The sequence below is a fragment of the Neomonachus schauinslandi genome, chromosome 10 (genome assembly GCF_002201575.2).
Source record: "Neomonachus schauinslandi chromosome 10, ASM220157v2, whole genome shotgun sequence".
In the NCBI taxonomy this organism is placed as follows: domain Eukaryota; kingdom Metazoa; phylum Chordata; class Mammalia; order Carnivora; family Phocidae; genus Neomonachus; species Neomonachus schauinslandi.
In genome coordinates this window covers 30,665,225-30,736,513 of record NC_058412.1, presented here as the reverse complement: position 1 = coordinate 30,736,513, position 71,289 = coordinate 30,665,225, and the positions used below count along the sequence as shown (strand labels likewise).

General features: G+C 48.2%; 2 long non-coding RNA genes and 1 pseudogene across 2 annotated transcripts; 2 read left to right on the top strand and 1 right to left on the bottom strand.

The window, feature by feature from the left end:
* The first annotated feature begins 24,094 nt into the window (after positions 1 to 24,094).
* On the top strand, positions 24,095 to 33,793 carry LOC110587529. Its single transcript, XR_002480762.1, has 3 exons — positions 24,095 to 24,111; positions 25,225 to 25,297; positions 33,704 to 33,793. It is a non-coding gene; the product is annotated as an uncharacterized LOC110587529 (long non-coding RNA).
* Positions 33,794 to 34,705: 912 nt separating this feature from the next.
* LOC110587369 lies at positions 34,706 to 35,164 on the bottom strand (annotated as a pseudogene).
* Positions 35,165 to 43,565: 8,401 nt separating this feature from the next.
* On the top strand, positions 43,566 to 59,362 carry LOC110587354. The gene is made up of 3 exons (XR_002480752.2): positions 43,566 to 43,633; positions 56,522 to 56,709; positions 58,697 to 59,362. It is a non-coding gene; the product is annotated as an uncharacterized LOC110587354 (long non-coding RNA).
* The last annotated feature ends 11,927 nt before the right edge of the window (positions 59,363 to 71,289 follow it).

Genomic DNA, 71,289 nt, shown 5'->3' with positions numbered 1-71,289 from the left:
CCGGGGTGCCTGGGTGGCTCAGTCCATTAAGTGACAGACTCTTGGGTTCAGCTCAGGCCGTGATGTCAGGGTTGTGAGATCCTCTCCCTCTGCTCCTCTCCTTCTACCCCTCCCCCGTTTATGTGTTTTCTCTCCCTCTCAAATAAATAAATAAATAAATAAAATCTTTAAAAAACAAAAACAAGAAAACCCTGGTTGATTCTAGATCGTGGGATTATGAATGTTCTCTATGTTCTATTTTCTTTCCCATATGAACAGATACGCCCTGTTCCATTCTCCTGTACTCAGCAAGACCTTTTCATGTTATAAGCTTCAGAAGACTGGAATGTGTATTCCTGAGAGGACACAATGCCAGTCCAATAAAAATATTTTTTTTGACGAAGTTTGTCCATAATTCATGGGCAGTCAAAGAATGAGGATTTGAGCACTTACCATGCACACAAATACCAGGAAAAGCACAATCATTTGAATAGACATGTCTAAACGTCAAGTCCACTAACCTGGAGGGGAGTAGGGGTCATTTAAAAGCCAAATGAATGGTGCAGACAGGCAAGATGAATAATTCACAGGAGGGGGAGATCTTCATGGGCGGAGGTGACCCGAGAGTCTTTGGGGAGGAAGAGTCTTCCAGTTAGTGCTTGAACAATGAGTAGGATTTAGAATGACAGGGAGAGAAGAGAGGCACATCCAGGCAAGCACAGTATGGTGAGCAGAGGTGAAGGAGAGGCCCGTAGGGTGTCCAGGGCGCCAGGTAGGCCAGGCTAATCAAAGAGGGTCTTCCTTGAGCATCTGACACAGCTCACGGTGACTGGGGAGCAACGCTCTCTGCTCCTGAAATGGGCTGAGTCTGTCTGCAGTCACTAGGGACTGGGAGCCTCTCAGAGGATCCAGTTACACACAGAACTCCTCCCCACGGAGCTCATTTCTGACGGCAAACTGCTTGCAGATGCTGACAGAGAGACTGTCAAGGTTTGGATCTGATTTTGCTCTGAATCATCCGGTTCTTGGCTGGAGCCCCTGGTGGGAGGCCCCTTGAGCCTGCACCCGGACCCAGCCAGCCCTCCGGGATGGGAAGGCGGCAGCTTCCTGGCAGGGCCCGTGGAGGACCAGCCCCCGGCCTCAGATGGCTTCTGCTTAGAAGGTCCCCGAGCACAAATCTCCCCCCTCCTCCAAGCATCAGAATAAGCAGCGGGACTTATGTTGGGGGGATGAGGGGAAGGACAGGCAAGTGTAATGGCCGAAAACAGCCACCTCACCACCTGTCATACACTAGAGCCTCATTCCTTTGAGTGTTAAGGTAAAAAAAAAAAGGGCCCCCCAATTTCCAGTTTGATTTTGTGCATGTGTGTGTGTTTGGCGGGGTTGGGAGGCTCTTCTGTGACTCTCTGGAAATGACTTCTAGGCCCCATTGCCATGTGCTTTCCTCTGGGCTGCCCCTGGATGACCAAGGGACCCCTTGGCCATGTCCTCTCCCTCTTTCGGGGCAGGACAACATTGCCAAGTCATCTCGCTAAGAGATTTCTTTACCATCCTGAGAGAATCCGTTTTCGTGTCAGGCGATTCCTATTTATGTCTAAACCTGAGGCTCTCATGTTGCAGAAATAGAAAATATCCAAGTACCACCTTCTTCCCCTTAAACCCAGACTCTCCTATTGTTCCCTCTGAAGGCCACATGGTGGGATGAGCCTCAAGTCAGATGAGCCGTGGTTCTGTCACTACCAGCTGGGGGACCTCAGGCAAGTGACTTAGCCCTGAGCCTGTGTGTACCTTGGCCGGGTGAGGACCAAGAGGACCATGGTGAGCAGAATGTGGCAAAATTAGTTTCTTTGATATATTCAAAAGCCTCTATTGGGGTAGCCCTCAGCCTTCAGTGTGTTCAGCCCCTAAGCTTATCCGTCCATTTCCAACACTTTAATCCCCCTCTCTGAGTGTGTTGTTGTCCACTAAGACACTGAGCTCGCCCAGAAGCCTCTTCTGAGCCTGCACAAAGGAAATAGTCCTTTCCAGGCAAGGTTTTTACACCAAAAACTGGCTTCTAGGCCCAAGGAGGCTGCCCCAGGGAGCGAGCATGCCCTGAACACTGCTTACAGAGGTGCCTGTGTTTGCCATCTTGTCCTCAGTCTTTGGATACCAGTCTCCGCAGGAATTCACAAAAGGTGTCTCCAATTTCAGGGTACATATTTCGATCTGAGGTTAAGCTGTCCATCTTCTCCCTCCATGGACTTGTACCACATCCTCCCGGAAATAAGTGACCCAGCCTCCTTGTGGAGTGACCTATCCAGAAAACCTGCCTTCCTGGGTACAGAACGAGAACTGGGACGATACACGAGGGAGAGACGAGGCTCTTGTGACTTAAAACAGAGCTGGTCAGGAGCCAAGTCATTAATGTTCCTACTGACTTCCCTTTGGAGCAGTCAGGAGCTGTTTTTCTCTCATCTTCACTCCTCTCTTTTGTGTCTGGCAACCACTTTGATTATCTAGATGGCAGTACACAAAGGCAGGTCCCTCCACACCTCCCCATAACGATTTCAGTGACTCTTTCCTCCTTTGTCCTGGGGCAGCTACCCTCACACCTGTCTTTGGGCCACCCTCTACCCCCACCTCATTTTCCTTGGAGCTGGTTTTAGCCATGGTTCTACCTACACAACTTTGCATCTCACTATCTCAGCACCAAAGTGCTAACAAACTAATTTAATGAATGTTTCCAAGCTCAGTGAGAGAAGACCAGAGGCATTCTGGATTCCCTGTTGAGTTCCTTGTGTAGTTCCAGGCATCCCATCCCTGACTTGGTGATTCTGACGTTGGAAACGTCTCAGAAAGCAGGAGATGCTTTTGGGTCAATGGGTCATTCAAGTAACCCTCCCATTATACTGGATACCAAGTTCTCCATAAATTAAAGACAAAATTATGAGATGACCATCATGCTCATAAGCAAGAAACGGAATGCTGTGCACTGGTGATCGGGACTGTCAGGTGACATAATCAAAATGATCTAATGCCTATTTAGTGACATTATGTTATGCTTTCTTCCAGCCCTCATTACAACTCACATGGAGGAGAGTATCTTTCAATGTGACTTTTCTACGATAATGGATAGCTTCTCATAAGTCATGGTTTCTGTCTCCAAACTGTAGAGTGGTGGTCTTCAAAGTATGATCTGGGAACCAGCAACATCAGCATCACGGGGCAGCTTGTTAGAAAGGCAAATGCTCAGGTCCCACTGCAGACTATGGAATTAGGAATTCTGAGGGGGGCAGTGTGTTAGAACAAGCCCGCCAGGGAATCCTGATGCTCGCTCAAGTCTGAGAACCACCGGTGGAGAGTCACCCATTAACCAATTCATAGTCTGTTACCTGCTCTAGCTCAGAGCGCTGGTCTGCCCCTCTCCAGGAGGCCTCCCAGAGAAAATAAAATTCTTGTCAACCTTGTCTCTTCCCTAATCAGCTTAACTTGTTTTGCCTGGAGTAGTGAGGTGAGGCGGGGAAAAGGGAAACGGCCTTAGGAACAGCAGGAGATGCTGAGAGAACACTTGGAAGGAGCTTGCTCCATCCAGTTGAGGGCTGCGAGCAGAGTGAGCCTGGGATTAAGTCCTGCTGAGTTCAAACTGAACCAAAAGGGAGACACGAGCACCCCTTGTGCTCAGGAGGGCTCCACCGTCCCCAGAGTGGGTTCCTTGCTGATCTGCCCCATCTCCATTCATCAATGTGAATAAGAAGAGCTGTATAAACGTTATTTATTGGTGTGTGGTGTCTGGTTTAAAGTAAGTCATGAACAGGACTTGTAATCATAGGGATGGTCTACAAGCATACAGCCTGTCTCTTGAGTTAGAGGTGATAAATTAGATATTATATTGGAATTATTTCTGCCAAAAGGAGGTGTTTATTTATTTTTTAATTTTTTAATTTTAATTTTTAATTTTATTATTTTTTTATTTATTTGAGAGAGAGAGTGCATGAGCAAGGAGAGAGGCAGGCAGAGGGAGAAGCAGGCTCCCCGATGAGCAAGGAGCCCGATGCGGGGCTCGATCCCAGGACCTTGGGATCATGACCCCAGCTGAAGGCAGACGCCCAACCAACTGAGCCACCCAGGCACCCCATTTTTTAATTTTTAAAGATTTTATTTATTTATTTGAGAGAGAGAAAGAGAGAGTGTGTGTGTGTGGACGCGTCCATGTGCGCACAACCTGGGGGGAGGAGCAGAGAGAGAGGGAGAAGCAGGCTTCCCGCGGAGCAGGGAGCCCGACGCAGGGCTCGATCCCAGGACCCTGGGACCATGACCTGAGGCGAAGGCAGACACTTAAGCGACTGAACCACCCAGGTCCTCCAAAAGGAGGTGTTTAGAATCATACAATAGTTCCCAGCAACAGAGTGCTTCTTGTCAGCGTGACCACACCGGCTGATGAAGCCTGGGAAAACACCAACTACCTCATGCACCGGCTACTCATGACTCTTCAGGAGAGGTACAATTATCCTATTTACAGGTGGGGAAACTAAGGCTCAAAATGTTGAGTCAACTGCCTCTTAGAAAGGGACCGGTGCTTCAACTAAGCAGCGTCAAAAGCCTACAGGTTTAACCACCATGAGTCTAATGGGTCAGAATCTTCCTTCATTCGTTTTCCATGAAATCTCAGCTTCTCTGCTCAACTCCGTCTTCTTGTCCCTCTCTCCCACTTCATCTCCCTCTTCTGAGTTTGCCGACAGTCTTTTCTCCATCCTGACGGAATGCTTTGCTTTTGGGGGTCTCTATGGGCTGCTCTTTGTTTGATCCATCCATAATTAACCCTAAAAATGATCAGAGGCAGAAATTTGTATTTAAAAAAATTTTTTGGTACTCTCTTGGGCTTAAAAAAGACACAATAGGTTTTGAATAATACTTATTTGCTGAATGTCGGACCAGCCAGTGGATCCCTCCTAGAGGCGAATGGTGTTGGGCTGAGGTGCAAGTTAAAAGTAAACCAGTGGTTGCTGGAGCCCCAGATCAGTAATTCTCAAGTGAGTTTGGATGAGTGGACATGCCCCCCCGCCAGCCCAGGACGGGGGGTACATCTAATTGGAGCCTGGCTGTGTCAACTATTCTCTCCCACGCTGATTCTTAATCCCCCAGGGCAGGGGCCAGGACACTGGTCTTTTCAAGAGGTCCACAGTAATACTTAAGGTTAGGCCAGTTTGGGAAATGCTGGCCGGAAGGAGTAAACTTTGGTTCTTTTTTTTTTTTTTAAGAGTTTATTTATTTGTCGGAGAGAGAGAGAGCACAAGGAGGGGGAGGGGCAGGCAGAGGGAGAAGCAGGCTTCCCACTGAGCAGGGAGCCCGATGCGGGACTCGATGAGGGACTCGATCCCAGGACCCTGGGATCATGACCTGAGCCAAAGCACTTACCCGACTGCGCCACCCAGGTGCCCCAAACTCTGGTTCTTTTATTGCATCTCCAATTACCTATTTCAGAAGCTCCCTCTGGAGATCCTGAGGCTGGGCTCCTGGGACCAGAACTTGAGAATACTGCTCTTTGAGCAGATGCCCTCAAACCCGGAGCATGCATCAGAATCCTCCTAAGGCTTGTTAAAACACAGACTGTGGGCCCCACTCCCAGGGTTTCTGATCTAGTTGGTTGGGGAATTTGCATTTCTAATAATCCCCTAGGGGACACTGACGCTGCTGGTCTGGAGACCGCACTTTGAGAACTGCTTTGCTAGATCCTTCCATTGCATTGAAGAGTAAATTGGCCCTCAGCACAGACGGGAGAGACCTTTCTTTACTTCAGGCTAAGATGTATAAGGGTAGTGACATCTGACATGCCCGGGCTTCCTCATAAATCACCAGGCTCCTTTAGTCCAGAGCTCTGCTCTCACTCCGTCCAGCAAATGTTCTAATTGCTATTAAAACCAGCTGTTGGGAAGCTCAGGCTCTAGGATTCCAGGACCCAGACGCTACGTACAACCCAGACACTGACTTTGTGAATGACCAGAAGGAAGCCATTTATCTTTCTCTGGCCCGATTTCCCCCTCATCTGACAAAGGTGACATCTTGAGGAGATGAAATGAGAGAATAAATTCAAACCCATTCAGACATATTTAAAGCTCAAGGTACAAATGCTGGCCATTACCCTCAGTCTGTGCCTGGAGAGACAAAGAGAGTGGCTCCCGGGTCTTGGTTTTTCACTAACTGGGGTGACCTGGAGCCAGGGGTCTCCATCCTTCAAAGGCAAGGGATTGGCCTGGGTAGTCTCAAATGTCACTTGTAGCTGGAGGATCGCAGGGTTCGACTTCCAACCCCAGCACCTGAGATTGGCTTCATTCTTATGTTGGTTTATACAGACGTCTGTTCCTCCTCTTCGTCACGTTGTAATGCACGTTTGGGGCACCAAATACTCCATTTAAAGTACCTAGGATGTTTGGAGCAAGTGGGAAGAAAAAGTATCAGGGTCATTTAACACAGAACAAGGCCAAGCGAAAACGAAAAGCAAGCAAAGCGTGGCCGTGGACTTCTGCAGAGTGATCCGACTTACCTTGACCACAGCAAAACATCCAGGGTGCAGGTGAACACAGAACAAAGAGAAGCAGGCAGAAGATGGGTGTGTGAGGAGGAATCCTCGCTCTCTTGACACGGGTACGCTTCACAGGGCTCGGCGTCTCCCAGCCAGCCTGAGGAGAGGGGCAGGGCAGGCAGCAGAATCCCTATTTCCCCAGCAGAAAGCTCTTGCTCTGAGATTAAATGCATTTCCCATAGTCCTCTGGACAGGACTTAGCTTGGAATCAGCTCTTTCATGAAACATGGAAGGTCAAGAGAACAAGGGTCTCTTTCTGAGTAAACCCAGAGAAGTCCTGGTTCACCAGCAGCTCCTCAGTGAAGGCAGAAACCCTGGCTTGTGCCCAGGGTGGAGAAAAGCGAAACAAAGGACTCTCACTGAGCTAATGGGAACTAGACCCGGAAGGGAATCTCTGCAAATGTTGCCTTTTACCTGTAGTTTGCAAGGTGCATTTAAAAATTGTCTACTGATTGGTTTAACATTCATTCTCATTGACGTGTTTGTAAGTTCTTCTGTTTGAAAGGAGAGAGCAGGGGCGCCTGGGGGGCTCAGCCGGTTAAGGGTCTGCCTTTGGTTCAGGTCATGATCTCAGGGTCCTGGGATTGAGTCCCGTATCCGGCTCCCTGCTCAGTGGGGAGTCTGCTTCCCCCTCTGCCCCACGCCCTCCCACTCACTCTCTCTCTCTTTCAAATGAATAAATAAAATCTTAAAAAAAAAAAAAAAGGAGAGAGCAAAATCCCAAGGCCATTGTTTGGGTGGGAGGAGCAGGTTTTCAGACAACAAAGGCTGAGGGTGGGGGACAGGGGGCTGCAGCTGCATCAGCCTTAATCTGGGGAGCAATTTTTGGTTGTTGAGGAATGGTATGACAATTAGTGAGATGTCATTAGAATACACAGAATATAAACAGCTATGAAAACAAATTTTTGCAGTGTTTAGGGACTGACTGATAGTAAGATAGAATACTCAGCCATGATCACTAGAAAGACAACTGGTGTGCAATTGTATTGTAACTGTCTGTTTATTTGTCCACACCCCGTTGTCTGCACCTTAAAAATGTCCTCTTTGGGATAAATTGGTTTCACCTTAAATCCATTTTGGAACAAAGCAGGGATAAGCATGTTACTGAATGAGTGGCTAAATGAGAGAATCAAGGAGCAAATGAGTGAATAAACCAATGATCAAAACAGTGAACCGACAAACAGACCAATAAGAAACATACGTCAGTAGCCTCTTGTCTTGTCCTGATGGATTGAGGCCATGGGCAGCCCTTGCTCTCGAGCTTTTCTTGCTCTGCAGAGGTCTGTAGTTGTCCAGTGCGATTTTGATGGGGGCCAAAGGAACAAGACTGGGGTTGTCAGCTCGATTCACACAGGAGCCACAGAGTGTTGCTCTGCCTTGTGGCCCAGGCTGCAGCGTGGAACCAGACCCAGGTCAAGCTAATCCTGACAGATGATGGTGTGAGCCATGTTTGCCTTCTCAGGGCTCCTCCTTGTGGAGCCATTTCTCTTCTTCCTACAAGGCCAGAGCCATCCATGCTGCATGTCCCAGGAGCATACCCCCGGCTGGGTCTCTCACAGGACTGACAGTCCCATGCATCAGCTGTTCCCTTGACCTAATTCATCACAGGTCCTCTCCCGTGGTATTCTACTCAGCTCTGTGGACAATGGGGAGGACCCAGTTAACCTAGTCAACGGGAAGAGCCCTCTAAGAGGTGGAGACAGTCATGGTGTAAGTGTCAGGCCTAAGTGAAAGCCAGAGGAGAAGGCGTTTCTGGAAAGATGGGCCACCAGATCCTTCCTTCTACAGGGTAGTTGTTTATGTGTTAGATACCAGGCCAGGTGCCATAGAAGATTAAATACAGACACAGATGGACAAACAGACACACACACACACACACACACACTTTCTCCCTCTAGAACCTTACAGATGGATGGAGGAAGCCATACAAATGCACAGAAATTATAAGTCAGTATATAAAAACAATCATTTTTGCTTTAAATAATGATTTGCTGATTCCTATAGAGTTGCTCTTGCCCCTCTTTTCTTCCCACTAACCTTTCTTTCCTTTCTACTTTTATCTGATTGCATGTTCCAGCTCAGGGACTTTATACAGAATAGGAGTTCCCCTGAAAAGCAAGAATAAGAAAAACAATAGCTTTTCAGTCAATTCTTGTTGGCAGGAAAACACCAGAGACGGGGAGAGTCATGGGAGTTGGTGAACTGTTGCTCCTGGCAATTGAAATACTTAATTTGTCATCTGAAAATGAGAAGTCAGGACTGCCCTGGAGCTTAGCTAAAAACCATGGGGTTACCTGAGGTCTGGAACTAGGTTGCCAGGAAAGGAGAAGGGAAATGACCCAGTGGGGCCAAGGTCAGCAAAGGCTTCCACGAAGCAAGGAGCTTATCTCAGTTCTTCTGTGTCCTGTCTCCAACTTCGGGAAGTCATGCTGCTTCTCTGGACCGCAATTTCTTCATTTGCAGAACAGCCATAATATCTACTCTGTGCACATCACAGAGCTGGCCTAAGGATAAAATGGGTTAACATATGCACATGAACTCCATCCTGAGCACACAACATTGTACGTAGTGGCTGCTCATTTCAGGGGAACTCGTGTTTCCTGGTTTGCTGGAAAAGAGGTGAGATTGGCAAGTACTCAACACTCCATTAAACCAGAGAAGTGATCTTGCAATTTCCTCACAAACCATCCAAGGACTCAAACACCTTTATCAGGCATCCTCTCTGGTGTGATGTACATGATTTAATTTAATTATCTGACCAACCCCACAAAGAAAATATTTTCTTCTTCCTCAGGCAGAGAGAGAAATCAAAGCTCAGAAGAGTTGACTATACCGTGCTTGAGACCACATGGGGATTCTAACTCAGATCTGTCTGACTCAAAGCATATTCATTTTTCACTGTGCCCCACTGGCTCACAGCTTTGATGGATATGGGAATAAAACCTAGGCCTTTACATAAAGTCACCAGGACCCTACACACCCCAATAGGCCATGGAGAAATGAGAGAAGAGATAAAACTGGTATCTCTGGAAAAGTCACCTCTCCTCAGGACTGTTTGTGGAGACAGCTGAGGGCTGATGAGAGGCCCCATGTCCACCAAATGGGCTTCACCTTTTCATCCTCTCTCTGTCTCTCTCTGTCTCTCTCCAGTATCTACTTCAGATGACCCCAAAGCCAATGGTCCACAAAACACCTCTTCCTGGCCTCACATAGGTCTCTCAAACTGCCCAACTGCCCTCCAGCAGCCAGGCCAGATGGGCACAGGAGGTGGAACCTAGTTTGGAAACAGCTTGAGAGCTCAGGGGGGGTGGGCTGGGCGAGGGGCAGGCTTCACTCTATCTCCCTTTCTCCACGCAGTGCTGCCTCCTCCTCCTGGCCTGCTTTCTGATGTCCCCAAGGCCTTTTCAAGTAGGGAGAGTGGAAGGACAGAGTGGATGTGGCCAATCAAGAAACGACATCTTTTAATCAGGTCATCCAGGCAGCCCCTTGTCTAACCCGGCTGGCTCTGAGCCTTTTGCCTGGGGATCATTCTGTTTTGTAACAGTAAAGCTGACTTCAAGCTAGGCCACTCTGTCCAGATCCTTGTTTGATCTAAACAAGCACAACAGCTATGTCACCAGAGAGTTCTGTCTCGCTGGCAGGTCTCCAGAAGAGTGTGTTGCTGCTTAGCCAGAGGAGTCAGCAGAGAGCCTCTCCCCTGCTTAGGTCACCAAGGGTAAGAGCCTGCTAATGGATTTTCCTTGGGTACAGAGGATCCTGATTTTCTAGAGCTATGTAAAAACGAGACTCATACAACTTGTAAGAGATGCATCAAGTTTGCTGAATAGAAGGGCATTATACAAAAACCATTTTGCATTTTCATGACCAATCACTGTTAGAAAACACAAGCTTTTGGATAAAGAAGATGTGGTGTGTGTATATATGGAATATTACTTAGCCATCAGAAAGAATGAATATTTACCATTTACATTGACGTGGATGGAACTGGAGCATATTATGCTGAGAGAAATAAGTCCGTCAGAGAAAGACAATTATAATGTGGTTTCACGCATATGTGGAATATAAGAAATAGTGCAGAAGATCATAGGAGAAGGGAGGGAAAACTGGGAAGAAATCGGAGAGGGAGATAAACCATGAAAGATTCTTTTTTTTTTTTTAAGATTTTATTTTATTCATTTGACAGAGAGAGAGAACGCGAGAGGGAACACAGCAGGGGGAGTGGGAGAGGGAGAAGCAGACTTCCCGTGGAGCAGGGAGCCCGATGTGGGACTCGATCCCAGGACCCTGGGATCATGACCTGAGCCGAAGGCAGATGCTTAACGACTGAGCCACCCAGGCGCCCCAAACCATGAAAGATTCTTAACTATAGGAAACAAACTGAGGGTTGCTGGAGGGAAGGTGGGTGGGGGGATGGGGTAATTGGGTGATGGGCATTAAGGAGGGCATGTGATGTGATGAGCACCAGGTGTTATACATGATTAATGAATTATTGAACTCTACATCTGAAACTAATGATGTACTATACGTTGGCTAATTGAATTTTAAAAAAGTAAAAAAAAAGAAAGAAAACACAAGCTTTTAAAGCTAACATCTAAAAAAGAAACAAAAGATATAAGGACCAGAGATAAATCTAATAAAATGTATGCATGATCTTTATGAAGAAAATGATAAAGCTTCATTTATTTAGGTATTCTTCAATAGATGAATAAGGTGTTCATGATACAAAGGTTCACAGTCATTTCAATTTTTCCTACATTAATTTATAAATTCTATGTGACACCAAACCAAATCTAGGCAGGGTTTTTTTGTGTGTGTTGTAACTAGACAAGATGATTCTAACCTGGCTGTGAAAAAGCAAAGGGCCAAAAGAGTTATAAAATTTTGAAGAAAACAAGATGAGTGACTTGCCCTATAAGATTCTAAGACTGACTAAATTAAGGCAGTGTGGCAGAAAGAGACAAGTAGAACCAATGAGACAGAACAGGTGTTCCCCAGACAGGTCCCTCTACATGGGAAGACTTGATATGTGACAGGAGTGGCATCCGGATCCATGGAGAAAGAATGAATTGTTCAACTAATGGCATTGGGAATTTGGTAATCCATACAGAAACACAAAAGCAAAAAGAACCCATTAAATTCTAGGTGAAAAATTTGAAAAGCAGAACTTTTGGACTTTTAGGAGCAAATATAGAAAACTTTCAAGATCACAGTGTAGGCAATACTTATCTGAAAACACAAAAAGAACAAGCCATAAAGAAAAGTAGTGGTAAATTGGATGGCATTAAAAATGTAAAGGCTCTTTTCATCAAAAGATGCCATAAGGGAAAGGTAACAAATCGACAAGCACGAAGTAGGAGAAGATCTTGGCAGTGTGGCAGCCATCGGAGTGTGTTGCTCAGTTTCCCTCCTACAGAGAAGCACCTGCCAGGTGTGTGACTAGAGGACAGCCTGTAGCTGTTGTGCCCTTGAGATCCACCATAGGGTTCAAGTTGAGGCCATGCTCTCCCTGATCTGATCCCCACTAAAGATTGAGCATGGCTGGAGAACCAGAGCTGAGCCATTCCTGCCCAATGTCGAACTCTTTCAAAAGGCAAACTTCTAGGGCTCAGTAGCTGGGCAGAGACTTTCTCCGAGATGCCCAACAGTAGAGGCTCTTCCTACCCAATCCTCCTTTCTTTTCTCTTCCCCCTTCCAGATAGCAAGATCTGCACTGGCATCTGAAGGCTCTCCCCAACCAATCCCACCCTCATCCCATTACCCTTCAGAAGCATTAGCCCCAATAATTGTCTTGCACTTTTTTAAAAAAAGATTTTATTTTTTTGACACAGGGAGAGAGAGACAGCTAGAGAGGGAACACAGGCAGGGGGAGCGGGAGAGGGAGAAGCAGGCTCCTGGCTGAGCGGGGAGCCCGATGCGGGGCTCGATCCCAGGACCCTGGGATCATGACCTGAGCCGAAGGCAGACACTCAACGACTGAGCCACCCAGGCACCCCTGTCTTGCACTTCTAATTCCCTCTTGGGGTCTGCTTCTTGGAGGACTTGAACAGACATAGCCTATAAATGACCAAGGACTGGTATCCAGAATGTGTATGAAAACCAACGTATAGATTGCTAAGATAAAAACAACTCAATAGAAAACCAGGTGAAAGGTATGAACAGGCAGTTCACAGAAGAAATCTAAAAGGCCAATAAATACAAGAAAAGATACTCGATCTTACTCGTAGTCAGGGAAATGTAAATTACAGCAAACCAGATACCATTTTTATACCTGTAAGATTGGTGAAACCCCAAAACATTTGCAAAGTATTCAGGGAGATATGGAGCCACAGGAATACGTACTGTTGGTGGGAGGGCAAATACATGTGTCCATTTTGGATCGTAGCTTAGTAATTACAGTACTCCCTTAGTAAAGATGAGCAAGTACTCATCCATCAATTCCTCATAAGAGACTCTCCTGGGTATGCACAAGGAGACTTGTAGAAGACTATATTGCAGAATTATTTGAAAGAGGAAAAGAATCCAGGACAACCTAAATGTCTACCAAGAGAAAAATGGATGAACACAACGTGGGATAGACATGCTAAGGAATATCATAGAGCTATGAAAATAAGTAAACCAAAGCAAAAACTTCCATATGGAACGAAAGTGAAAAGCTGCATTTGGGCTGTTAAAAGTTCTAATAATATTTATTTTAACAAAGTTAAAAAAAAAAAAAACAGAGAGAGAGAAAAAGAGACACTTGTTTATCCTCTAGTCTATAACCAAGTTGGCAAGTACTTTTGACATAATTTGTCTTGGCCACACTAACTCTTGAAGGAGGCTATGATTTTGTAAGTTTTTCATCTATCAAAAGCAAACGGAAAAGGACCATTGTTAACGATTTTTTCTCATCAACCGTTGGAGTTGCTAGAGGTTTGGTGGTACTCTCTTAAATGCCTGCCCCCCTTGAGTGGGCCTGGCATTCGGGGAGTATGAATGGGAAAGGAGAGGTGTGGGGAGGGGCCTTTGATGGGGGCAGAGGTGAGGTAGGTGTGGGAGGGCTGTGGGGGCCCCAAGTGTGCACCCCTGCTGGGGAGCTGCCACACCGGCCCTGCCATGGGCTAGCATAAGCTGATAGTCCAGCTGCCGCTCATGTGTGTTGTGCTGGAATCCTTACTATGCACGGGAATCCTGCTCTGGCCAGCGATGAAATTACAGACAGCAGGGTCCAGCCTCGCCTAGGTGACCCAAGAGGGGAAACCTCTTTTCTGGATCCTGGCTTTGGAAAACCTCCCAGGCCTCTTTGCCAGGGCCTTGTTCCTAGTTGCATTCCTGATCTGGGACCGACTGTGGAGCACTGAACTGTTTACTGGCGCCTCCGGGTCTGTAGGAGAGTGTCCCTCCACTGACTTGGTCACCGCACCTTCCAATCGAGTCAACAGTAGGTAACACAGGGGTCCCCCTTTATCTGCGGGTTCAGTTACCATAGGTCAACCTCAGTCTGAAAGCAGATGATCCTCTTTCTGCCCTATCGATAGAGGATCAATAGTTGCTGAGCACTGTGTCATAACTCCTGCATTATCCGCCTCACTTCGTCTCATCACGTGGGCACCTTATCATCTCCCATCATTACAGGAAGAGAAGAGCGAGTACAGTATAATAAGATATTTTGAGAGAGAGACCACATTTGCATAACTTTTATTCAGTATACTGTTCTGATTGTTCTATTTTATTGTTAATTATTGATGTTCCTCTCTTACTGTGCCTAATTTAGAAATTAAACTTTATCATAGGTATGCATGTAGAGGAAAAAGCATAGCATATATAGGTTTCAGTGTTATCCACGGTTTTAGGCATCCCCTAGGGGCCGGGGATCATTTCCCACTAGTCAAGGGAGCTACCGTAAGCACGAAGAAGGAGCAGGATCTGAGCTAGGGCCGTCCATGAGCTGACCAGATCGGGTCTGGGACCCAAAGACTTTTCAATCAAAGGGAGTGTTATCTTATTTTATTTTTTAAAAAAATCTGATTCAGAAATATTTACTGAGTCTTTCAACGTACTTGGGGGAAAACATGGAACAAGATTCTGACCTTGTCCCCAAGGCATGCAAAGCTCAGAGAAGACAGACGAGGGGCAGGCGGTTACAAGCAGATGAAGTAAGGGCTGGGGCAGATGAGAGCAGGGCTCCACGTGTCCCCCGGGACCCCATCTAACCTGAACCTGGAAGTCTGAGATGGCTTCTGGGGAGATGACAGAACCACTGGGGCAGAAGGGCCACCACCTGGCCAGGTGCTCTGTGTGGGGGCTGGGGTGCAGTGAGGGTGACTGTTAGGATAGTACAGAGAGAAGCTTCCAGACAGAGAAGAGAGCCAGGAAAAGCTTGGTGGCAAAGAACAAGGACAAAAGGAAATCGCGTGGCCAAGAATGGTGTAGAGGGGGAAACCCTGGTGTAGAGGGCAGGTGAGAGCCTGGGAATGAAGGAGTCCTTTCCCACAAGGGGGCCATGGCAAGAAGCACCCTCCCCTCCCCTCTGCTTCTCTTTCTTCTCTCCCTCTTCTCTTCTCCCCTCATTAAATACTTCATGATCCGGCCATGCATTGGCAGCAGATGAGAGATGCTGGTGACAGAGGTGTTGGGAAGAGCCGTGTGATGGGCAGAATAATGGCCCAAATGGCAGAAAAAAGTTTACTTGCTAATCCTGAAATCGGTGACTGTGTTACCTTAAAAGGCAAAGGGGACTCTGCAGATGTGGTTAGATTAAGGATCTTGAGATGGGGAGATTAATCTGGATGATCTGGGTGGGCCCAAGGTAATTGCAAGAATCCTTAAAAGATGGAAGAAGGTAGAAGGTCAAAGTCAGAGGGAGATTTAGAAGATGCTGCGCTGCTGGCTTTCACAACGGAGGAAGGGGCCAAGAGCCAAGGAACGCAGCAGCGTCTAGAAGCCGGACCGCACCAAGGGGATGGATTCCCCCTAAAGCGTCTGGAAGGAACGTAACTCTGCCGGCACCTTGATGTCAGCTGGGTGAGACTTAGTTTAGGCTTGTGACCTCCAGGAACTGTAAGATAATAAATTTGTGTTGTTTTAAGCTCCTAAGTTTGTAGGGATTTGTGACAGTAGGAACCGGAAACTAATATGAGGTGAACAGATTCTAGGTAAATAATTTGCTTAGAGAGAGGAGGTGGAGAGAGGCTTCCTGGGGTTTCTGGGTGTGAGTTAGGGAGGAGGGCTGGTGATCACGTATTGGTTTTGGACACGTTAGGTTTGAGCATCCATGGGGGTTCAAAGTAAAGATGTCCAGTAAGCAGCTGTCTTCCTCTTGGGTCAAATGGGCAGATTTCTGTTCGGCACTCCGGGATTCTCCATCTTATCCGTATTCAGGGGATAAACCAGGGGCTTAAAAAATGTTCCTGGGCTCCAACTCCCACTCTTTCTTCAAGCAGGGCAGCCCCCTCCTACTGGTTGGGAGCATTAGGGTCTGCACGCAGCCGTGTCCGCGTCCCAGCAGCGACCCTGCCATCTGGGCTAGGCCGGCTGTCTGAAGCAGTGTCCCCACTGGCCCAAAAGGCCTCAGTGCAGGCCGGTTGTCCGAGCAATCTCCCTAGCCTCCCTTCCCCCAGCCCTTCTTTGTCCTGACTCATTCTTCAGTCCTGACTCGTTCTTACCCTTGCTCTTTCTCTGCTTCTCCCACTCAGATTTTGGCCCTGCAAGGAGGCAGCCAGCCTTCCTGACTCTGCTCTTGGCATTTGAACCTTAGCTTAATGTTGCTGTTTCAGGATTAGGGGACCCCAGCCCAGCTCCCCAGCTCTTGCACATACTGTTCTCTCTGCCTGGAACGCATTTCTGGAAGAAACCACTGGGTCTGCTTGATTCACCTTTCAAAGCACTTCTGCAGGCTTTTTGTATACCGATGATGGTTTCTTTTTATGTAGCACCTGGATCGTAAATTACATGGATCGTAAAGGACTGTTTACCAGCCTGTGTCCCTCTTGACCACGAGCTACTTGTGAAGAGGGACCCCGGTTTATTTATTTCAGGATCCCCTGTACCTAATAGGGTAGGTGGTTCAATCGATGTTTTTGTTGAACCGAACGAAACCCTTCTAGATTGCCTCTTTATGCCTTCACTCTGATAGCTAGGGGAGCCTGCACCAGCAGGCGGGGTCCCCCCGCAACAGCGAGAGCACTAATTAGCAACAGGTGAACAGGAGTGCTCTAATCCGTGTGTGTCACTTACCTAACAGAGCCTTCTCCTCCTCAGCCTTCTGTTCCTTTCTCATCTCTGCCTGCCAGAGGCTGCGGGGAGCACAGAGATCTTGCCCGCCCCCCCCCAACAGATACCTGTCTTTGGCCTCCCTTCCCTTGGGCTTGACAATGTGAGCCAGGCTGGAAGGCATTGCCTCTGTCTTGGAATGCCCTGGCAGGTCTGAAACCCAGAGGACAGAATCACGTGGAATGTGTGGCTGGGGGGAGGGACGGGATGGGGCCAAAGGGTGACTGACTGTAGCCGAGTGTCCAGGGCTATAAATTCCATTTTCCCTAGGAGTGGGGCAGGGAATCAGTGTTGAGAAATGCTAGAATAGTTGACCTTGAAAATGAAAAGGAAATGGGAAGCATATGAGCAGTCTTAGCGGTTACTCACCTGTCACATGCGGCCCTCCAAGCTCTTATTTCCAAAGAGAAGGACGAGCTGGTGCAGGTCTTAAGGACACTTCTCGGTTGCCTTGCCAGTTCAGGGGGCTCTGTTCGGAAGGAGGGAGCCAAATGCAGCTGGAGCCCGGTCCCCCTGCAACTCTCTCTCTTTTTTAATTTTTTTTATTAAAAAAATTTTTTTATTTAAATTCAATGTAGTTAACTAAATAGAGTGTGTTATTAGTTTCAGGGGTAGACTTTAGTGGTTCATCAGTTGCATGTAACAGCCGGTGCTCATTACATCAAGTGCCCTCCTTAATGCCCATCATCCAGTTACCCCATCCGCCCACCCACCTCCCCTCCAGCAAGTCTCCGTTTGTTTCTTGGGAGTTAAGAGTCTCTTCTGGTTGGCCCCTGCATCTCTTTGTTCACTTTGCTGCACTTCCCCCAACCTAGGAAGGAAGGTGGATCAAATTACATTTTGGCCCTGTTGTACCTCCTCCTTACCCCCAAGGTTAAAAGAGTTAATACTGTGCATCATAACGCCGGAAACACTGAGCTCCATGTCATAGAAGCCCTGTACACTTCTGCAAAGAACTTTTAAATACAAAAGCCAAACATTGATTGATAGATAGCAAAGGGTGAAATATTTAATACTTTCGTGGCTCCATGGCTCTGCCATTCTGCTAAAGCGATGGTGCTCAGACAAGCCTGCATGGGCATCACCATCAGCAGAAGGGCTTGTGAAACACAGGTTGCTGGCTCTTGCCCCAGAGTTTCTGCTGCCTTAGGTCTGGGGTCAGGTAGAGCATTTGCATTTCTAACAAGTTCCCAGGTGGTGTTGATGTGGCTAGTACAGGGACCCCTGCTTTGAGAACTGCTAATTTTTTTTTAAGAGAGAAATTAACAGCAACAAACAAGGAATAAACAGACACAAAAGATACTATGAAAACTGGTGTCAGGGAGGTCACCAGTGCAAGATCTCTGGACGCTTCATTGCCCCCTCTTCCAGAATCATCTAAGGTCGAGGAGATATGGCTTTTCCAAAGGGTGCCCTGGGATTCATAGCCTCTCCCCTTTTTGGCTCCTGTGATGCCTCCTGCCCCCAGAACAGCGTCTACACATCCAACCTCTTGGTGCACAGCTAAGCGAAGGTGAATGTCGGGGTGCAGTACCTCCAAGACTATGGCATCTGGCGGTTAGAAGGCTCCGCTTGTGTTAACCGAAAATACTACTGAGTTATCTCTAAATCTTTCAGGTTTCCTGCTCTTCTCTACTCCCCCAGCCCTGGCTTTGAGTCTAATGTCTTCTAAAGCAGACTTGGAAGGCCAGTGTTTCTCTGTGAATAATCCCATTTCTCCAAGAACACAGGTAGTTCTCTGCAGAAACTGAGTTACTGCTTTTGTCCTTAGATTCCCAGATGAGTCAAGGTAATTTTCTGCTTGGCTCCATGTCTACCCGGTGATTTCACTCCGATATCATTCTCTCGTGGGCTCCGACAGCCTCCGCTCCCCTCTGTGAGCCTTCTAGAGCTGGACTCTGCCACCCCTCCCTTAGAGATTATAGCTTCTTGCCCGGCTTCCCCAGAGAATTCTCATCCCTACCCCCAGCGAACTGCCTCCCGCCTGCCTCAGCCTGCTTCAGACCACTTTGCAGTGTTTGGAAGTCTCCCTCTCTCCAGTGGGAATGAGCTCTCACTTTCTAGGCAATAACATCCCTCAAATGCACCCCCCCACCCCCACTTCCCTAGGCTGGGTTGCAAATTTGGTGGAGGGAGGAAGGAGGCGGGGTGAAGTAGGGGGTGGGAGGATGGGAGAGGTGGAGATCATTTGTTAATGAAATATTTATCATGGGGAAAATCAGATCTGTGTTCTCCTTCCCTTGCACTTAAAAAAAAAAAGGCAATTTGATGTCATTTTTATTTGGGGTGGATTCCTTAACTGGTTCTGTATTTGTGGTCTCTAAAAGGTCTTAACTGGGCTCTGACCACCACCTTGGAACCATCATGTCTGTGACCAGATGTGTGTTTTAGTGAAAGAAACTTATGCACTGCTTAGCAGGTTGTTTTAGGTTTACACTGGGTGGAAGGAAAGAGTGAATCACACTCCTGTGATGCCGTGCGCCTTAGCTTAGCAGTACCACCGGATTCAGAGTAATAGCATCATACCTCTTGTAGACTTCATTGCAGAAAATACCTTACATTTTTTTTTAAAGTGTTTTTGAGGTTGAAAAAGGTAAAACCTGCAAAACCGTTTTGGTCTCCACAGAGAAAACCTCACTGCCTGCCCCCCTCACATATAAAGAGAGGAATCCTCTTCGAGAGGAAAAGGACCGGAGACCCATGGCAGGGCCTGCCGAGCCGTAACTCCACATGAGGGCTCTGGGACATACTCTCTCTTAACCCACAGTTTTCTGGGATTGCGTGCTGGTGTCCTTGGTAAACCTCAAGGATGGCACGAGGCTATCTCCTACCTCTGATCCCATGGAACGATTGTGAGGACTCAGTTATGAAGCAAAGAGGAAGCTGGGGCAGCAGAGTTCAAGGTTTGGCTTGAGGTCTGATGCCAGGACAAGGTCTTTGTGCCATCCGAGCAAATACCAAGCTTGGCTCACTCTTCTGTGCCATTCTCGGCTCACGTCGTGGGGGCACGGTTAAGAAATCCAAACCCTGGGGGCTCCTGGGAGGCTCAGCCGGTGAAGCAGCTGCCTTTGACTCAGGTCATGATCCCAGGGTCCTGGGATCGAGCCCCACGTCAGGAGCCTGCTTCTCCCACTCCCTCTGCCTGCCTCTCTGCCTACTTGTTCTCTCTCTCTCTCTGTCAAATAAATAAATAAAATCTGAAAAAAAAAAAAAATGAAATCCAAACCCAGAACCAAAGCTGTCATTCTGGCTGGACATGAACGTGCTCATGGGTGGGCGCTGCAGAGGGTGGGAACCCAGCCAGAATCTAACCAAACACAAGAGAGTCTCTCAAAATGTGGTGGTCACCCTGTCCCTCCCTGGTCCTCCTGCTCCGGAGGGGACCTTCTAGGGTTCACCTGGATGATCGTCTCTGGTGGTCTGAATTAGGACCACTGCAGAAACAACAGAACGATGCATAGCAGAGACCCCCCCCCGCCATCCCTTTGCCATGTAGAGTGGTCGGCGGGGGCCAGGCCCCCAGGATTTGGGGCTTGCTTGCTCAAGTTGCTTCCTGGGAAATGGCAGCGTGAGGTCATAGCAGGCTGGGTGCCTGCCACCCCCCCGGCCCACCCTGCCCACCCCCAATAAAGAGCTTTGCTGAGAAGAGTACACTACATTCTGGAGTAAGACTCCTTGAAACTTCTACCTCATTCTGAACTCAAGGGGTGTGTGGGGGGGTGTCTATAAAGAGGAAAATTACAGGCAAAGGCAAGGTTGAGGAATCATTTCTTTAAAGGTATTTACAGCAAACATAATTCTCTGTTCCTTTCCAGTGAGCTCTCCAGGCCCTGAGTTGTTCCTCTCCCCGATTCTGTGCCATGGGTGTGCTCAGGCTCCCCTTGCAGTAGGGTGTACACCTGGGAAATCCGAGTGAGGGGTTCTTTCCAGAGACCACACATGAAGGCGTCCAAATGATTGTGGGACAGGTCACTATGATTGGCTTCCTTTTCTAGGGGGGAGACTGAGGCTCTTGGGCAGGAGGGAGTTGCATGAGGTCCCACGGTACGAGTGCAGAATACAAGGCCAGGTACCTGCCGCCATGTGTTCCTTCCCAGGGCCCAGGTAGGGCTTCATTGCCAGGTGCACAGGAAGGCTGTGGGGGCCCACCAAATGTGCTTCTGGCCAGGGGAATGTGTTCCTCTTAATACTACAAGACGTTAATTAAGCACTTACTATATGCCATGCACTGGTCTAAGTACTTGACATGCATTAACTTAAGTAGCCCTATGAAGCAGGTGCTATGATAATCACCCCTGTTTTACAGATGAGAAAACTGAGGCACACAGAGGCTAAGTAGGCCTTGTAGGAAGTGCCAGAGCCAGTGCTCTTAATTTCCACCTTCTGCTGTCTCATGCCCTTTACTGTCTGGGTATTAAGGACAACTGTTTACCCAGCACATTGTGCACACCTAAGCAGGCTCATGTACATGATCACATTTAATTTCTTTCTACAACAGCCCTTGGAGGCAGGTAGATTGAATGATGCTGTTCTCCCATCCAAGTGCTAACCAGGCCCGACCCTGCTTAGCTTCCGAGATCAGATGAGATCCGGCGCGTTCAGGTGGTATGGCCGCAGACTGAATGATACTGTTCTCACCAGAGGCTGAGGAGACTGAGGCAGAGGTCAAGCAGCTTCCTCAAGGTCACTACTAGTTAGTAATAAATGAACCACCCAGGGCTCCTGATTTTGAAGAAATGTTTGCTGCATTGACCCACCGGGAGTTAACCCTATGTGTTGGATCAGGAAGGAGCAGTCACGCCCAACACAAAATCAGGGTGTCAGGTGATTTATGACCCAGGACTTCCCCATTGTGAGCTGCTTACAGAATAGAATGGAATAATCGCCTCTAGGTGCTTTCGGGCTACAAGGACAAGACAAGTGTGGCTCTGCTTAGGTGATGAATGTGAACCGTAAGCCCACAGGGGGAAGTGAGGAGTCTTGGAAAGCCATCTCAACAGGGCCAAGCTGTGCTTTGTCCCAGGCCTCCCGGAGCTGGCCCGCCGGATCACCTTATAGGAGTAGAAACAATGGCCACACCTTGTCTTGAAACACTCTGTCTTCCTGTGGTTATTCTGGCATGTTCTCTGTAAGAACCTCACAGTCATCCTCCTGAGACAAGAAAATCTGAGGATTGGGTCACCATCAATCAGGAGGGCCCCTTTCGGATAGAGTCCCCACCTGCCACCTCCCTGCCCGCTAGCCTCCTTTGGTCTAGGGTGTGGATTGCTTTTGGCATCTTCTCTGTTCTAGGTGGTTCCTGGTGGGCAGGGTTGCAAGACCGATCTCATTCAACATGCAGGACACTATCCAGAGTAATGTCACCAAAAGAGCCTCCTGGGCTCCTTACCTCAGAGGGGTGGCGAAGGGCTGACCAGGCAGTGCCCATGCGTGGCCTGTTAAACACAAGGGTAAGGCAAGAAGAGACCTTAGAGACTGCCTTTTAATTTTATCGAAAGCCAAGTTTGGAGAGTCGAGACATTTGCTCAGCGCCACTGGAAGGGTTCGCGGCGGAGCTGGAAGGGGGACCCGGCGGCGACGATTCTAGGTCCAGCACACTTCCCACTGCTCTCTGGAGATGTCAAGGAGGAGTCTGCCATCTGCTCGGCTGGATGCTTGCTAAGTGCTTCACAGCAGTTAAAAAAAAAAAATCAGGACTTTCTTGGGTACGAACATTTATTTCCCTCTTTTCTCTCCCCCCACAGATCCCTGCTGTCTTAATTTGATGCAGACTCAATATAGAAGGGGTGAGCAGGCATGAGGAAACCCCACAGGCCAGAGCCAGGAATCTGTCTGCAAGAGGGAGAGATGCGGGAAGCATCAAGCAGGTGGGCAGGTCTCAGACACCATGAGTCTTTGAGGTGGCGGCACTGTCACCCAATGCTGCCCAGGTTTCCTGGCACTGGCTGCCACCCCCCACCCCCAGGGATGATTCAGCCAGAGGTCACACTAAAACCTGTTAGCCATAGAACACCAAGTAAACAGCCCCTAGGAATTTCTCTGACTTGAATTTCAACTCATTTACTTGGGAGCATCTGTCCTCTCTGCTTGGGGAAAGGGGGTGGGGTGGGGAAGGCTAAGATTACAATGTCCTTCTGCCTAAAGGAGCCCGTGTGGTCTAGAGGTGCTGAGGTCCCCAAACGCCGTTCCCAGGATGTTTGCTGGAGATATTGCAAGGACGGCGGGGCGGGGGGTGTGTGTGAAGGGGAGACTGAGGAGGATGCTTATTCCCTGCACCCCCTCACCCCCTGCCACTGATTACTGAGCTTTTATCAGCTTTCTCGGTGGATTCTGCCTACATTTTGTTTCAGGTGAAGATTCTGTTGCTGAAGCTTTTTGAGAAGCACGGATCCAGTGGGGAGATGTGGGAGGGGAGACAGCAAGGTTTTCGGCTCACACGTCCACCAGCTTGGGAGTGAGCTTTATCAAGCCTGCTCATCCCAAGAGCCACACCTCGGCCATTTCCACTTCGAGGAAGGCTCACCTGGAGTCTATCCTCCCTTCCCTCACGAGAATGGTCATTGGGGGGTGGGCTACCCTTCCTTGGAAATATTCTCAGGCCTCTACCTGTGCTCTCAGGTCGGCCCCACAGCTCACTGCCCACCAGGGTCTCCCACTCACCCACCATCCCATCCCCAGAGTCTTTCTCAGATGAGCCCAAAGGTGTGACGCTAACTGAAAAGGTAAAAAAGGATGATTAAAGATCAAGGTTCTATTATTGCATAAATTGACAGGGAAGAAGAAAGATTGGGGGTAGGGTGGGGAAGAAGGCAGGAAGGGGGATGAAGACTCCTGAGCCTGGAAACCCGGTCGGGGCTACTTTTAGCAAATAATATTTACTTTCTAGTCAAACAAGCTTCGTAGATCCAGGAGGAAGGGATGCAGAGACTTTGAGGCAGCCCCGCTGGCTCTGGTTAGGTAAAGTACACTAATTAGGATGGGGTGGGAAGCCAGAAAAAATGTAATTACTCATCCGATCCCGAATGCAGCTCATTGAATCCATGGGAAACTTGCCTCGGGAACACACCCAGTTGGAAAGGTCAACACCATCAGATGAAAACTGCAGGCGGATCGGGAGTGTACTCTGACATTCAACCGAGGACTGACAGGTCTCCAGAAAAAGGCCCGGCACCTTTGCTGACTGCTGAATTCCCAGCTCAAGCTTGCTCTCCAAATTCCATGACGAGCGGAATTCTCCACCTCCCCCAAGCGCCTTCTTGCTGTTCTGTGCAGTTACCTACGAAAGGAATGACGACTTTCAAAGCAACGTTCCCCGTGCAGTAGGTGTTTGACAGGGGTGGATCTCAGGGGGCTGGGGGAGTGGTGATGACAGAGCAGATGAAGAGGGAAAAATAATAAGGTTATATACAGGTTAGCAAATCTGGATTTTTAAAAAGTAGGTTTTGGAGAATACCTCTACTCCAAAAATAGAGGTTATAGAACACAAAAACAGGCCTAAACTTTCCATTGAGATTCTTAGGAACAGAGGGATTTCAGCTTCAGGGGATGATAGCCTAGTAATTCAACTCCCTTATCCTTGTGACTAAAAATAAGGATGATTAAAGAATAGAATCCTAGCTCCCTGTCATCCCAGACAGCCAGGCTTTGGCCCCGGACTTGTAAATCAAGCAAGCAAGCACACTGGAGAGAAATAGTTGCCTTTATAAATATTTTAACTATTATCTACCCATTATTAAGGCAGTAAGGTTGAGGACCACAAGGTCACCAATGGATCCCCATTGGGGCCTTCTCTGGCCAGCTGCTTCCTGGGTAGGTCAGAATACGTGCTTGAAATGACTCCGAAGTCAGCTGGCCTCTCTCAGACCATGTGTCCTTGCATCTTCTGTTGCTGGGAGCGACTTGCATGTCCTCCAGAATTTCTCAGGCTGCATCTCCAAATGCCTTCTACAGCATTTGGAATGTCATTCTTCTCTCACAACCTGCCCTCTCCAACCAGAGATTCCTCCCAGGGCACTGACTGCATTTCCATCAGGCGCCCACATTGCCACAGCTGTGAGAGCAGACAGAGCCAGGGGGACAGGTGAAGCTGTCCCTGCAGCAACTTCTCAGACTGGCAAAATAGTTCCAGCCAACAAGAGAACCCAAAGAATGTCTCTGTTATGGGGGCCAGTCTGTGGGACATATGTTTCCTTAGGGGCAAGGCTCAGAGGTGTCAAGGCCAGGACTCTGGCCAAATGGGACGGTAAAAGAGAAGGAAAGGTGAGGGACACAGATACATCCTGAATGTCCTGAACCGGGCCAACGCAAGACAGATTTCACACAAGACAGATCTAAATTACCTTTGGGATTCCCCTAATTAAATTCTCTGAGACTTTGAAATTATGGCAAGTATAGGGTGTAAATTGCTCTGCGTTCTGTTTGCCGTCTATTAGATTCATACAGTTTATGATCGTCTTTGGCTCATGGTGGTTGGCTATAACCAGACTGCACCGAATCCCATGGAAGGTAAGGACATTTTTATTTAACTCTCCCAGAACCCCATAGGGATCTACACACACACACACACACACACACACACACAGAGAGACACACACACACACACACACTTTCTCTCTCTATAGGACTTTACTATTATCCAGGTTGAGCCAGTATTTTTGTTGTCCTAGGAAAAAGGAGATGAGGCATTAATGGTATCTGTATTTACCTGAGTTAGTACAGATATTTTTCAGGGTGAGCCTCTGGCGCTGGAAACTGGGAAATCAAACTTAGAAGGAAAGAGAAAGACAAGTGACCCTGCCATCTAGAAATCTCAGAGACAGGCAGCACAGAGTGACCTGGTGTTACTGGTGTCTCCAAGGCCTCCCCATGGCTCCAGTCATCCCAGAGAAACTGGGAGAGCAGGATTCCACCCCATGCCCACCATAGACCTGAGATACCTACAGGTGCGCTGACCCCATGGGCTGCTCCGAGGGAAAACAGTGAGGGCCATGGGTTGGATAACAAGGATGTTCATGGAGATACAGTGTGGTGAGAAAAGCCTGATTTAGAATCTGGGTTCCTGGGGCGCCTGGGTGGCTCAATCATTAAGCGTCTGCCTTCGGCTCAGGTCATGATCCCGGGGTCCTGGGATCGAGCCCCGCATCGGGCTCCTTGCTCAGCGGGGAGTCTGCTTCTCCCTCTCTCTCTGCTGTCCCCCCTGCTTGTGCTCTCTCTCTGTCAAAAATAAATAAAATAAAAAAAAAAAAACAGAATCTGGGTTCCACCATCCACCAGCTGTGTGATCTTGCCCACAAGTCTTAAATTCTCTGGGCCTCAATTTCCTCATGTGGTGTGATGATCAGAATTGTCTAAAGTGACCGTGGGTTCTCACTCTAGCTGCCTGGACAGTGAGCCCGCGGGGCACCGGGTGGGAGCTTCTCACTGACTCCCCACAGGAGGCAGCGCGTCTCAGCTTAGCCCATGGGCCCACTCCTTCTTTTCCTGACAGGAGGGACTCTACTATCCCATGGACCCCAAGATCTGGGCAGTTGGCATTCTCAGACAGCTCCTATAAACGGCTGGGAAATCCAGACCACTTGGCACCACTGTCAGCTTTGTTCCTAGGCTTGGACTATTTGGGAGGATGGCAAGTATAAGGTGGATCCCTTGGATCCAAGGGATGGCTGCCTTCGCTCGTTTTGTAGATCCTTGCTTGATTCATTCGCCCTTTCCCTGATACAGCACATTCCCTAGCTCATGCCTTGTGACATCATGAAGTCCGTCTTGGACCCTGGTAACAGGGAGCCATCTTGCGTGACCCTTTGTTTGCAGAAATGGGGTTAATAACACTTACCTTAAAGGATTGTGGTAAAAATTCATTTGACGAGTCAGGTCCAGAGGCAACAGCCTGAATAAAGGCATGAAGTTGTGCCGGGGCTTGCATCTTCAGGACATTTAAAAATTGAGACCATTGCCAAAGATGAAGTGAATATTAAGAAATATCACTTAAAACACTTCACTGAATGAAGCTTGCTTTGTTCACCTACATTTCCTATGTGCCCTTTACAGGCCCATGGGCTCCTGACTCCTGTATGATGCAAACCGGCTTCCCTAACTAATTTTTATGTTAAATTGAGTTCACTCTCCGAACCCAAGGAGAGAAGTACCCGCCGCAGGATCTGAGGCGGGTCGTTATGTGTGTGGCGGCGGCGGTGGTGGTAAAACGAGAGAAGGGATGTGGGAGCATTAACAGGCGGGTTCTGACATCTCGGTCTCTGCATCCTGCGGGGAGAGAGCGCTTGCTAGCCTCTCGAGATCCCTATCCCCAACCCCACCCATCCCAGAAGCCAGCCTTTCCATGGATTAGTCCTCTCTGCTGCAAGGGCGGGAGAAACATGACCACCAAGAGCGCCGTGCAAGACCTGTCCTACCTGGGGGTGGCGGTGGGGGGCGCTGCGCGGGTCTTCAGCTGCCGGATGAAATGACCACAATCCTGGGAGAGCACTGTCTGCAACAAAGCTGGGGTTCCCTCAGAAGCTGCTGGGAGTGCGGCCCTGCAGACTGGCCTGAGCCCCAGGGAAAAGAATATCCAGAGGGAGACCCTCGCTGAAAATGTCACATCTCTTGTTCAGTTATGGATTGAGCTTGGGGTTTTTTTTTGTTTTTTTGTTTTTTGTCTTTGAATTTTATACAGTTCTTTGTGCCCCAGAATGAACAGTTATAGTAAACCTCATTTTAAAAAAAGTTCTCGGGCGCCTGGGTGGCTCAGATGGTTAAGCGTCTGCCTTCGGCTCAGGTCATGATCTCGGGGTCCTGGGATAGAGTCCCGCATCGGGCTTCCTGCTCCTTGGGAGCCTGCTTCTCCTGCTTCTCCCTCTGCCTCTCTCCCTCTCTCTGTCTCTCATGAATAAATAAATAAAATCTTTAAAAAAAAAAGTTCTCTTGAGCTACAATTCACATATTGTATAATTCACTCATTTAAAGTACAATTCAATGGGGTTTTTTGATATCATATCAATCTTAAAAATTGTGGTAAAATATTTGTAACATAAAATGTGCGATTTTTATATAAATTCAGGGGCACTGATGACATTCACAATGTTGAGCAACCATCACTCCTATTTCCAAAAGGTGTCCATCACCCCAAACAGAAACTCTGTAACTCTGTAACTAACTCCCCACTTGCCCCTCTCCCCAGCCCTTGCTAGCCTCTAATGTGCTTTCTGTCTCTATGAATTTGCTTATTCCAGACATCTCATATAAGTGCAATCCTACAATATTTGTCTTTTTTGTGTCTGGCTTATTTCACTTAGCTTCGTGGTTTAAAGGTTCATCCATGGTGAGGCAGGTGTCAGAACTTCATTCCTGTTTAAGGCTGAATAATATTCCATCATTCATATACACCATGGTTTGTTTATCCAGTCGTCTGGTGGTGGACACCTGGGTTGTTTCATTTTTTGGCTATTGGGAATAATCCTGCCGTGAACATTGGCGTGCAAGTATCTGTTGGAGTCCCTGTTTTCAATTCCTTTGGATATATACCTAGCTGTGAAACACCAACCACTTTTAACTTCCTCCCCCATCCTGGGTGCTCACACCAAGCCAGAAAATGAACTCTGATCCTAAAAATAGACAGACATTTAGATGTTCTAGGGCAAGCTGACTGCAATGTGACCACATAGGAGTACCTGTGTCAATCCTTTGTTTCTTCAAAGCCACAAATGATATCGCTCCCTCTGTGTGCAAATAGCCGAGCCTCTGTGGACGGCAGTGTGTGGGGAGGGCAGATACTCTCATGGGAGCTTCTGCTGCTTGCCTCCTCCCTGAAAGAGCAGAGAAAGAGAAGACTCTCCATTGTTCCTGAGGAGAGCGGCCCATTTAGAAGGAGGGAGAGAAGAAATTGGCATATTGAATTTTTTCAGGGGCCAGATGCTGGGGTAGGGGCTGTTGGCTCATCTTATCCTCTGAAGTATCGTTGCTCTCATTTAATAGAACAGGAAATTGGCTCAGAGGAGGTACCTCACCGACTCAAAGACTCAGTGGCAGAAACTAACAATGTAAAACTTCAAAAACCCAAGCAGGTGACGCATCCTGAACGAGGCACCCACAAAATGCTGTGGGAGCTCAGGACAGGGAGAGCCCACTGCTGCTGGGGGCTTCTGCAGAGTTTTCATAGAGAAGATGGGCCATGAAGCTGGACCATGAAGGATAATTTTATTTGCACAAGAAGATGGGTCAGGGATGGGGAGCAGCAGGAATTGAGATGTGGTTGAGAAGTATGGAAATTGGTTTGGAATCTTTTTCTGTTATACCTGGTTGAACCCCTAAGTCCAGCAGCTGCTGTCCGAGATGCGGGTCTGCAGGGGTCTCCTGGGAGGCAGATTCTGAGAAGGGGGGTAGAGAGCAGGGTGTTTACTGGGGAGTGCTGCTGGGGTCCACACCAAGGGGAGGGAGCAAGAGTGGCTGGAGCGGAAGGTGACTGAGACACCTGCCAACGAAGGTGGCCCTTTCCTTGTCCCAGGTGGGTGAGGGAGCGTGGCCTTTCTCTCCTGCATTGGTCATTGGATACGGGCTGCCCTTCGAAGGAGCGGGACCTTGGATGAGGCAGTAATCTTCAACCAAACTAATCCTCAAAGAGGGTGGACAGCTGAGGCCTATCAACTGACAATCTTAGCAGCATCTGGTGGAATCAGGTTTCCATTCCCAAAGGGGGATCTGGTGGCAGGCACAGGGTCCCCGTGCACTGACTCCCTGAGGGTCCCCTGGCCCTGTTGTGTGCTCAAGGCTGAGAACCATCAGATTCTTGGGGCCCCTCGTCTCTCCTCACTTAGGCGATGGTTGAAGAAATAAACCAGCTTGAGTGTGTTGAGCAGTTCATTTGCACAACATCTTTGATGCTAGACAGGAAGACGAATGTATGCATTGTTATTAATTAGTTTATTTGATTGATTAAAAATAATGTTTATTCATTCAAAATGCAAAATTTTTAATATATATTTAATATATATTTGAAAATAGAATAACGCATTCTGATATTATTATCACTTCTAAATGGGATTCCCAAAGAAAATGTTAAGACCCTTGTCATCTTTCAGAGCAAAACAAACACCCCCTCACTGGGGATTCAGAGACAGGAGTGGGTTTTGTATCAATGAAGACAAGCCAAGGCTACAGCTGTCCATGCTGTAACCCTAGCTCCAGCTGCTCCCTTTCCCCATTGTCTCTGGACTTTCTCACTTCAGTGTGAGCGGTTAACTCTTGAGGAGCTGGGTACTAGTCTCAATAAACCAGTGGCTGCCTCCTGCACGTTCAGGGCAATGATCAAAATGGGTCTTGGATAACATTCCTATGTGTCCCCCCCACCCCCACCAAATGACAATTAAAATGAACTTAAAAAGAAAAGATATTGGCTCATGTACCTGAAAAGCTCAGAAGGCTTCAGGGATGGCTGAATCCAGGGGTTCAAAAATGTCATCAGATCCCAGCTTCTCTCTGTCTCTTGGCTTTGCCTCGTCTCAGTTGGCTCCATTCTCAGATGGGCTTTTCTCTTGCAATGAAAGATGGATGTAGCAGCTCTAGATTTTTCAGGTTCATGTTCAGCTGGAAAGAGCAAGTCTCTTTTCCAGGAGCTTAGGCAAAAGTCCTGAGTTGATCAGCTTGAACAGTCCTAAGGCATGTGTCTGCATGAGCCAATTACTGTGGCCAGGAGAATGAGGTATACTGATGGTCATGTCCTGTGCCTCTGGAATCAGGGATAGACCCCACCCCTGGCCCCCACCTTAAACATATGGATTGATGCAATTAAACTTAGAAACTCTAGCCCAAAGAAGAGTGTGGCAGACACAGTTGGTTGCTGTGGCTGATTACGTGGGGTTGGAACTCAGTGTCTTCCTTCCTTCCCCTGGTGTACCTCCCTGTATCACAGGTGATTAAGAGCGAACAAGGACATTTCCCAGACTCTCTTGCAGCTATAATTTCTGCTGTGATTTGGTTCTGCCTGTTGAATGCTCTCCTATGAGAGAATTCTGAATTCTGAATTCAGAATTGAACCACTGAATTGAGGGGGAGCCAAGTTTCTGCTGGCAAATTTGGTTGGGGAGGTGTTTGGTTTTTCTGTAGCTGACAGAGCAGAGATAATGTCCGGTCTCTGGCCTTGTGGGTGTTAAGAGGAGGGATGGGCCACCCGTGAACCTGGTGTGGACCACAGCAGATGTGGTGTGGTCAAGGGGGTGGCAACAGTGCTGGTGGCTTCCTGGTCATGGCCACGGCAGTGTGGTTCTGGAGCCTGTGGCTTTCTGAGCACAGACCAGGCAGCAGGGTGACTGTAGGACTCTTTTCTGAATACCCAACCCAGAATCTGTTTCTTTAGCCTTCCCAGTTTTGTTGGCCAGTTAATACCCTGGAACAAATTCTTCTGCTTCATTTAGTGAGAATGAACTCCATTCTCCGCACTGAAATTCTCTTGCCAAACCTATAGATGTCTCCTCTGTGCTACCGCCTTGCAACCCCACCCCCTACTTTTCTCTTGCGGGCGGTGCCCACTCCTACTAGAGACGCTGAGAGCCTTTCCCAGGCTCTTTGCTGCACGTTCTGTGTTGGGGGTGTGTGTGGGGGGAGGGGCGCATTCCCAGACAAGTTTTCTGCCCTCATGATAGAAATGCCCTAGAGACATTTAAGCAAAATCTTCCCTCCTGCTTTTGGATGTGGTTGGGAGAGAATGTGCTGGTGGGGTGCTGAAGCAGCCCTTTTGTAACCCTGTGGCAATAAGCCCGAGGATATAAGCCAACTGATGTGCCAGTAAATTAACAAATCTTGGAATTGGAAACTGCATGAGAACTTTCTATTTCAGCTGGATTGTGTGGTTATCTGCAGCTGGAAATTGAGATCAAGACTGAGAGAGAGAGAGAGAGAGACAGAAAGAGAGAGAGAGAGAGAGGAGACAGGGAGGCAGTGGAGGGGGACAAATTCTAATTCGGCTAATGTCCCTTGTGGAATTAACAGCGACTTCGGTTGTTGGCAGGAAGCCACAGTCTTCATTTACAGGAGATACAGACATTCATCTTTTGGCTTCTTTGGTGCTGAGTCCATCAAGTTTGGCAGAGGGGCGTGGTAGCGACTCCTTTGTCGGTTGGCATTGTCATTTACAGTTTATAAAATAATATAGCTCTTATCCATGCTCCCCCAAGGCTTTGTATGCCTATTTTTATGTGATCTTCACCAAAAATCTTCAAGGCGGTAGGGCAATTATTCGTCCTGCATTTCTGATGACAAAACTGGGACAGGGACTTAAATTGCTCGGTCAACCTCGCAGAGCTGATTAAGGGAGGCACAGATTTCCTGACCCTTGTTCTAGTTTTGTTTCTACTGCACCATACTGTTGCCTCTAAACTTTGGCAAAATGATTTGTGTGAAAAAAAAAAAAATAACCCCAAGTGCCCAGCAACGAAACAGCCTGCAGTTTCACTCTGTGCTCCCAGAGGGCAAAGGACCTCACTGGTCTCCCTGGGACCCTATCATCCTTTTGGCCTTCTGTTGCTCAGCAGAGGCCAGGGACCTCTTGCGAAACTGTCTTCTGGCTCATTTGTTAGCGAGGGGGAGAAACCTCGAGCTCACCCAAGTCGGGGGTGTTTGGGGTGAGTTTGATATTGCTCCACACAGAGCAATGAGGAACATTGCACAGATATGCAAGACAAGAGCCACCGGGGTCAGAACTCACAGAGGAGGGGCCGGAGGGCGGTTCTGGATCCTGTCTGGCTTGGGGGACGCTGCCGTGGGACTGGTGACGGGCATTTCAGGCTCCTCCATGGGCCTCAGCTGCCCTCTGTGTCTGCCTGTCTGTCCCGTCATGGGCTTCCTCCTTGCTTCTCTCCTGGGTCACTCCTTGACTCTGGCCCCCCATAACCTCTTTGGCCTCCTCTACATCGCCAGGAGGAAGGGACATTCCACAGAGCAGGGGTGACAAATGAAGCTCTTGTGGCAAAACCCAACTGAGCGAGGCTGCTTCGCCCACTGCTGGTGCTGCTGGGAGAGAGACCCGCCATCGGTTCTCACAGTGCCTTGGGTCCTGGGTCACTGGCCAGCCAGAGCCACCCTGTGCCAGGCAGCTGTGGTGCCAGAGGGGACAGCAAGGGCTCAGGGTCACATGGTCGAGACACCCGGGATCCTGGGCCCAGCCCTGTGTCAGAGGGCGGTTCCTCTAAGAAGGGGCTGAGGGAGAGTGGGAGGCATGAAACTTGCCCAGCACAATCACCTTCCCGGGTTCTGATTTCAATGATCTCCCCTCAGCAGTGGAATTCCCTGAGCAGCTATGCCTTTGCCAGACTCAAGAATGAGCTCTGCGGATGGATTTGGTTTCTCAGACCACTGCCCTGTGCCTCAGCTGAGTGCGAAACAAGCTTCCGCACGCAGGGCTGGCCTCGCTCTCCTTTACATGCCCCGGGCTGAGCCGTGTGAGGGCCCGGCCCACAGAAGAGGCCAAATGTTTGGGAATTTTATGGACCACCCCACTGTGGTTCTAACCTCATTTGTCTTAGGGGAGGCAAATCAAAAGGAGGGCTTGCTAACTTTCCTTCTAAATCACTTCAAGCCTTTTCTAGCTCCAGACAGCTCCATGTTCCATGTTTGCTTCCTGGTCTCCAAGCCTCTCCATTCTTGGGCTCTGCTTCAGATGATGGGCTGAGCATAGAGATCGAGGGGACACCCTCTTCCCTTCCAGTGTTGGGCCCACAAAGTCAAAGGAGGCTATAGACAAACTGTGAACCCAAATGAACAAGAAACCCAATCGGGTTTGGCCCCTAGATGGAATTAGACTATTTTTAGGTGAACTATTTTAATGGCAACCCCCCACCTGCTTTGCATTCAGAGTTTTCACGATTCCCTTAAACTTTCATTTGTCAATAATCTGTTTCATTTCCTTCCAAACTGCTGCTCAAGGTGTGATGTGAGCACCTGGCCTCTGAGTCCCTGTGGGACCAGCTGTTCACGCACGGGCCGGCTCTCTCACTGCTGAGGTACGGGAGAGAGCAGTTCAGCTTGCTCATCAACTTTGCTCAACTTCCTATTTTATATTGCTGTGCTCAGTACTACGTCCAGAGGTAAAACTAAGGTGGGGATGTTGGTACTCAATAAATGCTTTCTGAAAAAATAAATGACTAAAAAATGGGGAATAGCTTTAGTTTAGACCCTCTGTGGTACCTTGTCTCCCCTTTCTGGACTCCCCTTTCTTCCACCCTCCACCCTTGGAGGCCACAGTGTCCTCACAGCGCCCTCCGCTAACTCCAGGCTCCCCACTTTGGCCTGCCTTCCAGGACTCTATTTTCCAATGGGATTCTGGGAGAATGGAATTGTTAACCCAAAGGAAAGCATCCTCCTAATGGTAGACTTCCAGACATTGGCAAATGGGTCAGAGGACAATGTTCGGTGGGAGTGAGGTGGGAGTGGGAGACAGTCAGGAAATCTTTCTGGAATCCCGGCTCTGTAAAGCTGGCCCTGGATATCTGAAATGCAAACTTCAGTTAGTGGAAGCAATGATACTTGTTCTTCTTCAACCCTTTTTCTGGATGAGCTAAGTGAAAGGAACACTATATATGCGGAGAGCTGTCCCTCACAACAGTGAGTAGAAGAACCAAAAGATACCAAGTCATTGGATTCCAAATTAGATTACAGGGCATGACTGCAAAGTTTAAAAACATATGTTCTAGGATGTACATACTCCCATGAAGACTGTCTTTTAATAGTAGTAGGTCACTTGTTTCTGTGATTTTTTTTTTTTTTTCACAAAAAACAATCTGCATTGAGAACTGCCTTCAAGTCAGCCTGGCAGGCACACCAGAAGAGTATTCTCTTAGATTCTCATTAAAAAAAATGAAAAAGGAGCATAATCATGAGCTTTAGTCATTACTCTTTGCAACAAATGACTTTAAAAATAGCTTTTTTTGGTAGTTTTATGGTTTTATTAACACAAATATGATGTGCACAACAAGCTGTCTATTCACTTTCTTCACTGTGCAGCCTGGTGTTGGGATTGGGGACTCTGATGGCCAGCTGGGCTGCTCTTTCCACAGTAGCTTTGTGGTTCTTGGAGGAGACACTGTGAGCAATCTCTGCACAATAAGATTTGTTGCACATCAGCAGCACTTCAAGGTCCTTGACGTTGTGGACTAGGAACTTCCGGAAGCCACTGGGCAACACGTGCTTTGTTTTCTTGTTGCTCCTGTGACCAATGTTGGGCATCAAGATCTGGCCGTCGAATCTTCTGTGCACTCTATTGTCAATGCCTCTGGGTTTCCGCCAGTTGTGCTAAATTTTGACATATGGGTCTGACTGGTGCTGAATGAACTTCTTGGTCCTCTTTTTAACGATCTTGGGCTTCACCAGAGGTCTGAGGGCAGCCATGATGCCCAGTAGCAGATGGCAGTGCTGAGGAAGAGAGAGGTAAAATTAGCTTTGTTGGGATATAAGTGACATACAATAAACTGCACATATTTAAGTATACATTTTGATGAGTTTTGAGATATATATATATTCATGAAAGCCTTCACCTCAGTTGAGACATGAATGCCTCCATCACCCCCAAAAGTTCCCTTTTGCCCCTTTGTATTCCATCTCTCTTCCTTACGCCCCCACCTGCCCTGTCCTGGGCTACCACCGGTCTTTGGTGGCAAATAAGCATCTTTTCTAAAAATTAGATTTTCCCTAAAAGGCCAAGAATTTTCTAGCTCTGGGACTATGGTCATGAAGGGAGGTCCCCAAAAGAAGTCCAAGACAGTTCTCAGCAGGTGCAGACCTTGGAGACGTGTAGCCTCCAAGGAAGGTACTATTTGTTTAGATATGTAAATCCTGGGATGGCTTTTGAAGAGTTAACCACATTATTTTACATTTTATCTTGTATCTGATGATATTCGGTAGTTGGAATCTATTCACCCAAATTAATTGGCCAGTTCTACAATCACACGTTCAAGCCGTCATCTGGGAAAGTAACAGTCCTTGCTTCTTATGCCAAATGGTGTCATTTGAGGAATTCCAAGCAGCCTTCAGGACATAGTTTTTCTTTTCTGCCTCTGTCTTCTATGAGGGAATCGCTCCCTTTCCCCCTAAACTTGTTTCTTGTGCCCCGGATACTGCATCCAACCCTGTTTCGTGTCCATGCGGTCCTCGAAAGAGCAGCAAGCCCAGCCCACCCTTTCGGTGTCTTCTGTCAGCCTCTTAGGGGACCTCCTGCCTTTCTCACCCACATTACTCTGAACCTTTTGGCCCCTTCAGCCTCTTCACTGATTCTCCAGCTTCCAGTCTCTCCCTCTTTCATCCTCTATGTATCAATGGATCTTTATAAAAGGCAAATCCAATCAAATCATTCTTCTACTTTTTTTTTTTTTTAAAGATTTTATTTATTTATTTGAGAGAGAATGAGAGAGAGCACACGAGAGGGGGGAGGGTCAGAGGGAGAGGCAGACTCCCCGCCGAGCAGGGAGCCCGATGCGGGACTCGATCCCGGGACTCCAGGATCATGACCTGAGCCGAAGGCAGTCGCTCAACCGACTGAGCCACCCAGGCGCCCTCATTCTTCTACTTTTAAATATTTAACTTTGTGACTTTATAATGTGGCTCCTCTCTACCTGTCCAGAGCCTCCCCACTCACCTCCCCGAACCCAGTCCGCTTTTTGGGGGCTGCAACCAGGAAAGATTTTAATAGTGCTCCAGAGAGCAGAGGGGCATCCACATGTGCTCCCATTTCTACCCCCATTTCCCGAGACTCACTTTCCAATCATACCAACCTGGGAACCCCGGCATGTACTATCTGCTCTCCTACCCAAGCCTGTTATTTCCTCTGCTTGAAATCCCCCTTCCTCCTATTCTGGAAGACTTTTCATGCTTTCTCTCCTCTGCAGCACTCTTACTACCCTGACCATTATGGATAGTGATTTTTTGATTGGTCAATAATTGTGAGGGCAGGGACCATCTGTGTCTTTCATTGCAGAATGCCTGCATTTGGCACTTATGCTTGTGAATGGAACGAACCAACGCAACTTGTCTTACCCTAAATCAACATCTAATAACCTTTAGGACTGTGCCACTGGTGAGGGGGATTTAACAAGTCCGACGTTAGTACCTGATGTAAAGTATGTAGCCTGATACTTAAAATGCTGTTCACTTACTATTTTTTTCTCTGCCAGCAATTCCCTCCTCCCAGAGAGTGACGTGTCTCACTCCCTTTCCTTCCTTTAGGTCTCTGTATTTTGAATAGCAAGATCCTCCCCGAGGATAATAGTAATGACCCACCCCCAGCAATCCCTATTTTCCTATGTCTAGCTTCCCCCCTCTTCATACCTATTACCATCTGACATACCATGTACTTACTTGTGTATTCATCTACTGTCTATTTGTTACCATCGGAATACAAGTTTTGTAAGGGTAAGAATTTTTCCATTTTATTCCCTGCTGCATCCCCAGCATCCCACACAGTGCCTGCCCCTGTCACATAGTAGGTGCTTGTATATATGCGTTGAAAGAACGAATATACACAGAGAACAGCAAGTGTCTTTGGAGGACGGTGCTATGCATTTCAGTGTCAATGTGCTAGAATGAATGAAATACTAGCTTGTATGCTGGAACAGTGGCAAGCTGGGGTCATCGGATGGGTCATCGGTCAAGAATGAAAACAACATCTTTCAGCCTCAAGCAATATAAAAAATATTTAAAAAAAAAAGTTCTTGCCCTGTGTCTGGAATACCAATAATGTATGTGAAGAAACAAGATCAGAGCAAACAAAGAAAAGTGAATTCTAATAAATCAGAGAGAGAAAGAGAGAGAGAGAGAAAGTGAGAGGCTCAGCCACACCAACCTTTAAATGCTACCAGCAGATCTTTGGTGTTTGCTCTAAATTCTGTAAATCAGGGGCGCTGACCTATGGGAAAAGACAATGACAAAGACAAGCTGAGAGCTGGGGTTTTATTTTAAGAAGCAACCCCGAGGGTTATGGGCGACTGCATTGAGATTCAGCTGTATCTCACGGGAGCTCTGAGCTGGCCATTTTGTGGGCCTGGGTCTTGGCTTCCCCCCTCCCCACCCGCTGGGCCCAGGGCAAGCCACTCCCTCCTCTGGGCCTGGGTCCCCACCAGCGGGGGAATGGGGGAGCTGGAGAAAACCCATCTCCAAGGTCTTGTCCACCTCTAAAATTCTGCGATCCTGCCTCTTGACAGGGTTTTCAATTTGTCCTCATTAATGCAGAGATTCAATTAACCAGGATAGTAAATTCCCTGAGCACTCTGCTTAATTGGATTTTTACTAAAATAGCTCCAAATTTTGTTTACTGCATTAAAAAAAAACAAAAAACAAAATATTTTTTGCATTATTTTATATCTGTGGGGAATGTAAAAGCATTTAACTGTAATAGCTATAAGTTTGGCTAGAAGTTATTCTGTAAAGCAGAGTTTCTAAACATTTTTGACAGTGACCCATGGGTAAAAAAAACCAAAAACCAAAAACCAAACCAAAACAAAAAAAACCCTGCTACATTTTACACACACACACAGTAATAAAAACTTTGCAAAACAATGCTTCATCTTCCCATATGATGCAGTGTGATATTCTCTATTCTATTCAGAAATGTTAGTTGAGGGGCGCCTGGGTGGCTCAGTCATTAAGGGTCTGCCTTCGGCTCAGGTCATGATCCCAGGGTCCCGGGATCGAGCCCCGCATCGGCGGGCTCCCTGCTCAGCAGGAAGCCTGCTTCTCCCTCTCCCTCTCCCACTCCCCCTGCTTGTGTTCCCTCTCTCGCTGTGTCTCTCTCTGTCAAATAAATAAATAAAAGCTTAAAAAAAAATGTTAGTTGACACACTAATTGATTTCATGATCCCCATGAAAAGCTCAGACTCAAAGTTCTAGAGGCCTCTACCTGCCTCTCAAAGAGTTGGGTGTCTGGGTAAAAAAATGTCCAAGATGTCCCAGGGTTGTCCTTTGATAGCTGTCCTACACACTAACGCTGAGGAAGCTATACCACTTGACTGGTTTTACATTTTAATTCACACCATTTGAACTGTCTTTGGCATTTCCTGAGAGGTGATCCAAGGCAGGGGTTTGAAAAACCATTCAGACGGCACAACCGTAGGGGGAATTTGACATCTCCAGTTGCCCCTCTCCCGCAGCTCGGTTGAGATGCAGCAATGTGCTTGCTACTGGAGAGACCTTGAAAAAGTTCTTGGGGGCAGCTTACAATTCCAGCGTGTGGCGGACACTCGTGGAAGGGGATCTGGCTTGAGTTGAAAGGTCTGGCTCAGGAAGATGGCCTGTAAGGACAAGGTGGCCCTAGCAGAAGGGGACTCTGTCAGCATACCTTTGGAGGAACGAGGAGGAACTGGAGAGTAAATCAAAGGGGAAGGTCTCTGGAGAACCCACACAGCTCTTTCTTTGAGAAAGACCCAGTGTTTGGGCCCTGGCCACACAGAGCTCACCAAGGGCAGATTACAATGGCACAGGCTGAATAAAACCTGTTGGCCCACTTATCTGTGCCCCCCTCCACCCTGAACCCCCTCACCTCTACCCTGGACGAGCCTGGGCATCACTACCTTGGCCATTAAAGTCGGTGGGGAAGTAGAGGAAGAGGCAGGCACAGAAACAATGCAGAGCGACCACAGAATCACTCCTACTGCTGGTCTGCAATTTGGGGGTCAGGATAGAGCTGGAGATAGGGGGTGCTTTACACTGGACATGATAGAGATGTTTGGGTTTAGATGTGATTGTGCCTTCTCAGTATCTGAAAATGATGCAATTAGTTAATTGTGAAAGTGGCTGGGAAACGCATAGACTGGCTTGAGCTGTCATTTGGGGCTGGGGGGAGGGACCCCAGGAGAGGGGTTAAAAGGTCATGGTGGGAAAGAATAAAGTTGTTTTCTCCTTGTGCCCTGAGGAGTCTGGCTCACTAGTAAATCAGTTACCACAGGTGTTTGTTATCTTTCCCTCCTAGTCAAATAGCCTGTAAGGCTCATGAGAGGGCCTCCCTGTCCCCATGGATCCTGAAGTCCCTTAACCTGTATGGCATGCAGGCCGGGGCTGGATGACATGGCGTCCTCTCAGCTACTCTCACCTGCTTCGTATTCGTGAGATCTGCCTGTCCGGCGTGAAGGTAGCCACCGTGCTAACTTGCTCACCGTAAGGGGACGTGTGGGAACAGAACGCTAAGAACCTGTTGGTGAAGCCCAGATTCTAGGCCCAGCTCTGCAACTGGCCAGGTGGCTTTAGAGAAGTCGCTTAGCCCCTCTGGACCCCCATTTTCTCTTCCCAGAGGTGAGAGGTCACATCAGCTCCAGCTCTGAAATTCGATTTTTTGATGTTTTCTGAGTTTCTTTCATTTTGTCTAGCTTAAATTTTGAGTTCCTAGGGGATAAAAATCAAGACCAAGTCCCACAATATTTATACCTGATGTGTACCAGTTATTTTCACAGATGTCAATGGATGAGTCCTCAAGCAGGTATCATTACCCCCAATTAAGATGCAATTTAAGAGATGGAAGGCCATGGAGTATTAGATGTTTGCTCACCGCCATTGATTTAACAAGAGACACAACTGTGGTTTGAATCCAGGCCTTCTGATTCCAAGGCTAGTGCTCTTTCTACTCTCAACTTTTGTTAACTTACAGATTATTTGACTTATTTAATAGTGCTCTCAGTCTGGGCTTGAAGCTGAGAGGAAATGAGTCTTACTCTTTTTCAACTCCTGCAAAACATGTCCTCTCGGATACACACTCGTCTCTTCTTTCGATTAAGGGAGGAAGAGAAGGGAGAGAGGAGAAATGAAGATAATGTAGTAGGCTCTCAAGTGGGAGTAGAAGTACAACTTTCTCTTCCAACCTCCGTCTTCCAGCTTCGACATCATTCGTCCCCAGCTGAGAAGACCAGTCCTGAGCCAAAAAATATCATTCAATGAATATCATTCATGCATCAGTGTTAATCGCTAGCACTCCTTGAACTTGGTACTCTACACCAGGCCCTATAGACATGGCACTGCTTGGGGGCTGGGACACAGAGAAGCAGAGAGGAAGAAAGAAAAAACAGTAAAGTGGTACATTTTGCTGTCTCTGAGCATGAGGATTCCCTTTTGTGCACCCCCTGGAGCACTCAGTCTGTGCCCCGTTGTCCTCTTTGGGTTTTAAGCTGCTCCGAGTGCAGGCAGGGAGCTAGCTATTGGAGGAAAAACTAATGGCAAACTCAACACGAGGTTCGTGCTGCCTTGGATCCCAATCTTTTCCCCCAGTTCACCTGCTACGGTTTACTTTTCAGAGTTCTCAAACACCTGCCTCAGAGTCATCCCAGCCTGAGTCAAGAGAGGGGGCTTTTGTACTCCCCAGCATTTACTGGCTAAGAGCCACAGAGTCGGGGGTTAAATGGCCAGCCACTTTCAGCTCTTCTGGCTGTGAGCAAAGAGGGTTTACGCAGCCCAGGAACAGCCCTGGCAAGAGAGAGAAAACCCGGAAGGGAGGGCATGGAAGCCTTCAGAAGACACGTGAGAGAACCTTGGAGGAGCACCAAGATGATCCACCGCAGGGGCATGCCCAGGTTGGGCAGATCCCAGAACAGACTGTGACCAGGTGACCCACCTCATCTATGGGTGAGGTGGGGGGAGGGGGCGTCCTGATCTGTTCTATCCACTCCAGACACCACAACTGTGACTTAATTGTGCTCTGTGTCCACCTTCGGGTTGAACTAAGACAGATGAAATGCCCACAAAGGGCTTTCAATTTCTGTGGTAAAACAGTTTTAAAAGCCCCTCTGGCTTTTAAAGCAATTATTTCTGGACCGAATGTTCCTCAGGAGACTCCTGCTATTTCTTAGAGCCCTTTGCATAGAGCTTCTCCATCTCCTTTTATCAACAGATCCCCAACTGTCCCGGCTGCTATCACACATTCTTCCTGGACCCGACACACACACGTGGGTTATATTTGGATGTGGGAAAAGAGCCTTCCTGGTGCGGTCACATGGCAGCCTGAGTGAGGTACCACAGAGGAGGCCCCTGGTAAAGAGGGCCTTGCATGCCCGGTGTGAGATCAGCGTTGACACACATGTGGTCATGAGCCAAGCAAAACCACCGAGCTGATACCTGAGCAGTGGTGGGAAAGATGTGAATGACACTTACGGCAGTATGGTAACCTCGGATCTCCCATTTGCTTGGCATTTTTTGTTTGGTGTTTGAACCAACACAAATCCAAAGGACTGATAACCATTCTTCAAACATATCCATGAAAAGCAGCGTTGCAGTCCAAAGGTCAATCTCAATTCCAGCTCTCTGCCCCTTATGAGGGCTAAAGTATGGGGCATTTATTTTCTTTCCAGACCTGGAAACACAGTTCCAGCCAGCTTGGGCAAAAAGGGAAAAACCAAGAATGAGGCTGAATAACCGCATGGAAAGGGCAGGATGCAGCCAAGCCCAACATGGTGGAACCGGGGACTGAGTGCTACCGGCTCCTCACTCCTATTCTTGCTCCTACTCCTTTTCTCTGTACCTTGACTTAGTCCCCAGCCATTGCAGACCTGCTTCCTCCCGAGCTGGTAAAGAGGGTGGCTGACAGCCCGGGGAATGGCATCGTAGCTTTTGCACTGGAAAGGTAGTGACCTCCTTTATTGGCTCCAGGAGGAAAAATGCTGGAAAGGGCTTTGACTCTCCCAGCCTGCATGTCCATGCTTGCCCCTGCCTCACCCTGACAAATCAACTGGGCAGATGAGGTTCATGGAAGAACACAGAAGCTCCTAAGGTAGATGTGTGGGTGGGGAAGGGCAAACCATTCATTCATTCATTCATTCATTCATCCATTCAACAGATTTTTGTTGAGCAAAACTTCAAGACTGAGTGAGGGGCCAGTCTGCACTGACTGGGGAGAGGTGACCTAGAGGTCAGGAGATGAAGGTGAAGAAAAAAGGCAAAGGGCACCTTGTGCTCAGCAAAGTCCCAGACGTAAGAAGAAAGGAGGTGCTTGTCCCCGAACCGTAGCTCAGCTGCTCCTTCGAAGTCCTGCCCTGGGAAAACCGCTGGTCCCACGACACTATATTTAATAGTGTAGTTGCTTCATGATCTGATGCCAAGTTCCTTCACTCGTCGTAAAGCAGTGCGGGTTTGGGCACCAGCAGGGAGTGGGGCTGCAGACGACACTCCGAGTCGCTGGGCCCTAGAAAATGCTCGCACGTATTCTATAGGAGACATGTACGAGAATGTTCACAATAGCTGTGTTTATAACTAAAAAGGTAACCCATATGTCCGTAAACAAGAGAATCGAGAAGTGATCGTGGTGTAATCAGACCATGGAATCCTATGTAGTACAGACTATGAATAAACTAGCTACATATCGAATTTCAAAAGTACTGACCGGGGAGCATAAAGAGCAAATAGAGATTATAATTAGTATGGATTCATGAGATGAACTTCAAAACCAGGCACCATTAAGTAATATAATGGTTAGGGATCCCTTATAAATGGATTGAAACCGGGAAGAAAAGCAAGGGACAACTCAGGTGTCAGATCAGCGGCTTGCCCCAGGGGTGGAGAGCCAATTGGAAAGGGGTGCGGGAACAGAGGGAGCTTCCAGGTATCGGCCGTATTTTATTCCTTAAGCTGGGTGGTAATGTGTGGGTGCTTGGCTTTGTTACTATTCTTCAAACTATGTACATATAGGTCATGCACACTCTTTTGTAAGTATGATCTATTGCACAGTGAAAATATTAAAAAATATATTTTGTCAAAACCCAAACTCCTCCCACCCCCACACCAATAAAAGGTAGAGGTTAGTGTGGGTGAAGGGTATGAGCCTCAAAGGAACGAGAACTTTTCCAAATGTGGTGCCTTGAAGATCTGGAAGGGCATCAGTGACAGAGGAAGAAGGTAAGGCACTCCCTGTCCACCTGCCGTGGGTACCAGCAGCTGGACTGAGGTGTGTCCCACCGTCCCAGGGACCTCCTGCTCACACGGCCCCGGGGACCTCACCTTACCCACTTTGTAACCCTTTCTTCCTGCACCACAATCCTCAGGATTTAGCCTGTTTTGCTTTCCTTTTTAAAGCTACCACGGAGTACTCCGTTTCTTGTCACTTTCCCACAGCCACCGGCTGAGTAGAATGCAACAATCCTAACTTTTCCCCTTTTTTTATTCCCACGCCCTCACCACCCGCCCCCCCCCCCCCCCCCCCGGCCCAAACAAGTGCACAGGTCCATTTGGAGTTAAAAGGGTGAACGCCTGTTGGATGGTGTAGAAATCTGTTCTAATACCACTTCCAAAGTTTGTTCACTCACCATCTAATTGCCTTTTTAGGGAAGGTTTGTCATTTGCCCGCTGAAGTTTATTTTAAATTATATCTGGTTTGCAAACACATTCTTTGTTGACAGCTCTAGTTCGAAATGTTTGGACTCACTTTGCTCTGGGTAAAACACGTTGTCAAGTCTTTTTAAAACTGCTTTTGTTAGATGGTTTTTCTGGCCCTGCACTTCAGCATCCAGTAACCTTAAAGACATAAAAGCTTTGAATTAGAAGGGACACTGGACGTCCCCCATTGGACTTCCCACCCGATGAAAGAATTTTTCCTGAAACATGCCTGACCACCAGCATCTGAGAGCTTGCTTTTTAAGGGCATTGCTGGAGGGACAGAGAGTCCCATAGGTTACAAACTCCCTATAAAGCTTTGAATCAGTTTTCACTTTGTCATCAAGAATCAGCCGTCAGGGGTGCCTGGGTGGCTCAGGTCATGATCCCAGAGTCCTGGGATCAAGCCCCACATCGGGCTCCCTCCTGGGGGGGGGGGCGGGCTGCTTCTCCCTCTCCCACTCCCCCTGCTTGTGTTCCCTCTCTCGCTCTGTCTCTCTCTGTCAAATAAACAGATAAATTCTTTAAAAGGAAAAAAAAAGAATCAGCAGTCAGCATGAGCATTTTCCAAGTTTGCTAATTGAATTAAAATGAAGACAGACTCTTGCAAAACCTGTCCCTGAGGTGCAGCAGGCCTTACACTGGTCACAGACACCTTTAATCTACTTCATATAATCGTATCCTGGATTAGGAGGGACAGAGGAACAAGCGAGGAATTGGATCTATCCACACGCTTGGAAATAGGGCAGAGAAGCCAGGGGGATTTGGCTAATCGCTTGAGAGTCCTGCAAGTGCACATTTCCCTCTGTCCCTTTGTCTCTCTTTCTTAAAGGTACAGAAACAAATGTAGACGTTGCCTTTCCTCAAAAAAGAAACTCACCACCAGCCCCCGCTGAGGGAGCAGGTCTGTGCTCTGTCAACCCCCGCCCTCACCCTCTGTCCTCCCCACCACCCGAGTGTTTGCCTTTTCCCAAAGGAAAATGGCTGCGTTTTCCCATTAAGCTGGGCCCGCCCCAGTTTTTGAGCCCACCTCAGAGACAGTGTGACGTGTGTTACAACTAGTTGCCTTTTCCACCTGTCTCCCCACCTTTCGTTCTGCTCTGCTAGACCTTGAAACCAAGCCCTGACCCCAGCTGCAGTCACTGTTAGGTGGGTTTGGGCCCCGAGCCACGCTGGGACGTCGGTGGCACGGGCCCTTCGGGGTAAGGGAAGGAAGCCAGCCTGGAAAAGGCCAGAATTAGACGGAACCCCAATCTCACGCAAGCCGGTGAGAGTTTCTGGGCCAAAGAGGGGAGCCGAGGATACTCCTTAAAGATGGGGGGTGGGGCAGGAAGCCCAAGCATGGGTGGGGAGGGGAGAGTTAAGGATGCTGACCCAGTCTGAACACCTAGCAGGCGACATGCAGCGGGCACGGCGAGCGCAGGCAAGGTGGAGAAATGCTGTGCGGGCCCTGGCTGGTGGAGCCTTGGTGGCAGGAGGTCCACGGACCTGGGGCACTGGACCCTTCCCGGCAAGGTGTCGCCGGCAGAGCCCGTGCCGATGGGACTTGCTGGGCTGAGGAGTCAGGGACAGGGTTCAGCCCATGGGACAGGGGCAGGCCGGAGTCGGGGAGGATGACAGTTAGGGAGGCCAGCGTGGCCCCCACAGGCAACCAGAGGCGGGAGCCTCCCTTGCAGGCCGTGCTCCTGCCCCGCGGTGCCCCCCCGGGCGCCCTGGGCCCCCGACTGGCTTGGCGCCGACGACTACCAGAGCTGCCCGGCGCGTCGCACCGCCCACCGGGGAACCGAGGGAGGCTGCGGCCACTTCCGAACTCGCGTGCCACGGACTTGTAGGAGAAAGTGCAGGGGTGGGGGGCTGCCGGGAGCCGGCTTAGGAAACACCATGTGTATACCAAAGAGCTCATACAGCAGGTTGTAAAACCGAAGCACACCTGTATTCATGCTTCAATACAGGTCCGGGCGGGGGCGGGGGGGAGAGGGTTGGCGTGGCGGAGGGGGAGGCGGAGGGGGAGGGGAAGGACGAGAGTTCTGGCATCGTCTCCCAGGCCAGGGGGACCGGCAGCAGGCAGGGACCGAAGGAGCCTTTTTCACAGGGTCTCAGGGACACAGAGGCCCTAGCTGTGTGCTCGGGGTTGAAAGTCAACTCCCAGGGACACCGAGTGGAGGAGGGGCGTTGTGCTCATGCCCCAGCGCAGCACGGCATCTCTCTCGCGGGTGAGGAGAGCAGAAAGCATAGCCGCATGTTGGTCCCTGCACCTTTGGTGTCACGGAAGCAGCGCCTTTGGCAAGAATACAGGTGTATTCCCAGAGGGCAGCCGGAGAACATATGAGTCTCCCTCGAAGACTCCGGAACACCAGCGCGTCTTGGGTGGGGCTAGAGGGCCTGCCTCCCGTAGGTGGAGGCGGGAGCCACTGACGCTCCGGAAGCACCTGTTCCTTCACCCGGTGGGTACCCGCAGCTCAGTGAGACCTAGAAACACTCAGATGTGGGAGCGCAGCTGATGCTACAAAATGCTAGATAAAGCCACGGAGCATTTTAATTTTCACCTTAACAGCTTTGACAAATTCCTTCCCTCTTTTAGTTTCATAGAGCTTGTCGCAGTCTGTAATCATCTTGTTTTTTTTCCTTTAGTCCAAGGGTCTGCACATTTTTTTTCTTTTTTTTGGTAAAGAGTCAGATAGTAAATATTTGCAGATTTGTGGGTTGTCCCCGTCTCTGTTACAGCTGCTCAGCTCTGCCGTTGGAGCGTGGAGGCAGCCTCTGGACACTATGTCAGCTCATGAATGGGACTGTGTTCCAATGAAATTTTATTTGTGGACACTGAAATTGGAATTTTATATAATTTTTTACAAGTGACAAAATATCCTCCTTTTAATTATTTCACTAATTCAAAAATGTAAAAAGCATTTTTACCTTGCAGCGTCCAAAGACAGACTGTGGCCATAACACCATTTAATCCCTATGACTGATGGGAGCCGGCTCATGATTGGGTCCCTAGTGCCTAGCACAGGGTCTGACCTATAGTAGGTGCTCAATAAATATTTCTTGGAGGGGTGAACTTCTCTGCTTTACATACAAAGAAATCACGGCTCAGAGAGGTTAACTGACTCGAGTGCGGGGCTAGCACTCAAACTTGTGTGGTGGTTGGCCGGTTGGTTGCAGAGCTGGATGGTTCCTCTACATCCTGTACTCCTTCTACTAAGTCACAGCTTTGATCCTTGCCATATATATATATATATATATATATATATATATATATATATAGCCACATGGAAGTTCACGGAGTTTGGAAAACTTTTCTTGAACAGTAAACTAACCAACATGATAGATCCTATAGCGTTGCTTCTCAACATGGTCGAGTTGTGGAAACTTGACTTCAATTCCTCAGCTGTTTTCTCTTTTTTTAAAGTCTGGGGACCATGCCCTGGCTAGTCTACCCTGGAAGATGGCTGTGAAGAATAATGTTAGAGGCTTTGCACATATTAAAAAGTCCCCAGGAGACCTGAGCCATAGGTATATTCTTCAGATTGGGCATTTTCTTAGAATCACCATGAGGTTTTTGGTGGTGGTGTTTTAAACAATGGCTCTGTGTGAGCAGGGGGCTACAAGCCCTAGAAAAGTCCAGTTCCCTGGTGGAAAAACTGGTTCTTCTTCAAAGTCAGCCTAAGTCAGTCTTAATCTCTGTTAACTCCTACACTGTTCCAACTTAAGTCTCTGTCTTGATTACTACACTTTCTTTTTTCTCACTCCCATGGCTGGCTCCCACGCTCCAGCCTCGCCTGGCCTCAAGCCAGCCCTCCTTGGGAGGTGCTGTTAACCACAAACCACCCAGCATTCCACGCAGGTCAGGACACATGCTCCTTCCCTTAGGACGTGCACCCACGTTTTGTTCTCAGCCAGTGGTTTGGGTGGATTTGTATACTGCAGGCTTTGCTGGGGCTTTGGCCAGGGGCTGGGCACCACTGTGGTGCCTCCCGTGGGTGCTGTCCTGATAAGCAGCAGCAGAAATGGAGATCAGAGTGAAAAGCTCTGGCCCCCACGAGTCCCTGGTTGCCAGGAGCTTGCCCGACCCAAGGGAGTGGTGTCTCAGGATGGGCAGTTGACAGCATTCCCTGAGGACTCTCCTTCAGAGGCCTCGTATCTGACCGGTCTTGATTGCCCTCCTATGAGGAAGCATAATTTTTGTCAACACAAGCTCCCCTCCCCCGTTTTTTGTTTTTGTTTTTAATAAAAGCAATATACACTCAGTGTGGAAAGTTGGAAAATACTAATGAGCACAATGAAAATAAAATCCACCTATAATCACTCCAGCCAGAGATAACCACTGTTAAATACTGTAGAACAGATCCTTCAAGTCATCTGATATTCATAATTTTCTAAAGATATTGCATCATATCACAGTGCTGTTTTGTTACCTGATTTACATTCTCTCACCTGATAATACAACATGAGCACATTTCCATGTCATTAAGTACCTTTTTACAATATGATTTTTTATTGTTATATTGCATTCCATGATAAATCTGGCACAGTATATTTAATAAACACTGTTTGACATTGAATTTTTTTCTGGTTTTTCATGCTGAGATGAACATCCTTAATTATAAACGCTTTTATGCATCTCTTGCTGCTTCCTTAGGATTTATTTCTATAAGTAGAATTAATTAGGTCAAAGGCTGTGCACATTTTTAAAGGCCAGATTGCCTTCTAGAGATGATCCAATTTTTGTTTCTACCAGTAGTGCAAAAAAGTCTGTGTTCCCTCGTGCCTGCCAACATATTTTGGATATCTAATAACTTTTAATTTGATTGGCAGAAAACAGTATTTCATGATTGTTTTATTTTCTTAGACAACTGAATTCGTCATTGTGTTTTTTAGCTATTTGAACACAAGTAGGATTCCCCTTGGAAGGTGGGAATGTGCTCTGGTACCCAGCAGCAGGGATTATTTGAATAAAGTAACATTGAGTGGATGCACAGCATACAAATGAGAAGCAAAGGGAGAAAGAGGGAGAGGGTGGTGACCTTCTAGAAGAGTCTCTAGTTATTTAAAGAAAACTCTCTCTTATCATGTGGGTGAGGGTAGTGAGTTTAAGGTAGGGATGGTCTCTTTTTTTTTTTTCATTCTCAAGTTTGTTTCTGAGTAGGTAATATACTCACATAGACAGAAATTCAAAAGATACAAAAGGGTGCACAGTGAGAACACCTTCCACTCGCTCCCTTAGCCAACAAGGTTCCCCCTCCCTAGAGGCAATCATTAACAGTTTTTATGTATCTCACAACAGCCTTGGTCCCTGGACAAGCAGCAAAATAATCACCTGGAACTTGTTAGAAATGCAAATTCTCAGACCCCACACCAAACTTACCGAAGAAGAAGAAAGTTTGTGTGTGGGGAGGGGGGAGGCCCAGAAATCTGTGTTTTAATAAACCCTCTTGGTGATTCTGGTGCATGCTGAAGTCTGTGAACCGCTGCTGAAGATATACTCTCTCTCTCTCTCTCTAGATGTATATTTGTATACATCAATTTCCTCCTCTTTTTTAACATGTGTTTTACATTAATATTTTTGGAGATCACAGGCCCCTTTAAAATATTTGTAATTTCATGTATAATGTTTAAAGTTTTGCAAATATTTTTAGGGAGTTCACAGACCTCTTTGGGTGTTCATGGACTTCATATTAAGGATTTCTATTGAGTAGGGAAAGGTGGCAGATGAAATGGGGGATAAGACCTATCAGGAGATATGGTGCGTTCTTTCAAGGGAGGGCCAAATTTGATGAAGGCTAGTAGCAAGAGAATGGAGTGAGGGGGCGCCTGTGTGGCTCGGTCGTTAAGCGTCTGCCTTCGGCTCAGGTCATAGTCCCAGGGTCCTGGGATCGAGCCCCACATCGGGCTCCCTGCTCTGCCGGAAGCCTGCTTCTCCCTCTCCCACTCCCTCTGTTTGTGTTCCCTCTCTCGCTGTGTGTCTGTCAAATAAGAAAAAAAAAATCTTAAAAAAAAAAAAAGAATAGAGTGAGCAAAACAGGTTTAGAGTGAAGGGATTTTTTTTTTTTTTGAGCGGAAATTCACGTAAATTCGACGAACTATTTTAAAGCACACAATTCAGTGTGCTTTATTTATTGCATCTACAATGTTGTGCAACCGCCGCCTCCCTCTAGGTGTGAGGGAAACTTTGCTCACTTTGAAGTCAAGGTTCCTAGAGAAGGGGACTTGGTAGAGCCAAGGGTAGAGTATGAGGCCAGGCACCAGAGAAGTGGAACCCAGCCTGTGAAAGCAGGGCGGGTACCTTGCGGCAGGGGGTGCTAAGGTGGTCCGGGAATCAGAGGTGATGGAGGACCAAAGGAGAAGCACACGGGAGGCTGGTGAGGTGAGGACTGAGAGGAATTGCTGCCGGAACTCGGGGATGGGTGGGGAGAAGGAGCAGGTTAACTGAGAGTCAACCGTGCAGGTGGGCACTAGAGCATTAAGGAACGTGCACACACACTGTGCCAAGTTGGAGCGGCTTTACTCCAGCATTCCCAGTGGGGCAGTTAGTGTGGCGGCCGTCCTGTCCTTCCAGAATCAGTTACAAGCTGGAAGAAAGGGAGCAGAAAGGCGCTACTCTTCCACGGCTATTATCCGGGAGTCCCGGAAGCTCCTTGACAGGTTACTCCTTACATCTCGTTGGCCAGAGCTGGGTCACATGCTCACCCTTAGACCAATCAGCATTCACTCTGGAGGCCCCGCCCAGTGTCTCTTGGACAAAGCCCACCTTCTGTCAGCAAGGGAAGGAGGTGAATGGCTGTTGGATGGGGGTAACCACCAGCGTCTGCTGCAGACCTCTGGGGTCCCTCCTAGCTTTAGTCAATGGGTTGAGGGGAGAAGGAAAGAAGACTAGGAATCTATCAAGTAACAGGGGAGATGGGACCAAAAGGAAACATACACGAGGACATAGATAATAAAGAATAGAAAAGCAGAGGCAACCGATGGACGAAGGCAGTGAAGTGCAGCCGAGTCAGTGTGGTGTGGGAGTTTGAATATTTAATCTGAGTTTACTGAGCCCTGTGACCTTGGATGAGTCTCTGAACCTAAGTCCATCTTCTCATGTGAAAAGGAGGCTGTAAGATTTCACTCTTAGAAATTAATGTTGCAGTAAGTAACTAGTAACTAGTAAGTGCTAGTGAGAGGGCATTTGGCCCCGAGAACCAAGTATATCAACAAAGTAGACATTTGTCGTACTTTTTTGATCACAGGAGATCAGACACGTGCTTTCCCAGGCTCCCTTGCTGCCAAGGAGCCAGCATTGGAGCCAGGTTTCGCCAGTAGGATACCCTCCCTGCACGCTCTGAAGTTGATTATGTAAGGAGCAAGTGCTGTGTGAACCCATTTAAGTGAGAGTGGCAGCAGCCTGGTCCACTTTCTCAGGTAGTGTGGATGAGATGCCCAGGGCAGCGTCCGTGCCCCTACTGGGAATGCTGATGGGGGGGGAGGGGCAGGGTGAGCTGGAGTGTCTTAACACAGGAGTGGCAAAAATGGGGGTCTCCCTGGGACCACTTTTATGGTGTGATTTAGGGTGTTGTTCTAGCTGCTTTCGGCTTGTTTCTCTAGCCCTCCCAGAGAGTCTGAGAACTGCCTAATATTCTTTGATAAATATCTTTTCTACTTAAATTAGCCAGTTTGGATTTCTGTTGTTCAACTAAGAACCATGACTTCTTGAGCCACCTCTCCCAGTGAAAGTAAGAAAGTGGGGTGCCAACCATTTTCCAGGGAGATCAAGCTTCAGGCCAAGACTGACTCCTTGACAGAATCAAGTCTAACTGAGAGAAAGAGGAGGAGAGCAGGGTCTGGCTTTTTTTTTTTTTTTTTTTTTTTACCAATTTGGACTTAAGAAACAGAAGAAAACAGCACTTATTCTGAGACTTTTAATCAGACAGAGTGACTCTTCCCACTAACACAGTGGCCGTTAAAACACCCTCTGGGAGAGACCAACATTCACTGGTAGGGTTGGCTTGGGGGCTGTGATCAATGCAAAGCACTTGGCCATCCGTAGGCCTTGATTCAAACAAATATGTTTATGGGGTGTATGCCCTGTGCCACCCACTGTTCTAGGTACTGGGAATCCAGTGAACAAGGGAGACAAAAATCCTGCCTTCTGGTAGCTTACAACCTAGTGGGAGAGACAGTATACACATAAATAAAAAATAATGTCAAAAGGTAATAAGCTCAATGGAGAAAAATAAAGCAGGACAGGAGCTAGGGGGTGCTGGGGGGAGGGGCTGGGAAAATTGTATATTTAATTAGCATATCCAAGAAGGCTTCACTAAGAGGGGGGCCTGAAGGGAGCGAGAGACTTGGTAAGGGGATCAGTTATTACTACAGGGGTGTTTCCTATGGCTGTACTCTCCCATCCTCCCCCCCTCCCCTCCTCCCCTCTGAGAACACCTGTCAGAAACAAGCTTAATTCTGAGGACTATGGGCCGAACATCTGAAGGGAAACTCTGGGCCGTGTGGGTGCCTCATGCTCTGGTGCATGGAAGTTAGGAGCTTCCTAGGGTGCCCTGGGCTGCCAAGCTGAATGAGCTCAGCTGGGCAGGGCTCCCTGGAGGAAATGACTTCTGAAAATGGGACCGGCAACCACCCAGTCCTGCTCACTTGGCAGGCAAAACCTTGTTTATAGGCTTTGGGGCTTTACCGAAGGCAGCTCCCCTTCCTGATGAGAGACGAAGTCCCATCTTTGTATCAGAGTCTTTCCTCCCCAAGTAGTAAATCTACACATGGCATAGAGAAACTGTGCCCCGTCTTACTGCTTTATTAGAACAAATATAAACAAACCAAGCCCTACTACTCTGGATTCTCTATCTGGAATTCTGATTCCCTCAGAGTCCTTACAAGCCAGGCTGAGCCTTTTGCCTCCTTTCTGACCAGACCAGACTCCTCTTTTTAATACAACCACCCTGGGCTATAATAACCCTCTCGTTTTCATCCACCCTCCATCCACCCCACCCCCCCACCTTCCCCAAGCATTCATTATTCACCGTGATTCCTAAGAGACTGGAAGGAAGAAGCGCAGTAGATTTCCCTGGAATGCCGATAAAAGGAGATAAAGAGAACTGTTGGGTTATTGGGTCTTGCAGCTTTTTATTACTAAGGGACTCTGTGCCTTAGAAACTCTATATTGTAGGTTTTTGTTGTTATCAGGAGTGATGCTTTTTACATACCGCTGTGCATGGGAACACGATCTGACCTACAGTATAATAAATCCAAAGTACCAAGCAGCAATTTGTAACAAGATTTTAATGTATTTTCTCTCATTATCCAAGAGGAACCTTCCCCATGAGTGCTTGCTCTGCTCAGAGTCTGTGGCAGGGGCCAGAAAGAAGTCCAGGGAAAGAATACACCCCTGGCTATGTCTTTTACTACATTCCAGAGACTAATTTAATGTCTTCCCAGCCCAAGTTCTTAATTTCTTTGCCTTACACATGATTATTGCTGGGGGACTATGTGGTTTTTAAGAGCCTTTTGAAAGGAATAGAAATTGAGATGCAAATCGTGTGATGTATCTTTTTTGCTATGCAAAATTCCTATATGCAATCTAATCCAGTTATGCAAAGCAGCAAGATTTGGGATTTAATACCTTTAAAAGCAATTGGCAGCGGGTATGGGAGATCAGTAAATATTAAATCCATGTCTCTCCCATCTTAGACTCTATATTTCCTGGGAACTGATACCCAGCAGAAGTCATATTCAGCTAGTCAGTTGAAAAAGATATCCATGTATCCATGCACAAATATTTATTAACTATCTAAAAATGTAGATTCTGCTGGGGCATAATCTGTGTCCTCAAAGAGCTTTGACATTTTGGTGGGAGCAGCAGGTAGACAATCAAGAGAGAGTGAAGGGCTAAATCGAGGAGGAAGAGGTGTGAGAATCTTAACAAGCAAAATTGTTCCTTTCTCGATCATCCTGGTCAATAGATAAAGGGATATTGTGCCCCTCCTACGCCAGACCAACAGCGCATTCGTGGGCCGTTTGTCAAGTAATGGTTCTATGCCACCCATGAACGACACTCTTTACATATGCTCTCTCATTCAATTGTCACATCGGTTATATGAGGTAAGTACTATTAACTTCATTCTACAGATGAGAAAACTGAGACTCGGAGAAATTAAGTAACTTGCCCAGGATCACATTGCTCGTAGTAGCAGAATTGATATTTACAACTGGGTCCGAGACCAAGTTCTGAGGATTAGCACTTGCTGGCCTAATTCTTCATTATTGCAGACACAGTCACAGTCAAGAGCAGTGGATAAAGATCTATAGTTCAAACACTACTGATGAATGGCTATTGTTAGTGTCTGGAACTGCCCAGAATAGGTGTCCGAAGCCAGGGCGTGAGGACCCGAGAACTAGAACCAAATTAAGGCACAGGAGTAAAATGCCTGTTTGTTACACTCCCTCAGAATACAATGACCCTTCAGACTTTGATGTTTGCTGCAGTATTTTTGTGTTTCATGGGCGAAAGCGAAGGTGAGACGTTTTGTAGTCATTCCTCTAAGTCTTCAGACTCTGGCAGCACAAGAAAAATAGCAGGAAGAAGAGACCACACCTTCTGCAAGATGAGCTCATAAAAGATGAGCTCAGCTGCCTGCATCCATTCTCTTAAAGGCACAGCTGCAGGATGGCTGGAGCTGCATTGGTTTGGAAACCCTCAACAGTGGGCCAAGCCCTTCAGTCTGGTTTTGGAACAGTTGTTATTCCTAACCCTTTCTGCGGGGAGAGGACAGGTCATGAAGACTGCAGTTGCAGGCTTCGGACGGATGAATGAACCAAGATGGTGGCACTGCTAGTTACATGAAGAATGCACGGAGGCATTCCTCTTACACACCTGCTTTCCCAGGCTCAAAGATGTGTATGGGCTAAGAAGAAATTGCAACACATTTTGGCTTAGTTGTCACTGGGGCCACACCTACAAGGCTGACTGCAGTGGAGGCAGCAAGTGAGGCCTAGAAAAATCTGATGATGTGTATTAATTTGAGAGCTTCCAGTTAATCCTGTCTCATGGGGTCAATGTCAGACTCCTTGGTCAGTCCTCTACTCTCGTCAGGGAAATGGACCTTCTGGCTTGCTATCTCCTCTCTCTAGTCATCTGACTCTTTGTGCATTCCCAGGGTCTGCTAAAGTGCCTGGCACAAAATGGGAGTTTAGTTAATGTCTGCCAGGTCAATCCAGAAGGAAGCACTAGGGGAAGCCTTCAAGGCCATTTGGAAAATGGTCTTTCTGTTGGATGGACCGAGAGAAGGGAAGAACTGCTGGATGGGACCTTAGATCCATCCTCAATCCTCCCGTGGTGGCAGGCTGCAGGCCAGGCTTTATGTAGACTCAGAATGTTTTAGGGCTAGAGTCTGCCAGGACTTCATGTGGAGGTTGGGAAATTCTACAGCTAGCTCTGGAGAGACAGGGTAAGAAAGTCCTTCCAAAATCAGAGTGGAAGAAGTACAGTCTGAAGGGATGGCTGATGTTTTTCGCGGGAAATTAAAATGGTGTCTATGGAGGCCCCAACCCAGTCATGCCGGAGGGTGAACTTAAGGTCTGGGACAGAAAGAAGCTGGCCTTAAAGAATAGTATCAGGTCAGGCAGCCTGAAGGAAAACAAATTCTGGAGGATTCCAAGCATTCTCCTCAAGAACACGTCTACCCATCCGAGCAACAGGTGCTATAAGAGACACCCCGGATGTGGGCATCACATTCTGCACTCAGACTAACTTCTTTTTAACCTACCCTCGGGATGATTTCACCGCATGCGTTCTTGGCAGTGGCTTTCAGGGGGTCAAGCCAGGCCTCCACCCCACAATTCCTCTGGGTCATTTAAAGCCCACGGTCTCCCGGGGAGAGAGGCTTCCCTATCAGCGGCTTTCCCCCAGACCTCATTGCCAAGCAGATGGCAATCCTGAAGCCGGGCCCTCCAGTCTGAACCTGCCGGGGAGTGATGAAGGGCTGGGCCAGCCCCACCTGCCTGCCCTTGCCCAGCCTGTCTGTCTTCTCCTGCAGGATCTGCATCTTCTAGAGAACAGAAAGGAGCTTCCTGCAGAGCCAAAGCCTCAGGGGGACTTTTGCCATGGGGTCACGTGCTCCCAGGTTCCCAGGGGGGAATGTGGCTGGTTTGTCCAGGTATCAGCAGATCCCCGCGTAAATCTCCCACTGACACGTGTGTGTCCAGGAGGGGCTCTTCCCTTCCCTCCCCTTTCCCATGATTCTCCTTGCTCCCTCCTCCTTCCCCTGCTGCCCCAGGATACTTCGCCTTACCTGAGCATCATAGCTGCCACAGGGGAACAAGCATTCAGAGAGAATGCCCCAGAGAAAATTATTCCTCTTAGTTTCGGCAATGCTGCCCTCAAGCAGAGTTCTGACGGCTGTGCTGATTCAAGCTCTCTTTCTTAAGGTGCCGGCTCAGACTCAAAATCTGGACTTCCTTGCCTGGATGCGTTACTCAAGGGCAGCTGGAACGACTCTCAAATATCCTAGTTCCCTCATGGCGGGGAGCGGGAGGACCCTGCCGAGGTCTACATGTTTTCCCTTGAAGTTGCTACAGCACCTGAAATGCTTATGAATCTTCCAGTACTTTAAAAGGTAACCTGTGGGAGGATTAAGCGAGCAACCCCTGGTGCATGGGTGTATCAGTTCGTCAGACGTTCCTTCATTAACACCCAGCTAAGAGAGATTCCTGAAGGGAGAGGTGCTTCTGGAAGATACTAGTTACTTGAGGAGGCTGGGAGAGGGCCTCGCCCTAGGGAGAGTTGCCCAGATGACAAGGATAAGCCTCACTTTTCCTGGGTAGGGCAGTCTTGTCTCTACCTTCCCCTCCCTGCCATGGCTAAAGGCTCCTCTGAGGGAATGCCCTGGAAGCATTTCTCAAAGTGCAGCTTCCAGCCCTTGCAGTGGCCTTAGGAAGTCTTCCAAGTGGTCTGCAGACCAGTTCAAAATGCATGGGTGTACTTCCTCAGTGCAACCCTCCACCCTCGGTGTCCCCCGATGCTGGAGAGTTAAAGTTGAGGTGTCCTATTCTTAGGGGGGATTCCAGCATCCCATCATCATCATCATCATCATCATCATCGTAGCACGTTTCCCTAGTTTCATGAGTTCAGCCTTGACACCCATTCTATTCAACAAACTTTTATCAAATACCTTTTTTCTGTGTGCTGGGTTAGGATAGGAGACAGAATCAGAAGACAAGGCCCCTGTCTTTCAAATGAGCCTATTTACCCTGGGAGGGGAAACAGTAATTACTGACACTGTGAAACAATTCTCTACTTACTGACAGAGGAATACAAAAGTGCCACAGGGCTCAACCCATGTCTGTAAATACCAAAGACATCTTCCCAGAACAGATGACTTGGGCAGAGTTGTGAAGGATGGTAGCCTACCACACAGACGAGAAGGAAGGCCTCTCAGGAGGCACAATGTGAAGACCCGTTTCTGAGAACACGTAGAATAAAGTTGGTGAACTTTACTCTTTCCTTCCTTCCTTCATTCAAAACCCAGATTTTTGAAGGAAGCAGCATCAGTTTGAGACCTAAAGGATATATCCTCTTTGGACGTGGAGGAGGGATAGTCATCCCAGGCTGAGGGGCCAGCGAGCTCAAAGGCAGGGGGGAGGGGGCCGTTCAGTTCCCAGTATATGAAGAGGAATAGGGAGGAGTTGGGTTGGAATCAGGCCTCCTGGCTCCTTGGCCAATCAACCACCGCATCCTATTAATTCCACCTCTAAAAGCAGTGACTCATGGCAGAGGTCAGCATCTGGGGCTTATCTGTCCTCTGCTCTCAGTGCTTGTTGCCACTCCCTAGACCCTTGTCATCTCTCTGCCTTCCCTGTCCACTGGTCATCCTGCCTCAGGCATCTTTCCCTTCCCATTCACCATCCAGAGCCCTGTTTGGGTTCCTTTCCTAAAATGCAAGTTGTACTTTATCGTCTTTCTGCATGACCTAGCTCAGTGGTTCACCCTCATTTCAGGATAATCCCCAACCCTTAGAATGACTTGTATCATAAGGCCCTTTGGGATCCAGCCCTGCCTGCCTCCCTAGCTCTGTATCTGCTGCTCCCACCTTGCATCCTGCTTTGGATACACCAAGCTATGAATGTGCCATGTCGCTTCATGCCTTCAGGACTTTGCACATGCTCTTCCCTCCCCCTGGAAAACCCTTCTGCCTCTTGTCCTCTCAGCAAACTCCTATTCATCCTCTACGGTGAACTCAAACACTGCCTCCCTCGAGCTTCCCAGACAGAGTTAATCACTGCTCTCACTTATTTCTATTTCTATTATCACTCTTATGAACTCCGCTGCTGGAAGAGCACCTTACAGTAGGCTCTTCTGCCAGATGCTGAGCAGCTTTAGGGCAGGAACCGAGTCTGCTGCATATTCCCGGCTCAGGCCCCAAGCACAGGGCTGGGCTCAACCTGGAGCAAATCGCAACAGATGGCTGAGTCAAGTTACACCAGCGTGAAGGGGCCCTCTCTCTTGGGCATACTGCCCGTCACCTGGGGAACTACGTCCAGGCCCCACCCCATCCCACAACCAGGATCTCTGGGGGTAAGGTTGGTCATTTTTTTTCTTTAAAGCTCCCCAGGTAATTCTCCTGTGGAGCCAAGCTTGAGATCTCCTGGCGAGGCCAAGAGGAGGAACCTGAGAATCAGGAGACCTGAAGCCAAAACCACCACTGAGTCATCCTGCGATCTTGGGCAAGTCAGTGATTTCTCTGGCCTCGTTTTCTCATCTGCAAATTGGGAATTCAGAAGTGGAGGGTTTGTTCCTAAGACCCATTCCACAGGACTGACCCTGTTTGAAACATCACTAGGCATTCCCGGGTTCGGGTGGGTAGTGGGCACCTGGCTTGGGTCTGCTCTTTTCCTGACAGGTAGGGGGGAAGAGCCACCGATCGCTCAGGCTTTCCTGTTCTTCCCACATGTCCTTCTGCCCTCCCTTTTGCGCTGTCACCAGCCTCAGGAGGCAGCTAGGAGCTGTTGCGGCAGCGGGCGGGCTCCCTGCCCATTTCAGGCTGCCGAGCTGGAGAGGGATCTTGGGAGCCATGGGCTGGGGCTGCTTTCATGTCTCTGGAGATGATCTCTTTCAAGAATGAAGGCGCTATGCCCTTTGCATTTTCTTGTCAGAATCTCATGCTGCATTTTTGAGAGTACATGTAGGAATATATAATTAATGGTGAAAAATAAACATAAATGCTGTTTCCCTGGTACTTAGCTGAGTGCTCTGGAGGAGCGGGACTCTCGGTGGGGAAGTTCACTGCTCTGAAATTCGGGCTTCTCTGCTGGGAGATGTGGAGATTCTCCAACAGTTAGTCCCTGAGAACAGGAGCAGCCTCTTGTGGTCCCTGCGTACAGTTTCTACCATCGGCAATCCAGTGTGTCCTGGTCACAGATGAGACTCTGTCTTATGGTAATGAGCAAAGACAGAGCCCACGATGCCTCCATTTTCTTAGAAATAAATCATGTCAGCCTGTCCCCGCAGTCGATACGAATTTGATGTCTTACAAATAAAAGCAGCTCTAACTTGAGCAGACACAATCCATTCTCCAGCCATCTGTTGTGTCCCGGTTTCCATATAGGGATAACGGAAAGATAGGGCTTTCTTGAAAGCGTGGCACTTTGGGTGCAGAGGAAAACACACTGCCTTTCAAGGATATTAAACTGGATCTCTTGGGTTACATGCCGCGAAATCAGCCTTGGGTCCGTAGCCCCCAGATCGCTAAGTTTTCCCATTTTGACTATTTTGAATTCTCCATGATGCTTAGGGAGAGGGAATAAAACCACTTTTCCTTTCCCAGTTGTCTGCCACTTTTAAGGATGATCAATTCCTAACCCTGCTTGTGCATTAAAATCCTTTGGGGAGCTTTGGAAATGTACCGATGCCAGGACTGACCCTGTCCTTCCAAGATTTGGATGTGATTGGTCTAGGGGTGAGCTCCAGGTTCCTAGAACTTTGAAGAGTTCCCCAGGTGACTCTAATATGCAGCCAAGGTGAGAACCACTGGATTAAGTATCGTGGAGCTTGGTCTGCCTTTATTCTATGAAAATAATTCACAGAGGTTGAGTATGCTCTTATGAAATTTTTTCCCCCAAATGCAATATTTATTTCACCGTGGAGGGTAGCCACTGTGTGTCGTATGGTTCTTCCTTATACTTTGGAGTTGATCTCTCTTCATCCCTTCAGTCTCCAAAACCTGCTTCTGTCCTATTCATTCATTTATCTGTCCTAGACTTACTGTGCACCCCCTTTGTGTGACAGGGTCTTTGCTTGCATGTTTCTTTACTAGTCTCCTTTTTGATACAGACCCTGTCTTGTCTTGCCCAGGCAACAGCTGTAGACTGTTGTGTGCCCCCCAAAATACCAGGGAAAGATAAAAATGCAGATTCCTAGGTGTTTCCATTGAATTCGAATGTAGCTCTAGAACACAGCTAAAATGATGCTTATTTGGTTTTTGTTTTTGTTTTGTTTTTTAATTTGTTTGTTTTATTTATTTATTCATGAGAGTCAGAGAGAGAGTTAGAGAGAGGCAGCGGCAGAGGGAGAAGCAGGCTTCCCGCCTAGCAGGGAGCCCGATGCGGGACTCGATCCCAGGACCCTGGGATTGTGACCTGAGCCGAAGGCAGACGCTTAACCATCTGAGCCACCCAGGCGTCCCGATGCTTATTTGTTTTAAATAAGTTCTGAGACAGGCAGGGCATTTACTACCCTCCAACAGAGGCTGCTCTGGTTTGTCTTCCGTAGGGCTGCTAGAGTGATCTTTCTAAAATATAATTCTATCTCACTCCCTAGCTTAAGATACCACCATGTTTTCCCAAGGGCTACAAAATGGAGCCATATTCCTCAGCTAACAGGAAAGGCCTGTCATGATCGGCTCTGCCCCACTTTTTGGGTTGTGCTTCTGCCTCTTCACTTCTCCAGGAACTCATGTTTCTGTTCTGCTGAATACTCACTGTTCCCTAAACACCCACCTCTGTGCCTGGAAACTTGTCTGTTCTAGTCCTTCACTTTTAAACCAGACCAACCCACCAAGTGGCTGCAGGAGCCTGGGTCTCTTCTCCCTCTCTGCTCTCCCTCTGTTCTATCAGCTTCTGACCCTCTGACTCTGTTGTCAGCTGATCTGGGCTTGGTCGGCGATGGCCTCCTGGCTCTCTACAGGTCTTGGCCCGCACTCCTTTCTGCCTCTCCCCTCTCCTTGTTGAGCTTGACTGTGAGGTTTATGGCCAGCTTGTCTGGCCCAGGCCCCAGAGGGGCCCATTTTGGCTCCTGGTGAGCAGGGATTCAACACATCCGCTTTTCTCTTTCACCGGGAATGCCCTCTCCTCACTTCTTGGCCAGAAGAGCTTCTCAAGACTTCCGCTTCAAAGTCACATCCTCATAGATATCCTTTCTAGTGTTCCCAGAAAGAATGAGCTGCTTCTTTCTCTGGGCTCTCCTGGGACTCCGTGCACACTTGGAACTACCCTTATCGTGTTGTTGCCAATCTACGACTCCTTAAGGCCAGGAACTTATCTTAACAGACCTGCTGCTGGGCCAGGTGTTCAGTGAGTGTTGCTTCAATGTCTGTGCAACAAACAAAGGCTTTCTGACTTCTCCTCTGCCTCAGGTTCACGCCCTGGGTTCCATGTGCTGGTTACCGAGGGGCTGCTGACCACACATTGCACATCAGTAACAGCAAAGGGTAGAAATGTGCACATCCTGGTCAGGCTGCGGGTCCTCCCTTCCTGGGCTGGGTCGTTCAGATCTCTTAGGTGAATTTATGGCCTTATTGCTCATGGTTACCTTATTAATTACTTTATATACTGCACACTTTGACATTCTTGCTCCACGTCACCTGACCTAAGAAATCAGTGCACCTTCTGAGATTTGGACCCTGAGTGGTATTCCCAGATGATAATTACCACGAGTCCCTCTGCAAACTTGTTAATAATTATAAGCAGGGAGAAGTTTAGCAGTGCTTCATATATGTATTGTTAAAACCCAATACATAATCCTTACAGATGAATAATGCAACCCTTATTCCCACAGTTAATTTCAGCTTTTTTTGTTTTATTACTCATCTCACTAGAGGCTGACCTATGAAAGCGTAGAAATCTGTGTTAGGACAGATTATATCTTATCCCAGGCTTGTTTTTTTGCTGGCTGTGCTGGGAAGAGCTCATTATAGGAGTTTTTCTGTGCCCTGGTCCCACAGCATGGCTTCTAAGGACAGTGCTGCTCTGTAGTCAGGCTCCAGTGAATTCTGTAACACCGGACAGTCATGTAAAATGTATGCCCCAGTCTCTATTTGAGATGCAATACAAACATGAGAAAAACACAGATGATGATTAGCAATTATCTGGTACCAGAAAATGACTTGATATTTAGGGGACAAGGACTAACTGTGGCTTAGAAATTGGGATATTCTCCATTTTCTGAAAGTAACCATAACAATTCCATATAGAAAGAATTTTAATGGTAACTTTTACTTTTATAGGCATTGTCTCATTTATTCTCTACAGCTAGGTTTTATAAACTCTGTTTGTAGGCAAGGAAAACAAATTTGAGCGTTTTGGCCAAAATCACAAGAAACGGGGACTTTGTAAGTAGGTTTCCAACTTTAAAATCTGATATACACAATGCTGGATTCTCTTTCTGGTGGAGCAGCTGAAGTGACAATGGAATTGTTGTGGCCAAGGTCATAGGTTATATGCCCAACTGGTTCACTTAGTTACATGGAGGAAAGGACTGTGTGTTTCATCATCCCTTCCAGTACACATAGTTTCAAAAATAAGTCGACATTTCAGGCAGTCGAACTTTATTGAATGTCTCATTCATGCCAAGCTCTGTGCTTGGTTCCAGAAATGCACTCTTGCCCTCAAGAAACTCAGAATTTAATAGCAAAGACAAACAAGTAAATACAGTGTGATAAGGACTTGAATAGAGCCAGGTGAAGCATATCTAATACAGAATGGGGGTGGGGTTGGCAAGAGTCTCCAGGAATCTCCTGATCATACAAATCTTGGAAACTAGTTAGCTAGGCTAGTTGGAGGTAGCCAGGGGAAAGGTATGGCGGGCAGAGGGGACAGCTTGTGCAGACATGCATTGTAGTGAAAGAGCATGGCATATCCGAGCAATAGCAAATGTTCTAGCATAGTGAGAGCTTGGCATAGACAAGTTGAGGTGGGAGAGGTAGGAGGGATCCAAACAGAGAGTGGGCTTGGGGGCCCATGATAAAGAGTTCAACTTTGGGGCGCCTGGGTGGCTCAGCCGGTTGAGCGTCTGCCTTCGGCTCAGGTCATGATCCCAGGGTCCTGGGATCGAGCCCCGCATCGGGCTCCCTGCTCCGCAGGAAGCCTGCTTCTCCCTCTCCCACTCCCCCTGCTTGTGTTCCCTCTCTCGCTGTGTCTCTCTCTCTCAAATAAATAAATAAAATCTTTAAAAAAAAAAAAGAGTTCAACTTGGTCTTGACTGTTTTAATGAGCCATGAAGGATTTTAAATTCATATGGGGGTGTATATTTTCATAAAGTCCCCTTGGGAAATCATATGGAAGAGGAACAGTTGGGGAGCAAGCCTGGTTACAGAGCCCTGGATGCCCCAGGCTTAGGCAGCAGTGGGGAATGGGAAGACATTACAAAGGGACATCACTGAAGACCAAGTCTATCCAGCACCATGAAAAGTCTTCTGTGTTCCCTGCTAGGTGCTCTTCATGCATTATCTCCAAGCATCGTCATACCAACACCAGGAGGTTGTTATCAACTATCTTCATTTATAGATGGTGAAACTGAGGCTGCATGTCACATGGCTATCAATGTTGGAGCAGGCGTTTGAATTCAGCCCTTAATTAACTCCAGAAACTATGAGCTTAACTTCTCCATCATATTGCCTTTTGTTGAGGATCGGCCTCATTCAGAATACAGAACAAGGTCTTTGTCTAAGACACAGGAACTCTGCGGACTGGGAAGCTCATTTGTTTTTCTCCATTATACAGTGATAGAAAAGGGATCCTCTGTATTACAAGGCAATAATTGGTAAGGATTCCACAAGTGGCTTATCTAAGACAGACTGCAGCCTTTATCTTTTGACATAGCTGGGATGCAACAGGAGAATTCTTGTTTTGTTAAATGGGGTTGGGGTTGGTAGGGCTCAGGAACAAGACAGGGTGATAACCCCTACTTAGTCTGATTAATTGTGGGAGTTTCCTTCTTTGGGGGCTGCCACGTCTTGCCATGCCATGCCATGCCATGCCCTCACCTGCATCAAAGGGTGGCCGGGGAGGCAGCCACATTACAGAATGGATCAATGAGCTCCTTCTGAAGATTTAGGATGGCAGACTAGAAGGGAGCAGGTGGAAGGCCTCCTTCCAGTGGATGAAGCTGCAAAATGAAAGTCAGTGTAGGCAGCTACACGTAAGGGCACAAACAGGTGCACGTGGTCTCCCTTAGCAAGAGCACATGTTTATACCATGTCCGCAGCTGCTTTTCAAACAGTGGATCTGCCTTAGTGTGGCTTCTTAGTCTATATAGCCTGACTGGCTACTTCTGGTTCTCTGTGTTATAGTTGGATATCTGAACAAGATGGGATTCTAGGAAAGGTCCAGTAAGTGCTCTTTCTGTAGTCACAGCTGACTCGTCTTCCATTGTTGTCCAACCCTCCATGTGGGAAACTAGAACCTGCTCAGTGGAGGGGCTCACCTGTGCTCACCTGCTGGGGTGTGGTCACAGGGGAGCTTCGAGGTTAGTGCATGCCCAGTGCTTATAGTCAAAAGCAAGGGAAAAATTAGATCATGTTCTCCAGGGGCCCAAGAACAAGGCACAAAGCCTGAAGTGTCTTTGGCCTTTGGCTAGATACCAAAATTGAGCAAGGGGTCAGAGCAAGATAGAAAACAAAGGCAGGCAATCTAAGCAGGTGGCTAGCAGTGGGACCAGTGTGCCCGACTCCCTTTTATGGGTCTCTGACTTGTGTGTGTAAGTCTATTTAGATTAAAACACTGGTTATAGACAGACAATTCTAACAACCACTCAAGGATTAGGTGACCTGATATACAGTGAACCATGGTCTTAGGGGAGGACCTGGTGTGTCTGCACGGAGGAGGCAGGTTAAGCAGGATCCTTAGCCCCAGGAAACCCTCTCCTTCCCTTTACTTGGCCTTGGAAGCCACCCAGCCATGAAATGGAACACAACAGAATAGTGTTCCATTCTATGTCAATTTGTGTTAAAGTGGCGGGGAATTTCATACAACATCTTTATTTACCCAAACATTTGGCTAGTGTGGGTGAAGATAACAAGCATTATCTGGGCTCTCTGCAAAGGCTCACCATGACATAAACAGACACAGTTGCCTAAAAGCATGATTTTTGTTCTAATAGCTGTCTGGCACTCACTAATCAAGCCAGTTGAATAAATAATGCCTCTCTGTGACACTCACTTTAACAAGCATGATGTCTGCGTGTCTGTGTCTTCTCGCAGTCAAAGAGTTGTTTGTGTTCTGTGTTTTTTTTTCTTGCTGTGAGCAAATAAAGTACAGAAATGGTTGTTGAACCAACAAACCCAGGGGCTCTGTGCTGCTTTCTTGTGGGGAAGGAGGCAGCAGGTTGACTCAAACAGTGATGGGAATCACCTGGGGGTCTAGAGAAATGGGGTTGACCATCAAGGGAAGGTCAAAGTGAGCTAGTGGGAGGTGGGTGAGGGTCTCGCTCAGTGAGTCCTCACTTCCTCTGTGGGAATCAGACCCCTGAAGTTCAAAGCCCAGCTCCTTTTGTTTTACCCTTGACTATCAAGATAGTTTTTTTTATAACTCGAATCAGAGGGAAGGAAGGCAAGGTTTTTGCAATGCCTGGAAATTGAAAGACACCCTTTGTTTTGCGGTTGGGAGCAGTGGAGAACACAACAGAGACCATGGCCAATTCCTCTGACAGCCGTAGAGACACAGTGGCTCTTCAATGCTTCAACAGAAACCCACTCTCTTTCCTCCAAAAGCCAGACGTGGCACAGGTAGCAAGGAACATCACTGGATCTCCTCAAAGTCTTTCCCCTACTTGCAACAGTGCCACCCGACTGACTGCTGGGCCCATCCCTCCACCCATCAGATGACACCATGAGCTTGATTAGAATTATTTGGGGATCCTCATCCACTACAAGACAAAGTCCACACTTTTAAGCTGGTGTACGCTTAGCTTACATCCTGATTTAGCCCTGCCTGCCTCTTAGCTTCAGGTCTCTGCTCCCAACCCTAGATGGTACCCAGATCACAGAAGGCTCTTGCCGCCTACGCCTGTGTGCATGCTGTCCCTTATCTGGATTGCTTCTCAGTCCAATTGGCTGAGGTCCACTCATCCATTATGACCCAACTCAGAGGGCAGGGCTCTTGGGTGGTGGAGTCAGTTAAGCCTCTGACTCTTCGTTTCGGCTCAGGTTGTGATCTCAGGGTCGTGGCATCGAGCCCCGCGTCTGGCTCTGCACTCGGCATGGAGTCTGCTTGGGATTCTCTCTCCCTTCTCTCTCTGCCCCTCCCCCCACTCTCTTTCTCTCTCTCTCTCTCTCTCAAATAAATAAATAAATCTTAAAAAAAAAAAAAAAGACAACTCAGAGGGTGCCACTGAGAGGCTTTCCCTGATTCTCCTGATCCTTTGCCCAGGGAGACCACTCTCCTCTAGGTTTCACCTTGCCTGTACACAGTCCTTTATTATCTCACGTGTCACTTGAGTGTCCCCAACTAATCTTCACACTTCACCCTCGGTTGTGTGTACAAATGAGGTCACCTTAATACCGAAAGTCAAATCCGACTGGCTGTTCATCTCCACCAGGATGGTGGCAGGCCCTCAAGTCCCCTTTCTGGGTCCTCTCCCATCTAGTCTCTGTCAGTGGATCTTTGGGTGAGGTCTCAGGCATGGGACTTTGTTGCTCTGGGCCACTGCTCATTGGGCAGTGACTCCCCCTGAGTTCTGGGGGATGCTGCATCTACCCTGGCCCCAGGAGATGCTGGTGTCTGGGTACTATGCCAGCTCAAAGGTTGGTCACAGACCTGTCCTTAATCCTACCCCACTGAAGGCTCTGGGAAAATAGAGAACCCTCTGCCTGGCATCTAGACACCTCTATTTTCCCAGAGCACAGCAGGCAGCGTTTTCATAAAACACAACATGAATGGTGCCTCCCAGACTGTCCAATAAGCTAGCCATGAATGTACCTACTTCCCAGGCTTCTTGGGATACAGGCTCTGAAGGGCAAGGCCAGGAAGGCTACAAAGTTCCTGCCTCTCCCCTGTTCGAGGGCCTCCTTCCACGATCTCACTGAATATTCTAGCTTTTGCCTCTTCCCTACATGCTTGGCAATGGGATGAGCCTACCCCTCACCCTCAGATTGGGGTGCCCTCCGTGGCCTAGTAATTGAGTACATAGACAGTCCCTGTGCAACTTCTGCTACACAATTTATGTGTCTGTCTCCGCTACTAGACTGTGTGCTGCCTGAGGGTAGCACCTGGGTCTTAGACATCTTGATACCCTTGGCACCCAGCCACTGTTGGTAATGGGTGAGTGAAAAGCATGAGCTCTAGAAGGCATCAGTGGGTGATATCTGAAAACTTGCCAGCTCTCTATGTCTTGGTCTTCTTCCAGCTCCCCATGACTCCCCTGAGACCCTTGCCATGACCCCCTCCAATCCATCCCACCACCTCCTCACCTGAGCCAAAGCACGACTTAGTCCCGTGCTTCTCACCATTGGTTACACGTCAGAATCACCTGGGGAGACTGAGAACGATACTGATACCCAGACCCCATTCCAGACCAGTCAAATCCAGCATGCAGCTGGGGTCAAGAACCTCCACTACCAGACTACCAGAAAGCTCCTTGGTGATGTTTTAAGAGCTGGTGGTATGTTCCAAAGCATCACGCAGTGTTCAGGGCACTCGGCATCCACAATCCACGTGGACAGTCCAGAAGAGAGTTAAAAAAAAAAAAAAGGCAGAAAGAGAATAAAAAAACTCTGCTCTGGATAAGAGCCCTGTTGTAATACACTGGGCAGCTGTCCTGGGAAGCTCCTGTGAGGTACCAGAGGGACTTCTGCCCTGGGACTTTGGACCTGAAATCCACGTTTGCCCAGTCTTCCGTGGACCTTTCAATCACTGAGCTCTAGCGTGTGACTGGTGAACTCAGTCCCCAGTGGCTACTGCACAGCAGCATCCTTGGGCACTTAGCCCTCAGTGAAGCCCAGGCCGGCCACCATCCTTGTCAGACCCAGGTGACCTCTGCTTTAATTGGCATTGGTGTCCCGCCGGGAGGCGGAGCTGAGGTTGCCCGCTGATGACTCATGGCCTTGCACCCACTTTGGGGGCAGCCGGGTCATTGCATAATCATTAGGGCAACGTGGCCATCCCTGGGGCTGGGCCCACTGGCTTCTGAACACGTGAAGCCACTTAATTGTGACTTTTCAGCTGCCACTGTGGCTGTGAGCCCCCTGGAGCTGTTTCTGCTTGGAAATGTACTCGTTCACCCTGTTATCATGGTTGTCTTTCCCTCGACTTCCTTCTCTCAGGAGCCAGAGACTTCATTAGAAAAGCTTAACCTTTTTTTTGTCAAAACTTGTGGTCATTTTAATGGGAACTGCTGAATTGGTTCTTTCCAATTTCCAAAAAACAGATACCTCTTATTTCTCAGGATCATAGAATGTCAGAGATGGAGTTAGAGCTCACCTGTCACAGAGGTTCTCAAGCGGGGCCACACGTTTGAACCGCCTGGAGGTTTTAAAAGGCACTCGGGGCTGAGCCTGGCTAGTCAGACAGTACCTCCGGGGGGGGGGGGGGGGGGGCTCAGGCACCTGTGTTTTTAAAGCCCCTTTGTGATGCTCATATGCAGTCAGGGTTGAGAACCATTCGCTAATTAAAATTCCTTTATTTTTCATTTGAGAACATTAGGACTGAGGTGTTTGGAGGCAGTTCTGAGCTGTTAGCCCTGTGTGGATGTCCAGCGTGTCCAGTGAGCCAGAGTTATAAACAGCCCTCGGGAAAGTTCTGCTCTTTTCTGCCAAGCAGATCTCTCTGGACCATTCGCCAGCTCTCCCATTTCTTTCTCCTCACCGGCTTTATATTTCTAAGTCAGAAGTCTTAGAAGTTCCAGAATCTCTTTTCTTTCTAAACCCCAGACTCCTCAGGTACAGGTTCCATAGGTGAGCTAGAGCAGAGGGTGCCTGGCCCAGGACTGCCCAGCAAGTGGCTGTGTCCCGGGTCCCATTTGCTGTCCCCACGCGGTGGCTGCTGAACGGGAGCCCACACCAGCGGGCTGCCCCAGGAGGACCGTTCCTATTTATTTAGTCCTTTTGCAAAGCTGGAGGTTGGGACATTGAAAACTGTATCAGTTGTAACGAGGAAGGCTCGAATTGTGGGGGGTTTGTCGGCCCCGTTTATTCTGTAGGTGCTAAATCATCTTGGTGACACCACAGGGGGTGGAGTGGTGGATGGGGAGGAGGTAACTAGGCTGTGGCTGGGGTGAGGCAAGCAAAGGGCCCCCAGGGACAAAACTGAGGGCGGTGTTCATTCTTAAGTAGTGCAAGGGCCTCCTTCAATTGTGCGCCCTAGGCACCTGTCTTGCCTCACCCTAGACTTGGCTCTGAGGCAGGAACAGTGAGGGCAGGGGAAGAGGAAAATTCTATCCTAGCTGAAGAGCTAAATCTGGAATGTATTGCACGTTAAATATAGTTGGAATGCTAATATGTTGGTCCTAGCCTGCCTTAGGTGCAGAGTCCAGCTCAAAGATCAGTGCCTTCCCAAGTAGAGAAGGCCAGGGGGTATAGCTCAGGGGTAGAGCATTTGACTGCAAGTAGAGAAGGCCAGAGCTGGGAGGGCCCTGAGGCTGCCAGCAACAGCTCACCAGCCCCATGCAGCCTCCGGGCCACAGGCGCCCCTGGAGAGGCAAAGAAAAGAGACACCTCAGAAGCAGCAAGTCTGAATATTTGTTACTTTCGTTCCTTTGACTTGAGAAATAACTTTCAGAAATAAGCCCGGATCTGGAGGCTTTGCACTCCTGCCAGAGCGCAGTGCACGCAGTGTGACTTCAGGGCGAGGGAAAGTCTCTCCTCTCAGGCACAGAAACGCTCGACCTCTCGGTCCTCTCTGGTCCCAGAGTCCGTGGTTGGAGCCGTCTACCCTGTGTCCAACGTGAGCTGCAAACTCCTCAGGCAGTTAGCACACGGAGCCCTGTCGGCCATTTCTGAGAGCTGGAATGCCTGTCCTACCCCTGTCCGCCGTGGAACAAAGACACATCCCTCCAGGCACATCGGGGACCCCACCGGTTCTGAGATACATGCCGAGACCTCTCTCAGCTAGAGAGGATGCTCTTTTTACTGTCTGCATTTGATTAACTAATTATCCTGTGACATTTCCTGTGTCGTGTTGAATGTATTAGTGCTCAGTGTGGGATCCTGGAACAGACAAAAGGACATTCGTGGAGAAACTGGTGAAATCTGGGGCGCCTGGGTGGCTCAGTTGGTTAAGCGACTGCCTTCGGCTCAGGTCATGATCCTGGAGTCCCGGGATCGAGTCCCACATCGGGCTCCCTGCTCAGCAGGGGGTCTGCTTCTCCCTCTGCCCTCTTCCCTCTCGTGCTCTCTGTCTCTCATTCTCTCTCTCTCAAATAAATAAAATCTTTAAAAAAAAAAAAAAAGAAACTGGTGAAATCTGAATAAAGTCCGTAGTTATCACGATAAGGTAGCAATGTCGATGTCTTAGTTTGGGCAGAGGCACCCTGGCTAGGTAAGATGTTAACATTCGGGGAAGCTGGGCAAGGATTGTACAGGAATTCTTTGTGCTAGCTCTGCAAATGTTCTATAGATCTAAAATTACTCTGAAATCCAAGAATTATTTTAAAAACTGCGTTCGATGTTTTATGCTGTAGTACAGTGGAAAGGCTGAGGCTTTAGAATGAGAATCTCGACCCAACCACTCAGGAGCTGAGAGCTTTTGGCCAAGTAAATTACTTTGCATCTGTTTGGCCATGAAAGGGAGCTATTACCTATGTGGTCAGGATTGGACCTATCCACTGAAACTGGTCCTCCTCCTCTTGCACAGTTATAGAATCTGGCTGCCCACCTTCACAGATCATTATGGTCGGGTAGCTGTTCTGCCTGTAGCCAAATACCTGATCAGATTCTGGAAGCCAGTGATGGAGCTGGCTAATGCTGGTCATGCAACCTGAACTAGGGGAT